This window comes from Amblyomma americanum, chromosome 6 (assembly GCF_052857255.1).
Source record: "Amblyomma americanum isolate KBUSLIRL-KWMA chromosome 6, ASM5285725v1, whole genome shotgun sequence".
Classification (NCBI taxonomy): Eukaryota; Metazoa; Arthropoda; class Arachnida; order Ixodida; family Ixodidae; genus Amblyomma; species Amblyomma americanum.
The window spans coordinates 113,810,974-113,883,062 of NC_135502.1; positions in this window are offsets into that span (position 1 = coordinate 113,810,974).

Consider the following 72,089-nt stretch of genomic DNA (forward strand, 5'->3'; position numbering starts at 1 on the left):
ATATAATAATTGGTTTTTTGGGAAGAGAAATGGCGCAGTACCTGTCTCATATATCGTTGGACACCCGAACCGCGCCGTAAGGAAAGGGATAAAGGAGGGAGTGAAAGAACAAAGGGAGAAGTAGGTGCCGTAGTGGAGGGCTCCGGAATAATTTCGACCACCTGGGGATCTTTAATGTGCACTGACATCGCACAGCACACGGGCGCCTTTGCGTTTTGCCTCCATAAAAACGCAGCCGCCGCGGCTACTGATCCGGAGTTCCCGAGTTCGAACCCGACCGCGGCGGCTGCGTTTCGATGGAGGCGAAACGCTAAGGCGCCCGTGTTCTGTGCGATGTCAGTGCACGTTGAAGATCCCCAGGTGGTCGAAATTATTCCGCAGCCCTCCACTACGGCTCCTCTTTCTCCTCTCAGTCCCTCCTTTATGCCTTCTCCTACGGCACGGTTCGGGTGTCCACAGAGATACGTGAGACAGGTACTGCCCCATTTCCTTTAATAATAATAATAATAATAATAATAATAATAATAATAATAATGATTGGTTTTGGGGGAAAGGAAATGGCGCAATATCTGTCTCAAATAACGTTGGACACATCAACCGCGCCGTAAGAGAAGGAATAAAGGAGGGAGTGAAAGAAGGAAGAAAGAAAGAGGAGCCGTAGTGGAGGGCTCCGGAATAATTTCGACCACCTAGGGATCTATAACGTGCACTGACATCCCACAGGATAACGGCCGCCTTAGCGTTTTTCCTCCATAAAAACGCAGCCGCCGCGGTCGGGTTCGAACCCGGGAACTCCGAATCAGTAGTCGAGCGCCCAAGCCCCTGAGCCACCGCAACGGGTCCATTTTCTTTCCTCAAAAACCAATTTTCATTTTTTTTCTTTATTGTTTAGTATGTGTGCGATGTCACGAAGTTTGCCAAACCAATACGGTCTTCTCCCATCACGTTCATTCGTAGCATGGAGACATGTTTTTGGGAGGCGAAGGCAGACAATCAGAGATTATTTTTGGAACAGGCGGCATTGTGTCAAGCAGTCAAATTGACGTCTTTCGCCAGCTGTTGTCATGAGACGTCAAACGCTCAGTCGTGTGCTGTACCACAAGACCGAGGAAATGCGGAGAGCCTTCTGACAGATCAAACGGCGCGTGCTGGCTGATAGCTGGAACAGCCCAAGCCAGCGGTGTTGTGCACTTAAGTAGAAGAAAGCACTCGCGCAAATGTGCCATTTGTTAAGTGTTACAATGTTCCACTAAGAATGCCACTCTAATGCTGCGGCGCTGCTGTGGGGCTCATTCTGTCTAACTTCATCTCTTGTAGCGTCCAACGCGGCCAAGCGTGTGCTTCCGAGGGTCTACAAGTGAGCTTTCTCGCATACCGCATCAACAAAAATGCAGTAGTGGTGATTTATTGATAATTAATTGGAAATATTTTATCACAGGGATTGCTTCTTTTTTGAGATGTTCCAAGCTACAGTAAAATAAACAAACAAGCACACAATATTGGTTGTAATGTTGCTATCATGAGGGAAACGCACCTACAGGAGAAACCGGAAATAAGGTAATAAGCGTCGAGAAATTTTTTTCCAGCCAGCACTATGGCCCTGCTTAAGCCTTGTCCCTGCTAGAAGGTTTCAAGTATAATGCACCCTGCAAAATTAAAAGACGCACACGGCCTCTTTATATGCAGGCCCGAACCCGGCCGGGCACAACTTTAAGCCGAGGCCTGACCCGCACCCGCAGCTTGAAACCCGGGCCTGGGCACCGCCCTAAGCCAGGCGAAACAGCACATTTTCCAGCCCGGCCCAGGCTTTCGGGCTAGCCCGAACCCGTGGCGTGCTCCACTATAAATCTTCTTCTTTGACATGCCGCAGTTTTTGACAACACAGAGCAGCTGTTGAATTTTTGCTCTGTCATTATATGCAGTTAAACTTCTACATTCGCAAATATAAACAGCTAAAGGAGCGAGCGACTACTGATCCAAAATCCTCGGCTTTGATTCTCTGCGTTCGTATAAACGGTACATAACTGCACATGATGTCCGTACGGAGAGAAACTGAGCAAGTCGGGGAAGTATGGAAAGGCTGGAACAACAGAAAAATCGAGTTCAATAAAAGTAAAACACAGGAACTCTGCACAAGTTAAGAAAATAAAAAAGAAAAACGAACCATCAACACACCGCAGCACTGTCTGCATTCCATGCAACGTAATGTGGTGAGACTCCTAAAGAATCCTGTGTAAGCACTGCATGTGTTTTGTTTAAAGTCCAACTGAGTGTGGCTAAAGAGCAAAGAGGACAGAAGGAATTCAGAAAATCATTACTTCAGGAATCGGAAGCCAAAGAAATGTTTCCCCAGTTCTGACATTTTTGGAGAGCAAACTCATATTGTTTTTGGAAACATCAGTGCCTGAGATAGAGATTTGGAAGAATAATGCTGTAGCGAAACGCAGTAATCTCGCATTGCTGAGACGGGCGGTGTTAGGCATTTCATGCATGTGTGAAGTCCCGGCAATCTTTATAAACCAGCAGAGGCGATAGCCAGGCGCTTTAGTATCAGCAATTCTCTGAGCGGGCGACCATTAGTATCGCAAACAAACGAAGACTATTTAAAACAGGCCACTTCGAAGAGGACGGAAGAAAGTTCACGGAGTCCTTGAAGACAATTGCGGTGTGCCCAGAAATGCGCAATATAGCTTCGTTCGGTTTCAAGGTGTTTAGCGTTCCAAAGTGTCGCAGGCTACAAGGGACGCCGTAGTAAAGGCTCGAGATATTTTCGACCACCTGGGGTTCTTTAACGTGCACTGACATCGCACAGTACACTGATCTCTATCATTTCGCCTCCATCGATATGCGACCGCCGTGACCGGGATCGAACCCGCATCTTACCGAATATAGTGACTTGGTGAATATTTCATGGATCAGGACCAGAGGGGACGTTACGCAGGAATGAACTAATTAACATTTTAGATTGAGATACGCTGAACTTACACGAGGAAAAAGGTTACGAGCAGGCGCATTTAGTTTTAAAGTTGTGTCGACGCCATGGGCCCTTCTCGGGAAAGAATCGCACTGGGAGTAGTGCTAGCGGGGCTGTTGGAGCGCATTCGTACGATAAATTGAAGCCTTCAGCCAGCCTTGGGTCACTGGTCTAATAATTCTAACATACCGATGTTGTGTTGAGACAGTTGAATTTTTGTCATGTCCCTTTCCAGCCAAACCAAAGAACGGAGTCCCGTGTCCTCCTTTGACAGCTCAATTATTCAGAGGTGCCCGTCTCGGCCGACCACGATACATCATTACTATACGGCACTTGCCGCAAGGAAGACTGGGTGCTGAAATCGCTGAAGTGTCCGTAGTTTAAAAAAGCGCAGTGCGACCCACTTTTGCAGCGAGAATATTTATAGATGGCTTTGGGAACAAGCAGGTGATCTTAATGGCAGGTTGAAAAACACTATTGCGTTTTTAGACTTCTGAGAATATATATATATATATATATATATATATATATATATATATATATATATATATATATATATATATATATATATATATATATATATATATATATATATATATATATATATATATATATATATATATATATATATTCTCACTGTCGCAAGGATGAGACCAGACAAGAGGTTGTCGCCTCCGAAAAAACGCGAGCATAAATGAAGCTCGTCATCATCTTTCTGATAAGCCTAGGTGTCGCCTAGTTGGGCGAATAAGGTATAAAAGAAGCAAGCTGTGCACGACAGCACTTTTCCGCAGAGGTTAAGAACTGCCCGGCTGGAAACTGACGACGTTGCTTTTTCTTCTGTACTTCTCTTAAATGCATCGATGGTCTGACATCTTGCCGAACTGAATTTGGAGGAGCTAAGGATGATAGTTGTCCCTTGTAACTTGACTAGGCATACATCTGCCGGCCGACTGCTTTACATGAGGATTTTCTTTACCTTTTTTTGTTTTTTCGATTGATAGCATCGGGAAACAAAAGCAAGCTGTAAAACTGAGAGTATAGTTGTTGTCGATAATCGCTACTCGGTGATTTCTCCTTAATGACACAAAGAGGGCATATGAGAGCGGATATATATGAACAGCATTGGCAGATTGCTGTTTAAGGGATACTAAAATGTGCACCGCAAGTGTTTTAGCCTAGAATCTGAATAAAGTGGAGCAATTGTAAACTTCACGGGGCCATTTGTCCCTATGTATTGAGAAATATACAAGCAAAAGGCATTCTTTAATTACCTAATTTGAGGGACACACATTGGTGGTATTCAGGTAGGTTGTTCATAAGTTGTATAAATCTCCACACGCTAAAGGAGAAGAAATCAACACTTCACCGCAAGTGAGAACGTGAGCACACAATTGCTTTTTTTGTAGTATATGTTGCGTAAACAATTTCGATCATGGGACTGCCAGCTTTGCTCTGCATAAATCTAAGCTCTGCATAAATCTAAGCTCCACAAAGCGATGATTTCATGCAGCACATGGACGTTTCATGGCAGCCCATGCAGCACATGGCAGCACATGGCAGTCAGCACATATAGTTTTGACAACGCCTTCGGTATATAATCGGAAGACATTACTGCCGTTCTGCATAAATAGAGGAAACCTATTATAGAGAGAAACTCTATTCTTTCTGCGAAGGGCCAGGACTGATAAGCTTTGCCGTTTCTGTATATTATTGCCCTGATGCACGAATGGTAAAGGATAAACAGCGTTGAAGCACGCGATGGAGACTGGAAGCGGCGCAAGAGGGCCTATGTAGAGTACTGACGAGAGCGCTCAGTTTTCATAGTTTTCTGTTAACTAGTAGGAAATGGATAAGAGCTAAAGGAAAAACTGAAAAATTTATCCATGTCGCCGTGTTCATTCTTCGAAGAATGGCGAGGAGAAGCGACGATCGCGAACACATTCGTCACAGCCGAATAAGAAACGCCGCAGTGAATTAAATGCCTTTCTTGCCCTTTCTTTTGCGAAAGAATTGGTAATTAAGAAAATGTGAATTCAGAGAACCGTTAAATGCGTGTCTGGGAGTGTGGGAAGCCTTTAATATGCGATTACGAAAACCATGGCTTTAGTAGCATGGCAGCTTACGCCTCTAAGTGCTGCAGACGTTTGGCTGCAAATACTTGAGCCTGCGTGCACAAATGGAGGGTCGCAGATAATAAAGAGTCTGCCTTGCCGTCGTACTCGACTTCGGGACTGGGGCACCGAGCCCAACAGATAAAACTGCGACATGTTCGGGCCGAGTAGTTTGCTCTGACGCGCACTCCGCGCATGTCGTTGCAGTGTTCAATAAAACGGTTCAGACTCTTTACAAATACGCTGGTTTGGACACAGTTAACAGGAGTGCTGATGAACTCCTCAGCCGACGCACATCGATCCTAGAGCTGCTTGCCGTTCTGCTAAGCTCGACAAAAGAAGAGTCGTCTAACCTCCCTGCTATTGCGCCACTTGATCGCTGCCTTTTCCTTTGACTGTTTATTTTTCCTTCGAAACTTATTTCGTCAGTGCTGATGCGCGGCACCCAGCTCAATATGCAAGCACGGAAAGATGACGCGGTTACCAAACCTACCCACTGATGTGCGTACAAAGCGGTATAACCGTTTCAAGGGTTAGGCGCTAAACGTATTATCTTTTGACCGGCCTCGAAACGAAAGCATGGAAAGTGCGACTACATTTTCCGTAGGGTACATATTTTGCTGGCTGCTCTCCGGCATACCTTCGGACGGAATGTGTTTTTGACTGAGATAAGAAATGCCAGCACAAAAACGTGCTCACGCACGCACGCACACAAGCACACAGAGCGTATTCGGGGGCTCGAGAAACGGTGCGGTCAACTGGAAAGCCAGCCAATGCAAAAACCACATGACTGAAGCTGCCGTGTTACTCAACAAGCTTGAATGAAAGAATTCTGGCACTGACTACGGCGTGCAAGTTAGGAATGGCGGCAGCGTGTGCGTGGCGCAGGAATAAAAATGAAGCTACAAATTTGTGCAGAGAATTCGCGATGTGAAAACAAACGAAGAAGAAGAGAACTACAGGATGTACATTGACAATGCTAACTTCAGGAATAAATTAGCATCTGAAGAACGCAACATAAAAAAATTGGCTTGATGTTCGTTCAGTTTCAAAGGCCTGCGAATAAAACAATGCAGTGATCATAAAGAAAAGCGGGCTTGAAAGGGTAATAATACGCCTATTTGTGCCTTTGTGAGATAGATGTGACCCAAAAAAGCTTGTGCTATCTTCTTCGTGGATGACCCGTATCCGAGTGGACACGTCTTCTACAAGGTCTCCTTAATGCGCTGATTCACCATTACTGATGATTTGGCATTGTGGCTTTATTTGTGCAACGCGAAACTGTAGCGGAATACAACGGTCCCGAAACTTAGTAGAGCTAGCGGCTGTCATCGCAGAAGGCTGTACTGAAAGCTGAGAAGTACGTTGCGCAAGCCAGCTATAGAAAGAAAAATGACAGGCGTAACATCAGGAAACCGGAAGCGGGCAGAGTGGCTGAGGGAACAAACGCGGGTTAATGACATCCTTGTCGCAATGAAGGGGAAGAAATGGGCTTGAGCAGGGCATTTCATGCGAAGGCAAGTTAACCGATGGTTTTTTTAAGGACAATAGAGTGGATTCCAAGAGAAGGCAAGCCTAGCAGGGGGCACCAGATGGTTAGGTGGGTGGATGAGATTAAGAAGTTTACGGGGATACGATGGTGCAGCTGGCACAGGGCAGGCTCATTTGGAGAGACATGGGAGAGGCCTCTGCCCTGCAGTGGGCGTAGTCAGGCTGATAATGATGCCGATGACAACACAGTGCTTACACATAAGATGTCTCACGCCGTGCATAAGTAGTTACAAAAGTGAAGTAGGCTTCTGTAGCATTGGTGCCCTGTAGTTCATGTTTCGTAGAATCTCCGAAATCACTTCAAGGTTTATTGTTTTCGTCAGGAAAGAAAGAAAAACGGTTAATGGATAGAATGTTTGCGTGGGCTCTCATTCCAGAGAGCCAATGAGCTTTTGCCGCCGCTCTTGCCCGATTCACCAGCTAAAGCTGATCCTCCGGATGTGAGCTGGACAGCGCCGCCTGCCTGTCCTCAGCTTTTGTATCTTGGAATACGTGGATTCTTCTGGCATGCCCATACCATATGGTATACAAGTAAGCCACTTCACCGCAGATAGGCGCAGTGCGGATCGTATGAGTTTGGAAACATATAGCAGAATTTGACATGATTTATATAAGTATTAAAATGCAATTTCTTTAAAATTACCATTTTTTGTGTGGCTAGGCATATAATATACTCGTTAATCTCAAATATTTGAGCAAATCCCTGTAGCTTAAAAGTGGTTCAGCATAACTATGTTCCTGAGAATGTTGGGGGACCGGGTGATCCGGCCACTTTAAGAAAGTTGAGAAGTAGCAAACCTTTCGATGCTGATTTCCTAATAAGCTCTGTCTCGAGAACCATTCGGTCGCACTTAGGCTGAAAGTGTCGTTATCCGGTCTTGTGTTTTCTTTATTATAGAGCGACAGTACTGAAATCCCCAATCTCAGATTTCGCCGATGTTGTTCTGTGCAAAGCTTCTGCCTGGTGGCAACCTGCCAGCGAGTTTTATTGCAAATTTCGCTAAACATTTTAGAGCAGAGCACTGTATGCCGCAAGTGGGCTTCGAACCCGCGAGTTCGCGGACAGATCATCTTCGCTGGCCACAGCATTAGATCACTACGTCCTTGCCGCAGTCGAACATCCCGCGTGTTCCACTGTCAGCCTCCAGCGCTGTGCTTTGGATGGCGTCCTCTTCATCATCAACCGTACGCAATACATCCACAACGCACTGCTAGCCCACTGCCCTCTTAAACCTTGCCTCGAAACGAAACTGAAGCGAAAACTGAAGTGTAAGCGCAGCTAATTCACATTTGGCCTAACCAAGCTAAAAAGTCCGTCATTTTTTTAGATCAACTAACTTTAGTGCGTTGAGGAATCAGCACATGTGTTTATAGTAGTGCACTTTATAGCCTTCAGAGAGAGAGGGGGAAACTTGTTTGCGAGTTTGCATTTTTGGGTCAAAGCGTGTATATCTGTGGAGCAAAAAATATTCAGTATGCAAGTGGAAAGTTCGGCGGATGACGATGATGATGAATTTCAACGGCGCGATGGCAGCTTGGCCAAAGACCCATATGCGCAGGATGCGTCGGGCTTCTCAAAGTTCTATTAAACACTCATTCTCCAAACACATGTCACCCGAGAGAAGCCGAGGAAGATACTATGTTTTCCAGTAGGAATATACCGCCGATATGCCAAGAGTAAGCATTTATCAAATTCTACTTCGGGATTTGATCAACACACATCGATCCTAAAAGGGAGTGCGCTAGAAGACAGCTTACTCTCTTTTTACTCCCTTGTAGGCGTAATAGTGTTTAGAGTGTAGCTAACTGGAGCATCACGGAGACAAATCTGTGTTGTTGTTCATTCCTGTTCACAATAAATGAACGCTGTCAGCTCAGCAAGGGCGTTGAATACGCATCTCATTGGAGGTCAGCTTAGTAACACTGTTCTCCCTCAAAGCGAGAAGACAGGTCGTGTGTGGACCTGAATTAAATTCAATTAGTCTGCTGCAATTCTACAGTACCCACCTCGCATCTGGAAAGTCCAGGGTTCGATCCTCAGTAACTCTCTGTATCGACCGGTTTTTCATTAGGTACAAGTTTTTCCCTACAAATGAAAAACCGGTCAATACAGGGAGACACTGGGGATCGAACCCTGAACTTTCCGGATGCGAGGTGGGCACACAAACAACCAAGTAACCTGAAGTCTCAACCCTGTCGAACACGCCCAGAAAAAAAAAACATATTAGAGGTGGTCAATTGGATTGATAAGAAGAAAATGCGATAACATCCGTCTTTGAGCCATTGTTAACACATTTTTTCATTTTTACTAGGTCATTCTTAGACCAGCCACTCCCTGCACTCACCTCAAGGCGGAGCGGGCGATTGCCCTTTCTCCATCTGCCACCTGCCAACCGTGGCAAATGGAGGGCAGAAAATCCCCTTCAACATCACCTGCCAGCTGCCATGGTTGGGAGGTGGAGGCTTCACAGAAACGTCTGCGCCGACGCCGGACAGTTTTCTCCCGCATGGCCCTCCCAAAACTATTGCATTAAAATCCATGTATGTTTGCCAGCATGATAATGGGAGCTTATGGTGCGAAATCCCGGTGTCAGTCGGAGTGTTTTGTAACTGGGCGTAGGTGTGTGGTATGACGGTTGCATTTTTGGCGCTGCACTAGCATTAGCGAGCAAGCTATAGTGAAAGCCTTTTGCTGACAGTGTAGCTGTAGCCGTGAATAATAACCATTCATTTAGGGCGTGAGGTGGCGTTACTCAAGTTCACGGTAATGGCTCGCTGCGCTTGTCAGGCCGGATGCCGCCTAAAAGCCCAATGCATGTGCATATTTCATGCAAAATGCATGTCCATGAAAAAACCGTCAAACAGAGCTGTCAGAAGAGTTTACCGCGCTAGCACATGACGCTCTAGGTACAGCCCTGGGTCATGTTGTTAAATACGGAGACATAAATTATGTGATTGAAGCATGTAGTCAAGAGATTGACAGCAGCCCGTCTGGCGATCGGCCAAAAAATACTTTCCAAACGAAACCGGTTAAGCAAAGCGGTAGCGGTAGAAATTGGCAATGTGTCAGCAAGAAAGCAGCAATTCTGTGCTTACTTCATTGAGTGACATTGTTTCCTGGGGTAAAAAAAAACATGTATGAACAATTGTTGGATGTAAACGCACAATAGGCGCACGCAACTACATTGATGCTGAACCATAACTCGCATTTTAGAGAGCCAGAACTAGCACGGCCATCTATCACTAGTCCACTGCGTAAGCGCACAGGCGGGGAGAATTATGTTAGATGGTTCAGCAAAAGAACAGAAGAAAAAAAAAAGACCATTTGAAAGAAGCGCGGCTTTCATCGCCGCATTTTACTGCGATGCCCTGCGTCGTCAAGCATGGCTGAAACTAAGCAGTCGCATTCCGTTCTCTATTCCTTTTTTCAGAACATGAGGATACGCAAGGCAGCGGCAGGAACGGTGCCAAGAAACGGAGTTAGGCTGCACAGAGAGGCGAGCTTGTTGGAATAACTGAAGACGCAGGAAAACAAAGCCTCTTCGTTTCGCCCACTGTCCGGGAACATGGCTGCCGGCTAGAAAAAGAGAGCCCGGTTGAGCGAGGAATGCGGAAGACGCTCAGCACAAGCTCCTTAGCGTCTCCTGCTGACTATGGAGGCTTCCAAAATTTTGCGCCTACCATCACATCAGATTGCCATGCTTTCTGGAAATAAACGGCTTCCCAGCTGCGAGAAGTAAAAAGGAGCATCAGCCGAAGTTATGAAAATACACTAATTAAACTATAATTCACGTTCGTAACTTGTTTGGCCAGTGTCCGAGGTACGCGCCATCTTGCATGCGTAAAGGTGTCAGTATGAAATCAGTAACTAGCAGGCTAATTGTTAGAGTCGACAGATGTACTGTTTCATTCGCAAACAGAGCTCAAAGTTCAGACAATCAAATTTACAGTAAACCAGAGACAAACGCGTGTCTCCAGTTTCTCTTTTGAGTCAGTATCTCAATATTGCGTTTTTCTTAATGCGATAGCGCTAAAGGTGACGTTCCCCTCAAAATACGGAATAGGCGTTGTCGGCGTCGGCGTTGTGAGCGAAAAATCACGAGCATAGCTGTGGTAGGAAGTCCCCAGAGAGCAACCTCGGTCATTGAAGAGGATTGTACCGCAGTAGTTAACTGCATGATGGCTTCTTTAGTTGAGACCGAAGTCGAGATCTCTGCATGTACAGCGAGGTGATCAAGTGTTCAGGTAAATTACAGTTTACCTAAAACACCAACAGCGTCTAAATAGGCAAATGAGACTATCATTGTACGCCACATTTTCGTTTCTAGCCACCCTTCTTCTATTTTTCTATTTTTGCTCTTCCCCCCCCCCCCCCCTTTCGAAGAGTAGCATGTCAGCGAGTACTCACGCCGGCTAAAATCTGTTCTCCTTAAAGAGCTCTCTCTCTCTCTCTCTCAACGTTGGAGGCAGGCGGGCCACCCAAGTGTCACATGACCTTGCGGCGCCATCACAACGTGCCCGCCAGATAGTGAGCAAACTACCCACCACAGCAGGTGACAGTTAATATAATTACTGGTCGCTCAGGACGAGCAACCTGGCCGGAAAACCCACTTGTGGCAGCACCTGCCATTTAAGGGCAGTGGCGCATCGCTTAACGCTGCGCCACTGCGTAATGAGTGGCATGAGGACGCCCAGATATCTATGAATGTAAGGTAGACAATGAGCTTCTGCATATATGCGAATTAATTCATTGCACTACCGTGCCATGCTGTTAAAGGGGGTGGGGGGGAGTTGTGTCCCCTACAATTTTTTGTCTGCGAGCTTTCACTTATTAGGCACAGGAAAGTTGCACTGTGTTGGTGGCTTCAAGTACAGGTTTAGTCTTTCGAGATTTGAAGAGCACCAGGGCTGGAGAGGATTTAGGAGTGACTTTCGAAGCAGTGGAGGGTCTTATTCGCGCAACGCAAACCCGGACTTGCATCGACAGAAAAATGGAGTTTTTTTATAACGTTGTTTATTGCCTCTGGGCATAAGGGGAGTTGGGAAGAAAAGAGAAAAGAAAGAAAAGAGTGGGTGAGTGTTAAATAAAGCAGGAAAGATCTGCCGATCTAATGAAGGCGAGGAGGGAGCGGTGATGTGGCCCCTGCGCCCAATCAATATATGAGGAAGGTTGCCTGGGCGGAGACCCGCGTCTGCTAGGTAGCGAATTCTAGTTAGCTTCAGTGCCGGGCAAACCCACAACAAGTGGTGAATGTCAGCCTCAGTGTCTTGTGAGTTGCAGACTGGACATCCTAGACGGGGATATAAGTGGCGAAATATAGGCCACGTCCGAGTTACTGCAGGAGTGAGGCCAAGTCCGACCCGGATCCTCCGGAGCACAACCTCCTCTGCACGGGTAAGACCGCGGGGGAGGGTTATCACACACGGAGGGACGAGAGCACGTGCGCGGCGCCGGAGGAGTTCCTTTCTTGTGAGAAGGAGGGTAGCATATCATCCATACTGAGGAATTGAGGCATTGACGTGGGTAAGGTTGGCAAGCGGGTTGCAGAATCTGCAGATCTTTGTGAATTGATTAGGTCACGTGGGACCCACTCAATTCGAATGGCTTGCGGTATGCGAGCCGCCAGGCGATGTATATTCTGGCACATTTGTGGGCTGCGGCTGACGCGTCGGAGTAGACGAGTTGCTTGAAGGGCGTCAGCACGGATGATAATGTGGGCTGAAGGGAGCAAGGTAACTGCGACTACAGAGCAAAGAGCGTCTTGTATAGCAAGCAGCTCAGCACAGAAGGAAGTAGGGAGTTCCGCGAATCGAAATCTGGCCGTCTTGTTAAGTGCAGGCTGGCAGGGACATTGAACTGCAGTCGTCGTTACACAGCCCTGTATACTGGCATCAACATATATAATAATTGAGCCGCGGGGTAGGTGACTATCTTGTTCTGCGATTCGCTCGCGAAGGGACGATGCCGCATAAAGTGAGGTTGGGCGACGCAGATCGGTTGGTTTGTTGTCGCTCAGCTGCACAAAGTCCCATGGAGGAAGAACTGACGGTGGCGGCGACAGTATGGTGTGTGATGAAGCAAAGGTCCGGAGCGCTCGCGGTGAATGCAAAAGGGTGGCCGTAAGGCTACGAACATCACGGCGCTGCTGCACAAGCTCGTCTAGGGCATTTAACTGAGCATTTTCCTGAAGTGCCACGATCGGCGTGATGCGTGGAAGGCAAGTGATAGCTCTCATTTCCTCTCGATTGACAGCTTCCAGACGATCCCACTGAGTTCTGGTTAAGTGTTGGAACTGTGCTTGGTAAATGAGTTGCGGTCGCAAAACCGTTTTCACCAAATGTCGTGCGACAAGGGAGCGAGCGCCACCCGTTTTGGGAGCAATACGTCTGATAAGGCCCAAAGTCTGCAACGCCTGCTTTTTAGCCTGAAAAAGCCAGGCAGTACCCGTTCCGGACTGATGTATCGACAAGCTCAGAATTTTCAATGTCGAAGATTCTTGAACTAGGGTTCCAGATAGTTTGAAACGGATTGGCGTGGCAGCGAGTTTAAGGCGTCCCCAGCGGTTGGCGACTGACATGAACGTTGTTTAGCTCACTGAAAGCTGTAGGCCGACAGACATAGCGTAATTGGCCGTAATATCTAAGGCTGACTGTAGGGCCGCCGCTTGAGTTAGCAGGTCATGGTGAGTGCTCCATACCATGATATCATCGGCGTAAGGTAAGAACTTAACGTCAGGGACATCATGTAAGCGCCATACAAGAGGAATGAGGGCAATATTGAACAGTTTTGGTGACAGCACCGAGCCTTGAGGTACACCGCAAACAGATTGAAATGATCCTATGGAGTGACCACTGAGGCGTATGGCAAATCGTCTGCCTTCAAGGAAGGATTTTATAAAATTGCGTACTCGAAGAGGGAATGGCAGCATGTCAATAGAATGCAAAATGGCAGTATGACTTATATTATCGTAAGCCTTTTCGATATCCATGGCGAGGGCACTACGTACACTGTGGCTGTGAGTTGATGAGAAAACATGCGACTCCAAGACAGCGAAACGATCTTCAGTGCCGATGAATGGACGGAAGCCAATTTGGGCGGAGTGGTAGAAACCGTGTTGCTCCAGCCACCACGACAGTCGTGTGGCAACATTTTCTCTGTCAGCTTGCACAGTGTTGATGTTAGAGAAATAGGCCTGAAGTTGCCAAGATCCGTCAGTGGCTTCCCTGCTTTTGGAATTGGGATCAAAGTGGCCAATTTCCAGGTCTCAGGCACAGAGCCGTTTAGCCATACTGTGTTAATGGTGTCGAGAAATTTAGGGAGGACAGCACAAGTCATGTTCTTGCATTGGGGTTCTTCTTAGGTTATCAAAGGGGATTTTCTCGCTGAGAGGGACGGCTCCTCTCCTCGTAAGTTCATTATAATGGATCCACTTATATAAAATCAGCTCTAAACTTAGGGTTCCTTTTATACCCAATAAATTACGACAACGACCACGTCAATGATGTGAACACCAGATATGGGGACATGGTTCTCGTACCTGGTTGAGGCACAAGCGACGCGAAGCTACCATCTAAGGTGTTACAACTGAACGCCTCTAAGTAAGCCTGCCGTTTAGGCAAGACAGCGATAACACGTGCACTTGGAGAGGAAGCGGTTGGGATTAGCGCCGGATATAGGCCGACGGGACGCCACGGTTCGTGGGAAGATGTAGCGACATCAATCGATTGTACGACGCATGGGAGCTTAGTTTGAGGAGGCCGATGAGGAAGAGAGAGAAAAGGGCTTCCAAACGAAAGTCTTTTATTAGGCTGATTTGTGGCCACAAAGAGCTGAATGACTCGGTGGTGGCGTAGTAAAAAGCGTGCTCAGACACCTGGAAGAGGATGCCTGCCCCTCCCGGCCGTGCTCAATTTAAAGCTGGTAGCGAACTTTTTAGATAGGGAGTGCAAAGTTAGCACAACAATCTGGAATGCCGACCGACCGACCGACCGACCAAGCGACCAAACAACGAACCAACAAACCAAACAAGAAGCCAACAAACTAACAGTACAAAGATTTCCGGCAATATGCTTCGCTGGACACCCTCCAGATGGAAGATTTTCAGAATTCTTCGGAAATGTCCGGCCTTAGTTTCGGCTTCACCTTCGATATCAGTTTCGCCGCATATCCTGGATGATGTTCGCCTGAATTTGCTGAAAATGGTGTCGCTAAAAGCATTTAATTCTTAAAACATCCGAGTGCTCTGCGATGCCAGTGCACGCTTAGGTACCTCAAGAAGTCGATATCAACCCGGAGTCCTCTATTATACGGTGTCCCTCGTAGCCCATGTTCAGCTTCGGGACTTACGCCTAGCATAACTACGTGTGGAAGGCGATCCAGATTTATTGGAGTCCCGGCGAAGGTGGCGTTGGCGACGGTGAAACGACGGCGGATGGCACTGTGCTTGAGGTCTGTTGCGTGGGGCACGAGCTGCCCCGTCAGGGAGTAGTCGAAACGGGTGACAGGGTTTTCCGGCTGTCTGCAACAATCCCACTGTGGAGTTGGGGCCGCGTGGTGGTAACAGAGGGCACAAGTCATTAAGGTAGGTGTCAGCATAGGAAGGAGGCGCTAGTGCGGAGGCCAATGGCGGTGTTAGATAGGGCACGCTGTGATGCGTCGCATGCCTGGCACCTGCTGCGATGGCAGTCTCGTCTGTCGCGGAGGCACAGTCACTTGTGAAGGCGCCAGGTGGCCAGGGAGCCATGGCAGGCGGTTAGGGTGGCGCGTGATGTGCGAGAAGGTTTCGGTGTGGCTTGCACGCGCGCCTCGCGACAAGCACAGATGGGCTCATTGTGATTGGGCTTGAGGTAGCAGGCGAAAATGCGACTAGAAGCGAGTTGAGGCCCGGGTCGAGAGAGAGCTCTTCTGTTGATGGTTCAAGGGCAGGCGCCCAGGAGGCAAGCAGGGCTGGGTAGGAGGCGCCCCGGGACGGGAGCTCGCAGGCAGTCCATAGGGGCTGGTGGAGCAAACTTGGGAGAGACCGGGATGGGGAGCGGCTCCGGTGTAGTAGCTAGCAGAGGGAAAATCGAAGCAGCTATGATAGGTGATTCGGCCAGTGGTCGTGAGTAGCGCAGCTTCTGATCCCGGAAGAGCAGCGCAGAAAGTCGGCGGGAGTTCCAAGCCAAAATACGCCGTCAGGCCCTGCTTGAAGTCGGCGTAAATGTCTGGGCCAGGAAGCGGCAACCGCAGCTTTGCCAGGAGACCGGGTGGGAGTTCGCGGCTGGCGTGCTGACAGCGGAGCTGGCTGGACACGAGGTTGACGTGAAAGTGCTAGTCAAGCAACGCCAGCAACAAAACGGGGTCTCTGGCATAAAACGCAGGCAGGCCGGGCAGCCGAGGAAAGAAGAAGCGTTGATACACCTGAAGGAGCTCAACGGATGTGATGGGAGGCGCGTACATGGCGGCGAGAAGAAGCTGCCGAAAACTGGCCGCGAACAAAGGGCGTGCAGCGGCAAGGCCTAGTGGAAGGACAGGACGGGCAGGAGAGCAAAGCCGGTGGAGGCGGAGTTGCGTGCGTCGAAGCTGTCACCCAGAGTCACCAGATGTGGAAGGTGATCCACCTTTTCTGGAGGCCTCGGTAGCCGCGGCCGGTAAGACGGCGGAGCGGGCTGTCGACGTTGCTGGCGAGGCCGGTTGCCGAAAGGAAGGAAGGAAGGAAGGAAGGAAGGAAGGAAGGAAGGAAGGAAGGAAGGAAGGAAGGAAGGAAGGAAGGAAGGAAGGAAGGAAGGAAGGAAGGAAGGAAGGAAGGAAGGAAGGAAGGAAGGAAGGAAGGAAGGCATCAAACGTTGCTGGCATGTACCCACTACGGGGGAGTGGCCAAGACACAGGCGGTTAATTGCTGGATACAGGAAAGTTTTGACATGAAAAGGAGTGGTAATAGGATGTAGCCTGATAGATTGGAAGACGGAAGGACAGGGGTCCTGTTAACTTGGAGATCGAAGACGGGACAATGGCTTAATGTGCATAATAGTATACAATGCCTGTAATGTTCCAATGGCGTACTGACTGAGAGCGGGAAGAAGAAATTAGAATGGGAGGCGCTGCGTTTCTTCAAGTTCTGTTCTTTTCTGCGCGAGCGAGTTCTTATTCTTCTCCTTAGTAAGCATGGCACATAGCCACGCAGGGTGATTGGCCAAGATTCAGTAGATAATCCCAATGAGGTATTTGCACGAGGAAAAATAGGCGTTATATGACTAAATGAATTTAAAAATTGGAACAGTCAAATGGATTAAAGAAATATCAATTACCAGGAATAGAATCGAGCATTTTGGACATGAGACGGAATTTTGTATGCAGCTAACAAGGTAACCGATCAGTTGCACTTATGTAATCATGAATGTAGCCGCAGACACTGCTTAACGGGAATCCCTTTGCGCTCGCACCGAACGAAAGAATAACTGGAAGATATAGAGGGAGTCCGAAGCTCGAAAGAGAGACCTCCGAATACTGTTTTCTATGAACTGAAGAACCATCGGCAAGAGAGGAAAAAATGATCTATTGTTTCAACTTGCCCGCAGATACACAAAGGTTAGTCGCAGCGAACCCACATCTGCATAAGTACAAATTTAGGTGAGAGATTCTGCATCGCAGAAGCGCCATGGACACCTCACAAAGTCTCGATTTACACCACCGGATGTTCCACGGGAACTTTAGGTGCCTAAAATCCACGGCATTGAGCATGGGTCACTTAGGTTGGCTGAAATATGTTGGAAGCGCTGGAAACGTGAAGTTTCTAACAGAAAGAGGTGAGGGACGGGCTAGATTACAGGAGTGCTGAGAGCTGACCTTGCCGATAAATCAGCCACTTTGTTAAAATAGACGCCCGAGTACCCAGGTACCCAGACAAATCGGATCTCACGCACTGTGCGCGGAACAAAAAACCTAAGCGAACGATTCAATAAAGATTTTCCCGAATTTTGGAGAGAGACTAGAACTGAAAGGCAGTCTGCAAGAATAAGAACCCGTGCTACATGCCTAGGAAGTTTGAGAAGAGCCAAACCAATGGCCAGAAACTCTGCGAAGAATATACGAGTATAATATGGGATACGAACGGAATAGCTCCAAGCCAGCTCCTGCGATTATATCCCCACCGCCGCCTTCTCACAGATGCCGGAAGCATCAGTGGAGATAACAGTATGAAGAGGAAAATTCTGTAGGTGTTCAGAAAGGAGACCATTTAGGATATTTGCGGGAAAATATTGTCGTAATAGTAGACTGGGTCAGCCTGCGTATCTGCAACTTGTTGCAGGGAGGTCAGATAACCTGAAGCGGGGCAAACAGATTCTGCGTGAACCTAACTTGCGGAAGCTGTTAGCGTGGCCAATGATTAGTGAAAAACAGGTGTGGTTGGGATAGAAAAATGGGACAACGAATGCCGGGGGCCGGGTCGAAGGCCTGAGGAAAGCACGCACTGTTAGAAGTTGGAAGCAGGAAAAGAGATCGGAGATACGGGCTTCCAGATAAAGGACAGCGTTTGAAGCTGATTTTGGGAGCCCGAGGCATAGCCGTAGGGCACGCCTTTCAAGTAAAGCTAATGGCTGCAGCTTGTAGTTTGCGCTACCAGAGAACAAGACACAACCAAATTCCAGAATCGGTGTCATATAAGCCGTATAGAGCAACAGTAACATGTCACGACGCATGCCAAACTCTTTATTTCCAACACGTGTCAACCGGCCCAGAGCACGTTCCCGTTTAATAACATTATTCTTAATATGGTTTCGCCAGTCCAAACTTTGATCATAAGTAATGCCTGGGTATTTAACCGACTCGACTTGCGGAATTGGAGTGGAGCGGTATACTAGCGAGATGTACAAAGGAGTGTCGGGCAGAAATACCAGCACGCCACATTTGCTGACATTAAGTGATAAATTAATTTTGGTTCAACCAGACTTCAATAGCATTCAGGTATGCCTGCAAACACTCGTATAGTGCATGAATATCCTCTGCTGATGCGAAAAGTCTATATCAGCTGCGTATACATACACTGTAATGTTTGGATGAATGGGTATGTCCCGAAGCAATATGTTGAAAAGCAGTGGAGACAAAACAGATCCTTGCGGCACACCTCTTGATTGAACATAGGTATTAGAAAAGAAAGATCCGTCTGTACTGAAGAAAAATCTATCTATCTTTTAAAAATTCGCAAATCCAAGCATCGATGTAGTGCGGTGGATGTAGCTGAGCGATATTGTTAATAATGACCGTGTGTTCAACGCTGTAAACGGCTTTAGCAACATCAAATGTCACCAAGGCCGCAACTTCTCTCTTGCGCATTGAAAGTCGTATTTCTCTCTCAAGATCCACATGCGCGGACCATATGGAACAACCACGACGAAAGCCAATCTGTGCGGAGCTGAGGCCGTTAACGTGATGAACATGCTCTGTGAGGCGACTGTCTACTACTCTCTATTAGCTTTACTAAATTTGAGGTTAAAGCAATCGGCCGAATATTGTCTAAAATTAATTTATTGTCTGCATTTTTCAAAATTAAAATTATTTTCGCAATTTTCCAACTGTAATGAATCCAAGAGTTTTCTAATGACCCATTGACAACATCCAGAACGTGAGTTGGAAAGTCTTGCGCTAAAACCTTTAACAGGTCCATATAACCCCATCAGATCGAGGGGCAGCAGACTGCGTCGAGGAAAGAATTGGGAGGAGTTCCGACACGTCCAGCTCGGGATAGTCTGAGCTGGGGGTGAGAGAGTGCAAAGTTTTCGTTTTCTGCTCTTGGAGACGTAAAGCCAGCCCCTGAGCGATACGCTCAAGGTGTTGCTTAGCTTCCAGCGGAGACAATACCATTGACTTTATGCGGTTGGAGGCCGGAGAGCTGTTATTCTGCGCCATGAATCTATATAGAGCCTTCTTATTCTGAGGTTTAGAGAGGTATGTGTTTAGGTTTTGATTATAATCCTACTTTGCTTTTTTTAACAGTCCTTTTGAAAGATGCAGAGTAGAACCTATAATTTATCCAATTCGCTGGGCTGTGATTATAGGAAAGGCTTTTCCATGCTGCTTTTCTAAGGCGATAAGCTTTCTCACACTCCTCCGTCCACCAAAGGGACGGCTGTCTGTCAGGGGCAGTAGCGCACACAGAGAATACAGAGCTCTCAGCAGCATCTTGCAGAAAGAAAATTGCCCGCTGAGCTCTTTCTGCTCGACCTGAGCTAACTATCGAGGGAAGCGAGGCAGATATCATTTTTTATACGTAATGTGATTTACAAATTTCATGGTTGCACCACCTTTTCTGATAGGAGAGGACATAATAGTAAAGGTTATTGGAAAGTGGTCACTAGATGTACCTGAGTCTACTGTTGACCATGCAGATACTCCAACCCCACGAGATGCGAATGTTAAATCTATGACTGAACGAGAAACTCCACGCATAAAGGTTACTGCTCCGGAATTGCAGCAGCGCACTGCATTCATAGACATCCATGACCAGAGAAGCTGGCCGCAGGAGTCAGAGCGACTACCCCAGACACTGTGGTGCGAATTGAAATCCCCTGCGATGACTGTGTTGTTTGCTCCGCTCAGTAATGTATCAAAACAGTCTGTCCTGTGAACACCTACAGGAAAGTAGACGTTAGCAATAGTTACTTTGGCGCACTGTCGAAGGGAGATTTCAACCGCCAACAACTCACAGTCAGCGAGCATAACTTTATGCGAGATTGATGCCCGGTGACATATTCTTGCAGAAATCAGTTATTAACCCACCACCACTGTCATTAATGCGGTCTAACCTGAAAACACGGAATTTTTTTCATTGAAAATGATTTAAGTGGAGAGAGCCACGTTTCCTGCAAAATCACAATATCTCGATTATGTTTACGAAGAAGTATTTCAAGATCCGTGAGAGAAGGAAGTACGGAACGACAATTCCATTGCAGAACTTTTAGACCCGCCATGATTATTGAGTGATGAAAGAGGCAGCAACAGTCTCCTTCAGCGCATCAGTCTGGAGGATTAGTTTGGGGGGTCCTTTCTTTGCTTTGATTTGCGGAACAGCTTACTTCGAGGGTGAGGAAGAAGCTCGACGCTTCTGGGAAGGACAGAGTAGTTCAACATCCGTGTTACAGATATCTACGTGAGAGACACTGACAGGAGCGCTGTTGGCAGGCGGGATTTGGGATGGCTCAGGAGGCGACATGGAGTCACTCTTACTAGCAGCACAATTTAGTAGCGATGCAGGCGTCGCCGCGGAAACAGATGATTGAGAAGGCAGAGACAGGCTTGCAACAAGTTGAGATAAAGTCTCGGTGAAGTTTCACAGCATTCGCTCGACCACCGCAGGAAGAGCCTGTTCTACTGAGGACACTATCGAAGTAGTCAAACTTGACTCTATATCTGCAAGAGCTTCGCGCACGGCTGGCATATGTATTATTCTTTCGATCCAGAAGTGCGTACGCATCCGGTGTCGAACATCGCTTCGCTTGAATTATATCTAGCAGGCTTTGTTCGTCAGCTCGCTTCGAGCTGTTGGCATCATCAGCTGAGTGGTTACACTTGCAGAGGCAACACTGGGGCTGATCAGAGGAGCAGCTGTCATCCGAATGCCCTTCTCCACAAACACGGCAGCGGGTCGCCGATTTACACGCTTTACCACTGTGACCGAACCGCCAACAGTTGGTGCATTGAAGTGGACGGGGTTTCACAGGATCCACACGATACACTATTGTCCAGACATTGAGCTCAGAAGGACAGGAGGAGTCGGCAAAAGTAGTTATACCTGATTCTGTCGCTACACGCACACTATTTAATTCTCTACTGCACCTGTAGACAGAAAGAACCCCCACATCTGCATCTTGAAACTCCTCCAGTATTTCCTGTGAGGAATATTCTGGGTCCACTCCACGAACAATACCTTTGGAGCATGCGAGCTGTTCAGGGATGAATGCTTTCACCGCTAATGAATGAAAAATTTTGCACTGGAGCAGGTCTGTGACGCGAGCAATGTCAGAGGACTTGAAAACAATGCCTCTACAGCCGAGCGGTCGCACCTCAGAGATCTGGAGGTAGTTGGTAGTGATAGACCTTAGCTTCTGCTGAAGAACCTTAGAGGTTTTCATCTTGATCACTCCTTGACCGATCGGTACGAGCGCCACAAGGATGACGTCAATTCCGTTTTTCCTAAAAAGCTTTGCGCGGCAAGCTTTGGGTGGGCAAGCTGGCAAACCAAGCTGCCGACCGTCCGCCCGGGGAGGTCAGCGACATACCTGTTACAAACGCTCCCTCAAGTCCACATTAACCGCGCCTACAGACTTAACCTTAGACCTGTACAAATCCCCCACGCAGAACGGCCTCACCAGAGATGAGCACGCAGACACCGCCAGGAAACCGCAGGTACCACAGGAAAAAGCCGATCAGAACCGTCAGAACACGGCGACAACCGAATGCCCCATCTACTTCTTCGAGTTCTTCTTCTTCTTAGTAATCATGGCACATACCGAGTTCTTCTTCTTCTTCATGGAATGAAAGAAGACATGCTAAAACTAGTAAGAAGCCTCATAGTCCGTAGGGTCATCTACTCGCTGCCATACCACCCCATGATCAAAAGCGAAACAGAACAGGCAGAGACAATCCTAAGGAAGACATACAAGACGGCACTCCACCTACCAAGAAACACATCGAATGAGAAGCTGCTACAGCTAGGAATCAGCAACACCTTTGGGGAGCAGGCAGAAGCACAGCACGAAGCACAGCTGCAACGACTCAGAAACACGGCTGCAGAAAGAGCGCTCCTGACAAGGTTGGGTCGCGACCCAAAGGGGCATCTCGATCGATCCGCCGATATACCCGACGAGATCCGCAAAACCCTGCAGGTCAGTCCCATTCCGAAAAACATGGACCCAAATCTCCACGCGGCTAGGAGACAGGCGCGGGCAGATTATGTGGAGAGGTACTTAGCCAAATTAGAAAACACAGTCTTCACGGATGCAACCATGTATCCTTGGAATAGACGCGAAAGCTACTACAAGACAGCTTCGGTGGTAGTTGATAACGCAGGCAGTCTAATCACCTGCGCAACTACACGTAGCGTCAGGACAGCGGAAGCGGAGGAGGTCGCTGTTGCGCTGGCAGCGGCTGAGGTCTATCGAAAAGACGGATCATTGGTCATCCTAACGGACTCAAAAGAGACATGCAGAAACTATACGAAAGGTAGAATCTGCAGGGCTGCCTTAGCTATCCTCCGCGAAGCAGTACACCTCAGAAAAACAGCAACCCACAAATTAATCTGGATTCCGGCACACACGGGGATAGAAGGAAACGAAATGGCAGACAGCTTGGCTCGAGAGATCACGTGCCGAGCCGAGTGGCCATACTCCCTGGGACAGCACTTCACCGTGGAGGTCGGATTTTCAGAATACCTAAACTATCAAAGAGGCAGGAGAATTAGATACTCCCCGCCACATAAGGGCCTAACACAACAAGAAGCAGCTAGTTGGCGGAGGCTGCAAACGGGAACATTCTTTAACCTACATATACTTAGCAAGATGTATCCTACACAGTATAGGAACACATTCCCGTGGTGCGGGGCAACCCCCCCGCTTTACCATATAACCTGGGAGTGTAAGCGAAATTACACGTTCCACCAACACAAAACCCCGAGTGCGGAGCAGTGGGAGAGCCGGCTCACCAGCTGCGAGCTCGTCGCCCAAAGGGCAATGGTGCAGCACGCAAGCGAAGCAGCGCGACTCAGTGGAGCCATGGACTAGGGGCCCAACCCTGTTTTGAAGGTCAAGAGTCTGCAGCGATGAAGACGAAGACCGAACGCTAAACCCTTAATGGACCAAATAAATTTCTTCTCTAGAAAGACTAGAACTTACAGAAACAGGCAGGCAACTCCTGAGAAGACTTGGCCACAGAGTGGAAACCACAGCAGATCCGGACGAGAACATTCCGGACGAAATCCGGCAAACCCTCAGAATCTGCCCACTGCCGCGCAACATGGACCCCAACCTACACGCGGCCAGAAGACAAGCAAGAGCAGAATACGTGGAGAGACACCTAGCCACGCAGGAAAACATGGTGTACACGGACGCAGGACTATATCCGAGGGACGCAACAACATCACGAGAGTGGCGGTGGCGGTCGTAGACTACACGGGCGACACGATCAGCTGCGCATCCGCGAGAGGACGTACGGTGGCAGAAGGGGAGGAGATCGCTGTGGCGTTTGCAGCGGTCGAAGGCTACCGCAGAAACAAACCACAGATTATAGTAATGGACTCCAAAACGGCCTGCAGACGATATCAGCAAGGAAGGATCTGCAGGGAGGCCCTACGCATCCTCCTCGGCGCGAGAGCCTCGGGATTCAAAGCGAAGCAAAAGGTCTTCTGGGTACCGGCACACACCGGAGTCGAGGGCAACTCGAGGGCTGACAGCCAGGTTCGCGAGATCACGCACCGAGCCTTGCTGACGGAGGACCTCGAGAACCCCTCGATGGTGGACCCGACGTACGCAGACATCCTAAATCACCACAGAGGCTGCAGGTTCAAGTATCCCCCGCCCCACAAACTCCTCACACAGCAAGAAGCGGTCAGCTGGAGGAGGCTGCAGACTGGCACCTTCTTTAACTTACACGTCCTAAGCAAAATGTTCCCCACGCAGTACAGCGACAGCTGCCCCTGGTGCGGGGACGTCCCGACACTTTACCACGTCACATGGGAGTGTAAACACAATTACACCTTCCACAAACAGACTAACCCGAGTGCGGAGCAATGGGAGGGCCTGCTCACCAGCAGCGAGCTCACCGCCCAAAGGGCATTGGTGCAGCACGCGTGCGAGGTGGCCAGGACCAGTGGAGGCCTGGAATGAGGGACCACCCTTGCTAAGGAGCCCCCGACGGCGGCGGCGGCTGCGGCAAGCGCCAAGACGCAGCTGCAAGGAGACTCTCCGGAACTGACCAAAAGAATTCAATAAAGTTTTTCATTCATTCATTCTCTCTCTCTTTCTCTTCTTCTCCTTAGTAAGCATGGCACATACATACATACTGCGAGTTCGGGCTCCCAGCTTCAACTTCATCAGCTTCGCTGGCGATCCCAGCGCCGCTACATACGTGTGTTATATGACATAAAATTACTATTAGGATTCGGGTGACGCATTTCTACGCCATCAACACTTATTAATTTCAAGCAGATTACACAACTCTGTGCGTGCAAGGGGAAATGCGAAGAAATATAGGCGGGCAACTTCTTGTTGTTTGAAAGAAGGGAAGGATTTGAACACATTTACCCTCGCCTGTGGCTAATAAGCGACAGCTGAAGATCTGCGATGTGATTGCAACGATCTCCAATTCCCGGCTCACTGGACCTTTATGGTTCACGCCCTTGAAGACAACGCCCTTCTTTGCCAGAAGTTGTAGGCGGGAGGTTTGAGTACAAAGAATACTATGGAACCTGCTGCGGCATCTTTTTTCCAGAAGTAGTCTCTCACAAAGCGATTGCTGTAGAAGAGGGCAACAGCGGACTGCAGCTTTTGTACTGCAGTGATCAGCACGCGGCTGTCAATGCTTTTGATCCACATGACTATCTTAAACACAGGATTATGTAGCCTAAGATTGCATCAAAACAACTCGTGGTACACTTTGTCAGAGGCTAAAAAATGTTTATGAACTAAAGTCCGCTGACGGAGGCGGGCCAGGAATGTCGTTAATTTTATCTGCGAAGAAAATTAAATTCACAAAAACATATCCAAAATAATGCTGCGGAACCAGAAAAGGAATGAGTGATATTCAAAGAATTTTTTGACATGTGGGTGTAAACTGTGCCTCAGTATCGTGCCTCGCAAATTGGTGAGTGAAATAGTCTATTAATTAAGAGAATAAACACTGTCTTTATAATTGATGTCTGGAGCTACTTTGTGCAGCCTTCAGTTTGATTTAAGTGAGTTGTTGAGCTTCAGCTGAAATAATCAGGTTTGGTATAAAAATGGAACCTTGTGCGATTAACAACTGGACGCCCCACTCCATTTGTAGTCAACATAGTGCTGTGCGCGTGTGTTTTTATTGCTCTATCATGAACTAATCACGCGCACAACCTGAACACATTTGTAATTGTGTAAATAGTTTTTGTATAATACCTCTCCCCTTATCCTTTCTTCGTGTTCCCTCATCTCTTTCACTTCATTTCTAAATTCTACCTGCTATGCTTTATTTCCGCTCTCCCAGTTCAGGTGCTTCAGTATCGATGGCGGACGCCGGTGTGAGGAAAAATGTTTTCCTTCCTTTTTATGATTATTTTAATAAAGCCACTTACTACTACAAAAATGGAATAATGCACAGTGGAGATAAGAAAACTAAGGCTTATTAAATAGCGACTAAATGCAGATCTTTCTTATTCTCAACGCCCTTCTCATTAGCAATCACAAATTTGAAATACGCTACCTATACGAGGGCAAAGCTTCTACTTTACAGAGATGTTCAGATATCTTCTTTTCCCAAAGAGAATCCGCTAGCTGTCACGCAAGATCATCATCTATGCCAGGATGCCCCGCCTTTTTCGCCACGGGTGCATTTCTGGGTTTCGATTCACTATGTAAAGCAATCTGTTGATCCATTTTGATGAAATATTGTTTACTGCCACACAGATAAAGTTTTTCAAGAACAGCACCGGCATTCAGTTTAATACGTTGTAGTTTGCCGCCAGACACCACGCAAGAAGCGAATCAGTATTGTGCAGGGTACAGGCAGCATCGATTTATCCAGTATATAAGAATTGGAGATTTAACATATATGACTTGTTTTATACCGCTCAGCGTTGACACAGCCATAGTATACTTTAGTAGAAATTAAAGCAACGCATCAAAAGCAGCCAGTTGCGCTCTTATTGGACTAGACTTACGCCAGGTTGCCTCGAAAAACATGGCGGGGTCGAAAGCGTTTGAGTCGTTGGAAGAAATGAGTTCGGCATGGATTTATCAGTGACCGGATAGCTGTTTCCACACTAGAATGAAACTTCTTGCAGTGTACATTTCTTTGTTGTGACGTATCGAAAAAGAGCATACAGATCGATCTCTCTTATAAGACGCTTCTGTGTGTAGTGTAAGATGGGAACAGGAAATATAATCCAAGTGATTTCCTAAATCGAAAAATGTCGTGACTTCGAAAGTCGACCTTCCGGTTCTCTGTGCTGTACTTTTTACCTCTGCACTGCTCTGCCACGCTTGAAAAGGGAACTTTTATTACTAAAGTTGTATGCCTTGAAAGACATGGTGTGCAGTTCCGAACTTCTCTCTTTTTTTCTCTACCTTCCGTTATTCAGAGGCATGGAACACCGATGAGCTTCTACACCTGTGCCTGCGTGACCAATATTGAGGCGAGCCTTTAATGGCTCATACTCGCGATGACCGTCCGTCCGTCCGTCCGTCCGTGCCACTCTTCAACTCGATAAGAAAAAAAACTTTGTGCACGATGGAATTCGAACCACCAGCCTTCCATTCTGTAGTTGAGCGTGCCAACCACTACGCTACTTCCTGCCAACGCACATGCAGTTCTTGTCTAGGACGCTGGAGCGTGTTTGCAGAAAGGCGTCGAATCAGATGGATGCCTCTCAAATGCCCTCCAGTATCTCCAGCTTTTAAGATTCACATACAATTGCGTACTTATTAACATCTTAACCACACATCAGTGATACAGCAGCAACACCGCGCTAGAGGCTTTCGCCTCACTGCACTTTAGGTGAATTTTCTCTAAATTGCTGTTTCATTAAAAGGTAGCCATGTCATTGATCAACGCAATACGTCATGGCCACTCCGTTGCAGCAGGTGGCGGTGGTAGTGGTTTTATTAAAATAATAGTAAAAAGCAAGAAAAAGATTTTTGCTGGCCCCGGCATCTGCCATCGATACTGAAGCACCTGAGCTGGGGCAGCAGAAATAAAGGATAGCAGTGAAAATGGAGAAATGAAATGAAAGAGGTGAGGCGACAGGAAGAGAGGATAGGGGGAGAAGTAATATGTACAAACTATTTACACCCCGTTGCAGCAGCTCGAATAAAGAAAATAATGTCCACGGAACAGTCAACGAAAGTGCTGGCTTGCGTGTGTTCGCGATGCTGACGATGAAGTGCAACGCAGAGAAACAGAACCCATGTAAATGATATTGGAGCTTTGCCGCATCGAGTGTTTAGCCATTGTTACTACGGTCCGCACCGTACGACGAATTCCAATTGCCGTTCCGGAGCTGTTTCAATGGGGGATTTTTATTTAGATCCTGAGTTCTGATTGGACCGCGACGGTACGGTCTCTTACTTTTTGGATATCTTGCTCCTTCGCGGATTCGGAGAGCGCTTCGCACAGCCGATTGGAATTCGCCATTAGTTTGAAGACGTGTCTGAACAGCAGCCAAAGTGATAGTCTCAACGTGTTACTACCGACCGGAGACTGCCGTGAGGCTGCCAACTGACTTCCTCCACCCGGCTGCGTAAGCGGGAATAGAAGCAATGAAAAAACGGGCGTGCGTCATGCGGCACGCAATGTTTGCCCCTTGCCGGCTTCGGCCACCCCACAGCAATCTGTGAGGGGCTGGCCGCAATCACGTTCCTCAAGAGTGAAGACGAAATCGTTGTTACGCATGTCCGAGAAATAACAAATACCGAGAGCAGATGCCCCGTTCGACCAGCTGAACGCCGGTTCCATCACCAGAGACCGCCAAGCGATTTTATCGCCTATTATATAACCGTGTCACTTGAGGGATACGAACGCTAGAATTTCCACGGAACATTGATTGTGGCTGTAAATCGCAGGCTGCTGCGGAACCCCAAAGCGACGATGGTGTTCTGCGAAACGCGCCAATAGTTGGAGATTCTGGAGAACTAGAAAACCATGCACTGCAGAGAAGACTGGCTTTTCACTGAGAGGATCAGCTGAGCACGGCGCTAGACGTTCAGATGATCCCATCAGGATTCTGCACCAAATATACTGCAAGCCAACTGGGCATCCGCTAGCAAAATTTGATCGCAGCCAGATGTTTACCTCCTGGAATATAATATTCATAAAGTTCTGGCGCGGCTTCGTGCTCGCCGCAACACGTCATGCCAAGCGAAACCAGACTCTTAAACTTCTTGCCTTTTCGTATTACCCAATCAGGAAGAGCGATAAATGTATGGACCCCGCTTACATATCTCATAAGCACGCTTAGTCAAGCCGCCCTCTCCCAACTCCTCGCACGACCACAGATTACGTACTATTTGTTTACAGGTCCCGCACCCTTGTCTACAAATCCCTCATGACCGACTATAGAACAGCATTGCCTTAAACCTGAAGAAGAACGCCGTATAATTCGCTTGGGGCACAAGACCATCCCCGATATTGACGCAGTTCATTCCCGAGAAATTTCTACTGTACATCCCTCAATTCGGTCCCTAGCTGCTTGCTGCTTGCTGTTGCTGCTGCTTCCTGAGGCTGCTTGCTGCTGCTGCTTGCTGCTGCTGCTTGCTGCGGCTGATGCTTGCTGTTTCTTGCTGCTTGCTGCTGCTGCTCCTGCTGCTGCTGATGATGATAAATTTAATTGGCGCCAGAGAATTTTTGACTAAAGGGCACACGACATTTTTTCTTAACTTAAGCCAGGGTCATATGCCCATTTTATAAGAACTTCAGTTCAGATAAGCCTAGTACCAGGTCAGTGGAAAGCTTATTTCCATTCTTTCACCGGTGAGTACGCGGCAGCCCTCGCTATCGAACTCCGCACCTCTTGCTCACGACGCGGATGCTCAAACTACTCAGCAAAATTAATTTCTGTGAAAGAAATCAATTACCGACAGTCTTAACTAATGCAAAAGGCCCACGCAAGCTTCTTGCCGAAAAAAAAATGTCCAAAGCAGAACCGCTTCCATGCTAGCCCCATTTTGCAAAAAAAAAAAGAAAGATAGAAACACTCCATAACTATTTCTTGCATTCCGACGCGTTCGTGTCTGAGCTGCACCATTACAGTTAAAAAAACAACAACAAAACAAGCAACGAAGAGCCCGCACTCATTGCAGAGCCCAGTCGAAAAAAACAACAAAAAAATACAAGAAACAAACCTGTCGTATAATGGGACCTTGTTGTCTTGTAATGTTCTGTATTTTGTAGTATTGTGTTGTTTTTGTTGTGTTGTTGTTTGTCGTGTTTTAGTTTCTCGTGTTGTTTGTCCTGTTGTTGTTTGTCGTGTTGTTGCTTGTCGTATTGTTGCTTGTCGGAATGAGTAGTTTGTAGTAGTGTCATTTGTAGCAGTATGGAGCCCACAAAATCCTGTTGCGCACTGTCTCTCACCCTCCTATCACCTTGCATTCAGTGCTGTTATGCCATGCATATTAAAACGGTATCATTTAGGTTGTTCTCACAAAAAACTTCCGGCTTCTCTGTCACAATATTCCTCAGTCGGTCGAAAGAGGTCACATGACACTGCGACGTCATCCCAACCTCATGTCCACTGTGCGTTGTGAGCTACCTCCCCCCCCCCCCCCCATGGTGAATGGCAATGAAAGTAATTCAAATAAATGCAATGCAGAGTGGTGCTCTCTGCTCCTGAAAAACTGGAAAAGCTGGTGAAAATGACTAATCCGTTCCAAAAGCCTAAAGAGCCATGCACTATCAAACACCGTGATCATTTTGTGGCATGTGCTTCAGGTTCAGGTGTGGTCTACGAAATTCCGCTTTCGTCTGGCTCTAGGTACATAGGTCAAACTGGCCGATGCCTAAATGAAAGACTGCTTGAGCACAGGAGGAAAGTAGGCAATCACAGAGACGGAAATCTGTCTGTACATTGCTATGACTGCGCTGAAAAGAACAAAAAGCCATGTAAACCGTTCTTCAGCGCATGCAAGATAGTAGCCAAGCGTAAATGCCAGGATGTAAGAGAAATAATAGAAGCATATCTGATTAGGAAAGCGGTTGTGTCATGCGTAAGCGCACCATCTGTTGCACTGACAGCCAAAGAAATTAATTTTCTGCTTGTGGCCAATTGAGGTCGGTAGCGCGGTCAGATGACGTCATGCAGCACGGTAGATATAATGTATGTTTCTATCAATAAAGTTTTCAGTTCGAAGTAAGCGCTTGTGGTGTCTCAGTCTCCTTCTTCGTGTCTGTGTTTTTGTGCTCTTGTACGTGTTTGCAATGCACCAACTCGCCCAACAGTCTGTGCTCCTGGTCTGTATTCAGTTTGAAATTTTTGTCTAGTTATAATCATTACGAACTCAATAAAAAGATGCATATACTAATGTTAGTTGTACGTGCCATGTCTTAATTGTGTGGTTTGTCATATGTTATATGCATAGAATAAATTCACTTCAAGTGGTGAAAGATTTCTGTGCGAAAGTTTTTTCCTTTGCTTAGTGTCAGAACATATAAGACCAGTTGCTAATGAAAACATTACAGTAACTGTGAAAGTGGTGCCCCAACTCTGGAAGCGGTGCTGTTTAGAAAGCATTTCATGTTAGCAAGCTGCCTGTAACTGAAATTCCTAACATTTAATTACTTTTCCAGTAATTTCTTGAATACCACATTGTGTTTTTCTTTGCATATACGGCAAGCTGCAAGTTGTCTACAAGACCATTCTAAGCTCTAGTGCATTCATAAAAGCTCCCCAGTGCTTAAAAAATAGGGGGGCATATACTTGTTCTACGAATAAGATAAAACCGTGGCTGACTGGTATTGACATAGAGTGCAAAAATTATTTGTGGCATAATAGGCTCAAATCTGCCGGCAAAAGGGAAAGGTGAAGTGCCGCACGCGGCTTGACTTAATTGCAGCTGCGAACCATTAGAACACCTGTAATGCCTCCGAGCCGGCACACTCAATTAAGGCAACAGTACACAAAATGCTCTATTGCATTGAGAACGCTTTCTGCCGCATCGTAATGCACTCCGAGGCAATGGTTTTTCATGCATATGGCACATACACGCACGATAGTACACTTCAAGCTTTATGCACTGGCGAAGAGCGCGCTCGGCCGTTGATCGCCCCACTGCTGCGTGTAATATCTACTACAACCGAATCACGCTGCGCGTAGTTCGTGAGATGTGCGGCTACAATTAAACTAGGAGCATATGAAGAGAGCATACCGATGTCTTGATGTGCAACAGGCACCGATATCACGCTGCACCAAAACGCTGACAGCAAATATTCGAAATCTTCGAAGACACTTCATGCATGTAGCTGCGGTGTAGCCTTCACGCAAAACGGTCGAGGCTTGAAATAAGATCAAAACGTTTGCTGCGTGATCGACAACACCCACGCCAGATGAATTAGTACACATATGCACGGACGTACCATTCGTGTTTCGAGACCTAGAGTATAGCGATAGCCGCATGCAAACAAAAATCTTGTGCAGAATGCACTTCTGTTGATAGTGGTGATACAGTGCGTTTTCTCTCAGTTTGCTTCAGCTCGCTCCCGCGCTACAGAATATGCAGTGGCAATATTGTTGTGGTTTCTCTCATCGATACACTGTGCTGCAAAAAAGCATCTGCTGTGACGACAAAGTCTTTTTTTTTTTGTCGCCGAAAAGACCGTTTGTTGCGACGACAAAATTATTTGTTGTGACCACACGAACTTCAACAACAGACACGTGAACAACAGAAGACTACAAGATAATTTTTGTCGTAACAACACACTTTTTATCACGACAAAAAAACTTGTTGTTGACAACAAAAAGTTTGTAGTAACGAAAAGAGATTCTGTTGCGATAACAAAAAAGTTTGTAGTAACGACAAGACATTTTGTTGTGACAACGAAAATGTTTGTAGTAGCGACAAGACGTTTTGTTCTGACAACAATGACTTTTGTTGTTAGTACAAAAATTTCTGTATTTACTACAAAAATTCTTGATGTATTTTTCGATCGGGAGCCACCGTTACCTGTGATGAACTGTTTATTCATTTGAACTCTGTGTAACCGAGTTCCTTAAATCCCGGCGCGTTAGTGGGCCCCATTATCGTTACGCAGGTTGGTAAGACCTTGGATATTAATCCTACCTTATGCTAAAGTTTCCCTCGTGCTAAAGATAAATGGTAACCCAGAAAACTCTGTGAGAACAACACTGCCGGTAAATTCACTGTTTTGTGAAAACTGGGAATCTTTTGAGTTAAATATTGCGGCCAAAAAGAATCGGTGTAAACATGAACATGTAAAAGGGTCTCGCTTCAGAGCTTTCGTCGAACCATTGCTGCCAATCCCTCAGCTCGGATAATCGCTGTCAGGCACTGCCGATGACTCACTCTTCTCATCTGCTTGTAGCGGGGATAAGAGCCATTTCGTAATATGAAACATGTAAATCACGAAATGTATCATGCTGTACTAATAAGACTATTACATTAACTGACGTTAGCCGTTACTGAACGCAAGTTATGCCATCCTGCCATCTTAAAAAAAATGTGTTAAATTCCGCTTCTGCGGCGTTAGCCGTGGTAGGATTTCTTCTGGCCTATGCGTTTGCCGCATGAACCAAACCTCTCGCTTTCTCCTGCCATAGAGAACCCCATCCACGCCGACGTGAACCGTGAAAAAGATGTGGGCCGATGTGCAGAAGCCTTCGGTAATGCGATATTTGTGACGGCACTGGGAATGCAAGGCATGATAAGCGAAGACATAGGCAGGTATCAACAGAGCGCGTTCCTACTCCAGTGTCTTGGGTTCTTACCACCAGTTACGTTCAGGGTTTTAACGGATCAATTTTTTTTTTGCGCCCTGCCAAGCGCTTGTCCTGCGGGGAAAGTGATTAGGACCTTTAACTTACTGCCCTAAACTCCGCTTTTATACGTGCGGCGGTGTGCTGCAGCCCTGGGCTGTTCTCATTATTCTTGGTAACAGGAATTTTAATAAAGCTTACTGCTTCAGAGCTGGATTTATTAGAACAACAGATATATTCAGCCACTGCAGCTCATGCTGTTTCGCTTAAAAAATGTTGTGGTTGGAATTTAAGTGGTTCTTTTCTTTGCACATTTGCTTTCGACAAGAAGCTTAGGCGTGTCTTTCGTATTAGATAAAAGACGTGGTTGATAATGAATGTGCTTGGCGGAAATTGACATGGTCTACAGTTCTGGGACAGTGAGAAAGAAACGCTAGAAAGAATGATCGCAATAATACGGATGTTCCTCGACATAATTTTTGTTGGCGCATGCTGTACTGCATGTCACCACGTTATTGTTTTTTGTTTTCTTGGCGCTCAGAGTTAAAACTGGTAAGGTGAAATTTGGATCACGCTCCTGTAAGAAACTCCATGCAGCCCGTTTGCAGCGCGTATCAGAGTTATACGATGGACACACCAAGCCTCTAAAAGCTCGAATACACATAGCTGTCAGCGTACGCCTATACCTAAGCGTAGAGAGCTGGGCTCGTTGGTTTTGGGTATAATTATGAGGCGTCATCGCAGCGTATAGAAACCCACGGACAAAGAGAGTAAACACCACGGACGCCGGACTTCAACAGTTGAAGTCCGGCGTCCGTGGTGTCTACTCTCTTTGTCCTTGTGTTTCTGTACGCTGGAATGATATCTCATGATTATACCTCTATGCCATTCGCCGAGGGAAAATGGCCCCTTTGTATAATTTCCCGACCATGGACCTGAAGGACACACGAACTGTTCTTGCGGTGGACTAAAAACATGTGCCATTAAAGGTCGGACGCTGAAGACCTGCGCCATTTTCAATACAAAGAAAAAGTGGACCCGGCTTTCGAAGAGCTGTTAGATATGTAATGAAGCGGGAGCAGCTGATGGGTTTTTGAAGGAAGACAATATATTCTTGAATAGAAAAAGAGAAGAGTGATCGCCTACACGCCTGACGGATTTCGGCACAGCTAAACACAACTATAACTTTTCGTTTCTAACCTTTTCTTTAGAGCACCGAGCTATAGTCTAGAAAGGCACTGCGCAAGCAGGGAATTGCTTACAAACCTATTGCAATCCTTAACGATGAAGAGCCGCGTGTAACTTATTAGAAACCATACTGGCATTCCCGCTTTTCCTTTGTTTTTGTATGAAGAGAATATTTTGTTTTAATTTTGTAGGTAAACTGTCACTGACGCACAGGGTCAAGCAAAACAGAAAGTTTGGCTGTTTGCTGAAAAACCACGCTATTCATAACCGTCTCTTATAGTTTAGCATAAGTAAGGTTCCTTGGGTTCATAAGCGGCTCCAGCCATTGCTCATGCTACTCGAATTCCATGCATCGACAAGCAGAATTCAATCGGGCTTCGTGTGCGACATCCCGGATATTTACTCCTTGCTGGTTATGCAAGTGGGGCACGGAGTATGTGACATTTTCCAATTTCGCTCAGAGACCCTGGAACGATCCCTGTAGCTGTGCAGTTTTTCCGTATGTGACGCAACTTGGAGGAAGTAAAAGCTCTGCACGTGGCTGAAGTTGAACAAAGCGGAGTCGTCAGGCAGCACAGGTGTTCCTTTATGAGCGTCTGAGTGGACAGCTCAGCAGCATATCGCTGACTCACACGCACGCGGCCCTTAGGCGACACAGAATGAAGAAAAGCACGCATAAAAACTTAGGGCGGGGGGACACTTAATCTCTGCCTTGTTAATGCCAATTTGGGCGGAATCGGTACTTCTCTATTTACGTTCATAGATCCCAGGGAGTCCTCATACCACTCCTGGAACAGTGTTGCAGTCGTTAAGCGATGCGCCACTGCCCTTCTATGGTAGGCGCTGCGACCGGTGGGGTTTGTGAAAACCCAGGTTGCTCTTCCTGAGCAGCCTCCCCTGACTAGTCATTAACTGAACAGCTGCCTCCCACGGTGGGCAGTTTTCTCAGAATCCGATGTGTAGGTTGAGACGACGGCACAATTTGCCACCACCTAGGTTGCCCATCTACCACTTAGGGTGGCCACGTGTGCATCCCGGCCCATTTTTCGTTCACAATGCCGATGACGCTGACGAAGCCGATGACGACGTTTTTTCTGGAAAACGGGAGCATAAACATTATTGCTTTAAAATGTGACCGAATGGAGCTGTTAAGCATATTTTCCGTCCCTGTGTAGCTTGGTCTCCGTTCCTGGCGATACTGTCGCAGCCAAACCCATTTTTCTCACTGTTTAAAACAGTCTCAACCTCGTATCCGTCTACGTAAACTTAAGTTGTGAGTTAGTTCTTGTCCTGTTTCGTGCCTGTAAGCGTATGACTTTGAATGGCCCCCGTGCCGATTAGGTGTTTCAGGATGGGACCACGTTATATACCTTGGAGTGGGAGAGGGTGTGGTTTGGGGATTTCGCGGCAACTTAGCTGTTCGCGCTGGGAGATGAACCAATTTGTTCGAGCATTTTCCTCTGCCAAGAACATGTTTACGCCCCACCAGGATGGGTAACGTTTTATTACTAGAACACATGCCGTTATCTCGAAAGCTTTCTCACTGTGCAAGCTAGCACAGCGCAGTTATGGTCATTTAGCGACTTATGTGACAAAGAAATATGCGCGTGCCTATAACCAGATTGTTCGGCGTACAGAGAGCAAACACTTATCTAAACACGTTCTGGGCGTGTTTCGGAATGGAAACACGATATCTAGCTGTAGCATTAAGTTAAAAATTGTTTGGATGTAAGCAGGTTGAGTTAAACTGTAAGCTTTCATGGTCATTTTTCGCCTTCCTGGTCGCAGCGACTTTGGCAGTTGCAGAACACACAGTTCGGTCATTCTATGCATGTGTTTTGCCCCCTCTAGGAGTGCACAATGGCAAAACAAATGTGCTGGAAAAAAAGCTGGCCATAATTTCCAATACACACTCCAAACTCTGCGTCTACTCCCCAAGGCGAAATTTTGCAGAGAAAGGAGTTGTACTAGTTTCTCAGAGAAACAGCATATAGTCTACAGGGGGCAAAAGTGGAACCCGGCCACGCTTCAAAATGTCTAGTCGTGCACTGTGTAGTATGGTTCGTACTGTCGAAACAAAAGATATCAGTCGTTTCTACGTCGGAAATAGACACGTCCTTGCCTGCTGTGTCTTCGCTGTTGCTCTCACACCGGTAGCAGAGGTTGGCCAGCCACTTTTAGCGACGCCACTCACAGTAACTTGACAACGAATCGCTTTCCAGGATTCCACCATACACTTGTACTCTTCTGCTCAGGTTTGTGGTTTTCCAAATCAGATAGGAACTAGTGCCAGTAAGCACGCCTGCAACGGGTCAGCAACGCGATGGCATCTGAAACACAGCGCAAGTGTCACAAATCTTAGTGAAAGAGCTCTGTTGGGAATATTGGGCTACATGGGGACATTGAAAAAGCGATAATTATATAGACTGCATACCCTGCATATATAGATAATGCGCATAAGGCAAAGTCTGAGCTTTTAACGTGTACAGGCCAGCGGACTTTATACCGTAAATTGCGCTAATCAAACCGATACGCTTTCTCTCTCTCTCTCTCTCTCACACACACACACACACACACACACACACACACACACACACACACACACACACACACACACACACACACACACACGCACGCACGCACGCACGCACGCACACACACACACACACACACACACACACACACACACACACACACACACACACACACACACACACGCACACACACGCACACACACACACACACACACACACACACACACACACACACACACACACACACACACACACACACACACACACGAAAGAAATGAAACAATTCACAACTTATTTATTTATTTATTTGTTCCTCAAAGGTCCACGAGGTACATTACATGAGGGGTGGGCTGAGAAGACAATTAGCATAAATACAGATGATGTTCGAGGGCGGTTTTGAACCTGCTGTAGTCGATGATGGTCGCCACTTCGGATGGATCGTCATTGCAGTCTCGGGCTGTTTTCAGGAAAAAAGACTGGTGATATGTTTCGGTGCGGGCTTTAACAGTGTAGACGGCGTTAGGGTGACAATTACGGGAAATAGGATGAGCGCGTGTGATAGGAATAACTTCGTGATTAAAGGTATGGAAAAATTTATGATATAATGAAAGACGGGCGATCTTGCGACGACAGGCCAATGTGGGGAGATTAAGCTGAGACTTGAGTGCGGAAACGCTTTTGCATCAAATGCCGGTATTTTGTATTTGTGACATAAAAAATAAGCACGCTATTCGCAAAGCATTTGAAGCGGTTGGTACCGACACAACAACCAGCAAGGTCCTGTGGAGAGAACAACAAATTTGCTGGACTAGATTTCTTTCCCCTCTTCGAGACAGTTTTCATAAAATGCGAAAAGGAAAGTCGTTTCACTTTGGCTTGTATTCATGCGTTTTAGTCCCTGTTTTTTCAACACAGCTGCCTCGCACTGGCGAATGGCGAATAACAAAAAGTTGAGGTCAAAATTTGTGTCTAAGCTCCATGTAGAACTGAGCACGCGGCGTCCATTCGGTGTGTAGCCAATTCACGACGCTGGCCGTTAATGGGTTAAACAAACTTCGAAAGACAAGCCAGACAAAATGTCAACAATTTTCATGTGATGCCCGTCCTCAACACTTAATTGTCGCATCTTTTTGTCTCTTCTAGCATTCACGATTGGCCCAGTGTTTCAGCGTGATGCGTCACATGGTTTTGCGCTTATATTTATTTTACCTGGGAAGATGGCAAAAAACATCAGCGCATACGCAGCACTTCACGACGTCGTTTTGAATTGCACGAGCGGTTGTACGAGTCATTACAAAGTGATTGGAGCAAGATTTTAAATCAAGAACCGACTGTAATCAAAGCACATGCAATGGGAGAACCTCGTTTTTTTTTACACGGCCTGACACATTTTTCCCCTTTTGTGGGGCGTTCTCACGCAATGGCAGAAAGTCATTTGACTGGCGATTAGATTTAAGTGGAAAACGTCTGCAGAGAGATACGGCTACTCTCTAAAGTAGACCTCAGTCTGTGCCGGCATGAAACTCCGTCGTCGCGGAACCACGCCGCTTAGAAGTAACTGAGACAGCGAGTCGCGGAGCAGAGGCTTGCTCAACACACTCGGACGCCGTCACGTACGTGGTAGAGGGGCGCGTGTTTGTTTTGAAGGCCGGCACTTGGCGTGACACCGAGTCGAGTGCCCCGCTACTGCACTGTCTGCTTCGAGTGCCGCCGGGCGCTGACGAGGCGTGTCGCCGACGGGTGCTCGTCAGCGCGTTCCTGTGTAGCGTCTTTTCCGCGTGCCTGCCGCCTGGCAACTTTTTAACGCCGTCATTGTTTTGTGCGCTCTCTCCGTAAAAGCGCACAAGGTTTTCGAAGGCCAGTTGTCGAATAATATTTTCATAATACAAATTTCTCCCTTAGAAATAATTGCCAACCCTTTATCTCATAAATCAATGAAATCATTTGACAATCTGAATAGATGGTGTGTCGTGTTGGTTGTCTTGACTCGCTCTAAGTGAGAGCAACTTATAAACTTATTTATTTATTGAGACGTTCTGCGAACCCCCATTTAAGGGCCAAGACTGAGAAGGAATAATTTGAAGAAAAGACAGTCACAGGCTAATGATTCAAAATATTTATTTGAATGAGAAATGATCGAAGCTGTGAGATACCGCCACGCTAAAGCTTAAAGCACGAAAAGCAAGATTACGAGCAGAACATTTTACAATATGCCGGACAAGCTAGCCCTGATTAAAAATTTTTTAAAGGCCGTTTTGTAGTGCTGTAATTCCAAAACTTCTGCACGACATGACTATGCCGTCCATTCCATAGCTGTACTCATCAGGAAGGAAATGTCAACGAAGGACGTCCGTACGCGCTAATGATTGTTCAGCCATAGTTTAATCGAGTAAGAAGTGTAGCCGGAGGATTTAACTAGGCCTTATTATAGATTTTATTTCTCCTGGAATAATTCGGAGCAATACTTTCAATCTATGTTTCCCCCTGCCAGGTGACAGCAGGTCAAAAACACGACAGCAACACTTCAGTGACAGAGTAAGTCTTCCTACACCTGTCACAGATGAACCGCGCCGGAAGTCTGCGCTCTATAGATAAAATTCGAATACCATTCGCTGCGAATGTGGGTAACTTAAGCATACTCCACAGCTGGTCGTATGAATACATTTTAGGCCGTTAATTTGACAACCTTTATTGTTTTTTGCAGCTTTACTCCTCTTTTTTTTCAATTGCCGATGGTATACCGTTTTCAAATACATATTCGATTCAAGCCGCACGCAGTTGTTAGCCTTTCATATTTAAACCTGCATACAATTCTCAATAAGTTTTACTAGTGGAGTATTGGAAGTAGAGTGAATTCTTTTGTTCTGGTAATATGTGCAAAAACTGTTTAGCATAGCTAATTTTAATCTGCCATTTCTAACACCAACTAATAAAAGCGTTAATGTTTTAATGTGATCTAATGTAATCTAATCATATCTAATCTAATATAATATAATATAATCATTTCTAGTCTGGTAACCTATAGAAGCGGTAGAGACGCATTGTGGAAACCCTGCTTCTGCAGCGTTTGTAACGGGCGGTTGCGCCCGGTTGGGTGAGTGTTCATTAGTTCAGTCATGAGGTAAGCGAAAGCAGTGACGATAATGCCGCCTGGACGATTACGTGTATTTCTGCGGAGCCGGTGAGAGGACCTTCTAATTGCGAGCAGCGAAGCGAGCTTACGCTCACGCCGCCTCCCGCGGCAGGTGCCCGGGGGTGGCTTCGCCAGAAGAATGCGGCGCACACGGCAGAAAGTCATTCGTAAGGTCCGGTAAGTCAGATTCCGGTAAGTCGGAAGCCCTTTTTACGTAGCCTTCTCCTTCCGAAGATTACCTTGTTGGGGTTTTGTAGCTAGCTGACCCACTCTGTTTATCATTTGCATGAGCACCAAATAACATACCTGTGTACACGTGTCGCAATTCTCCCTTTGTTGCCTTGAGCAAGGGCCCTCCGCGTTTAGCTAACGAGAACGCCGCCTCCACTGGAGCCAGGTGGAAGACCGCACCACGTCGCCACAATGGCAGCCCAATATGTGGCAAGCTCGAGGGATGAGAGGCGGCAGCGACAGGAGTCTAGGTAAATGCGTGTGCTTCCCTCCTCTGTTGTCGGCATCTCGCCCCGTCAGCCGTCAGAACAATCTAACGGAAGCCGGAATGGTGGCCGATTTTGCTTTTACTTACTATCATATGCTCCCTATTGTGTCTCTTTGACTCTGGGAGCCGTGTGTCGTTATCTTCTGACTTGTATTGCAGGCCTGATTGAGGGAAAAGCGCCGCGGGGCGCTCCGATACCGCGGGATGCGGTCGTCGGCGTTCGCTCAGAGGTTGCTGGTATTGCAGCGAGGGTCACCTCGACAAACACGTATCTCCTCTCGGCATTTGCTTCTGGCTATTGTCCTTGGCGCTTTGCTGGCACCGGCAAATCACAGCAAGTAGGTCTAAGGCTCCTTAGAGGTCCCTGTCGCACGGGGCGGATGCAGTTGCACCGTAGCACACAGCATGCCTAAGCTCGTTTGCTGGATTTATTAGCCTCGCTATAGTCGAAAAGTCTCGTTTTACTACAAAATGCTGACTCTGTTCATACGAACTTGATACTATTGAACTTAAAAGCGAATTAAAAGTTTTGTGGAACCAAAGACGCTGTGTAAGTTCGAGTGGCCTTTGCATTACTGTGCCGGAAAGCGACACAGTGTGCTCGTTCAGCCTGTTATTAAAGGATGCGCATATAATGAGTCAAACGATAAATTACAGAACGCGTGGCCGGAAAACTAAGAAATTATTTAATAAAAGCTCCTCTGCCACCTTTCAGAACTCCAAGAGTGCATACACCTTTGCGATTTTTTAAAATGAGCGCTGGCGTCGATAGCCGAGTCTATAAGCGCCGTATCGCATTGTATATCTTCGAAATATGCAAGAATACGAGCGCACGCGCGCAATGGAGAGTTTGGTGCAAGTGTTCTTTGTTAGGCTGTCCTGTATAACGGACCCAACCCCAATTGTTTTTGAGTCCGTTATCACGTTCTCTTATATTTTCAGCACTCCGAAAAGGCAACATGGTGCCGCCTTCCTTCCTGAATCAAAGAAAAGTGTTAAGTGATAAGCCTAATAATGCCACCGGATGCTATACCGCCCTGCACTTGACTTTTTAATTAAACTTGATAGCACCGTCGTTCATAAAAAATAAAAGAAGGCATAACGTGCTCAAAGGAAACGGGCGTTGGGTTCGTTCCCCAGAACAGTATAGCAGAAGACGCTGTCATAGGACTGTTACTTGCTTGCACACGCGTCTCGCCGCTGGGCTGCGTCATACGACGCTTATCGACTCACCGGTCGACGCCCGCGCGTACACGTAAAAAATTAGAATGGTGTATTATTAGCCACCAATGAAAAGCGAGATTCATTAACACTTGTAAAGTACAATCTTTGTGCCTTCAAAGTTAAATAACCTGTGCTTGCACTCAGCTTGACCCGGCTAGGTCATTTCGCTGTTCGCGTCTCATTTGTTCCTGATAGTGCATTTCCATGCACGACGTTTTCAGAGAAGGCAGCCATAAAGCAGGTGTACACGCGCCGAAGCAAGGTATTGATATTGTTACGTGCTTTGCACGCACGGGGGTTTATTCAAAGAGGGGACCGGTCGAAGCAGGATGGAAGCAGGAAGCCTAGCAGCGTCCTTCAGCTCTCTCTTTTTCTTCCTCTTTCTCCGCGGGTCAGTCCTTCATCTTCTGCTTCTTCCGTCGAGGTTCTGTGGAAGCACGTTACATTTCCCTCCTCGCAGACGATGCCCGTCGGGCGAGTTAAACAGACCGTCTGGGATGGAATCGCTTGAGGCGGGCTACATGCACCACCTGAGATTGGCGTGACCGTCGACCACTAGCAGTTAGTCGTGCTATAACGTAATTAACGTCACTTATGCACTCCAACACAACAAATGGTCCAGTGTAGTGGGATAGCAGTTTCTGACACAGACCACGCTTGCGTAGAGGGGTCCACAACCACACAATGTCACCAGGAACATAAGAAACTTCTTGGTGTTGGACGTCGTAGCGGTTCTTGGAACGCTCTTGCGAAGATAAAATTCGAACGCGGGCAAGCTGGCGAGCTTCTTCAGCTCTGCAGAGTGTGGTCGCAAGAGAAGGTTCATCGTGGATGAAAAATGGTAGCATGGTGTCAAGGCCGCAGCGAGGCGAGCGAGCATAGAGCAGGTAAAAGGGGCTGTAGCCAGTTGTCTCATGTTGCGCGGTGTTGTACGCATGAGTGATGAACGGGAGTACGCCATCCCAGTCCTTATGATCTGCAGCGACGTACATGGCAAGCATGGTGGTGAGCGTACGATTAGTGCGTTCTACCGCACCGTTCGTTTGGGGATGATATGGCGTGGAGTGGCGAAAACTGCAGCTGCTGAGGCGGAGAAGTTCTTCAACAACGTCCGCTGTAAATTGACGTCCACGGTCGCTAATGAGAACTGCAGGAGGGCCGTGCCGAAGAATGACGAATCGAAGTAAGAAGTTAGATACTTCAGACGCAGTAGCAACTGGTATCGCGGCTGTCTCACAATAACGGGTTAAGTGGTCTACGCACACAAGAATCCATCGATTTCCTTTAGAGGATCGTGGGAAAGGTCCAAGGAGGTCAATGCCAACTTGCTCAAACGGGGCTGTTGGAGGTGTGATTGGCCGCAATTTGCCCGGTGGACTTGAAGTCGGCAGCTTAAAGCGCTGGCATTGCACACAGCTGGCTACATAGTGCTGGATGGTTGAACGCATGTTAGGCCAGTAAAATCGTTGTTGTGTGCGGTGAAGTGTGCGTGTCACTCCCAAGTGCCCAGACGTGGCGTCGTCGTGCATCATTTCAAGAACTGTGATGCGTAGGCTTTCGGGTACGACAAGAAGCATGCGTGCTCCTCCAGAAGCGAAATTCTTCTTATAAAGCAAACCGTCGCGAATGCAAAAAGTATTCTTTACAGAATCTTGAGCGGCATCAAACAAAGAGGTTAATGTTTGGTCCTTGCGTTGCTCAGTTCGAAAAACTTGAAGATCGGGGAAGGCTTGTGAAAGTGACGACAAGTATTCATCAAAGTTGTCTACGTCGTCCTCAGTCGTTAGAAGCGGCAAACGGGAAAGACAATCGGCATCTGAGTGTTTACGGCCGCTTTTATGCACAACAGTGAAATTAAATTCTTGTAGGCGCAAAGCCCATCGAGCAAGCCGGCCACAGGGGTCACGAAGACTCACTAACCAGCAAAGCGAGTGGTGGTCGGTCACGACGGTGAAAGCATTCCCGTACAGATAGGAGCGGAAGCGCTGTACAGCGAAAACAACAGCGAGACATTCTTGCTCAGTAACCGTGTAATTTCTTTCGCTCTTACTCAACGAACGGCTGGCATATGCTACCACGTGCTGATCGTGACCATGGCGTTGTATAAGTACAGCGCCGATACCGATACCACTTGCATCAGTGTGCACTTCAATTGGTGCAGATGGGCAGAAGTGGCGTAGGATGGGGCCCGAGGTCAAAAGAAATTTCAGATGCCGGAAAGCTGCGTCACATTCGCTGGTCCAATTGAACGGTGCATCTTTATGCAGCAAACACGTGAGTGGGTAAGCGATGTCCGCAAACCTAGCTATAAAGCGTCGAAAGTACGAGCAGAGCCCTAAAAAACTCTGCAGCTCTTTCACTGATTGAGGCACCGTAAAACTTTTGACAGCTTCAATTTTCTTTGGATCTGGTCGAACACCTTCTTTATCAACTAAATGACCAAGAACAATTGTTTCACGGTCCCAAAATGACATTTCTTGGAATTGAGGATAAGGCCAGCTCGTTCCATGCAATCAAGCACAATATCCAGACGGCGGTTGTGCTCACTAAACGTTTTGCCAAAAATTACAACGTCGTCCAGATAACATAAACAAATTTGCCACTTGAGGCCACGCAGGATTGTATCCATGAACCGCTCGAATGTTGCAGGTGCATTACATAATCCGAAAGGCATAACGTTGAACTCGTAAAGTCCGTCTGGTGTAATGAATGCCGTTTTTTCCCTATCTGCAGCGTGCACGGGGATTTGCCAGTAGCCGGATCTCAAATCAATAGAAGAAAAGTATGAAGCGGAGTGCAGACAATCAATTGCGTCATCTATACGTGGAAGCGGGTAGACGTCCTTCTTCGTGGCCGTATTTAAGCGACGGTAGTCAACACAGAACCTCCATGTGCCATCTTTTTTCTTAACAAGGATAACTGGAGCCGCCCAAGGACTGGAGGATTCTCGAATTATGCCTCGCTTTAGCATCTCTTGAACTTGGTCATCTATTAACTTACGTTCAGTGGCTGAGACTCGATAGGGCTTCTGGCGTATAGGAGGTGCGGAGCCGGTGTTGATCGTGTGATGAATACGACTGGTAGGCGGTGGTGTTGAATCGTCTTTGGCAAAGTCGAACACGAACACGTGTTTCAGAAGGAGTTCCACTAGAGTGCGACGCTCGGTTGGGGAAAGAGCCTGATTAATCATAGCCTTAACTTGGGTCTCCATATCTCTTTTCACGTGCTGCTCACTGACAGAGTTGGTTAACGCCGCGACGAAACCTGACACACCTTCCTCGAAACGGGCGAGTTTGAGGCGCACGCATGCTTCTGGAGGAGCACGCATGCTTCTTGTCGTACCCGAAAGCCTACGCATCACAGTTCTTGAAATGATGCACGACGACGAGGAGAAGGTGACCGCCGTTGGCGCTGAGGTGGCGGCGTCACACTGCGGTCAGATGCGGGTGATGAACTCCGCAAATTGCTCGGACGGTACGGGTCCCAAGCGGACGTTGGGGGTCTCTGCTGCGCGGTGTGCAGTTGCCCGTAAGTATTCGCCGGGGGTTGGCAGTCTTGAGAAGTTGGGAAACGACGGCGGCAATATCTAGCGATATGCCCTGCAATGCCACACCGGTAGCACAAAGGTTGAGAGCGCCAGCGACCGCCATAAGAGTCCTGGCGAACAAAGTCGCGACGTTGGCTGAAGCCAGGATCTCGCTGCTGACGAACCACGTCTTCTGGGTAGGTGGGCCTCCTTTCTGTCGGCTGGTGGCGATAACGTTGGGCAATGTTCCGATCGTCCATGGGCAAAGTGCCGTTGGGTGGAGCCCACGGAGTCGACAGGGCGGCAACATCTTCCTCCGGTGCAGAACTGTGCCGCAGATATTGTGTGTGGCAGAAGGTATCCCGGGATCTGGACAATTCCTCGCGCACAATCTCTCGAATCATATCAGCCATAGAATTTGGAGAACTGGCTTCAACACTGGCTATAGAGGTGACATTGGCCAATCTTCCGAATTTAGGGGTGATTCGACGCAGCTTAAGAGCTTCAAATGTTCTGCAATGTTCTATAACGTCAGCGGTGGTGCTCAGGCTCTCTTTGCTAATCAGGAAATTGTAAACATCTTCCGCAATTCCTTTTAGAAGGTGGCCGACTTTGTCTTCTTCAAGCATTCTGGAGTTAACTAGCTTGCATAACTTTAAGATGGCTTCGATGTATGCCGTGCAAGTTTCTCCGGGTACTTGCGCGCGGTGAAGCAATGTCTGTTCCACACGCTTCTTCTTTGCCGATTCATCCCCAAAATTTTTCTTTATCTCGGTCGTAAAGGTAGCCCATGAACTCAGTGTATCCTCATGATTGTCGAACCAGTCAAGGGCAGTGGCGGCAAGGAAAAACACAACGTTAGCCAGTTTAGTAGCAGCGTTCCATCGATTGTATTTGCTCACCCGCTCGTAGTGTTTCAGCCACTCGTCAACGTCCTCTTCAGGTTTTCCAAAAAATGTGCGGGGCTCTCGATAATGTGGCCAGTTGTTCGCTGTGGATAGCCCGGGTTGCTCAGCATTGTCGTCTCCAGGCATGTCCGATGGCAGTGGTGGGAAGCCTGCGAGTCTACGGCTCCTTCGGTAGATGGAATGCTCCGTGGTCGATACCCAGCACCTCCACCAACCTGTTACGTGCTTTGCACGCACGGGGGTTTATTCAAAGAGGGGACCGGTCGAAGCAGGATGGAAGCAGGAAGCCTAGCAGCGTCCTTCAGCTCTCTCTTTTTCTTCCTCTTTCTCCGCGGGTCAGTCCTTCATCTTCTGCTTCTTCCGTCGAGGTTCTGTGGAAGCACGTTACAATATAAATGGTGACGAGAAGATCACTAGAGGGATTTTCCTGCAATGGTTCGCGACTCATTCCCGCGATGACCTTTCTTCAGTCTGCTTCGTCGTGGTTTGTGCATACGATACTGGTATTTTTATTATGGTTCTAAAGCGTGTAACGTTTTCTGTAATCGAAATCGCTGCTAGCGCTTTTGATGAATCCTTTACTTGCTTCTGTTGCGAAACACTCTAAGAAGTTAATGGCGCTGCTAATACTAGCGTCAGCGCAATTTCTAAGTCGTGTGCAATGGTAAGCTAAATATCCGCGCTGACAAGTGCGATATTTTTATTGCATGCCCGAACTCTAATCGAAATTAAAATCAGGAGCCTCGCGGCAAGAAAGCGAACAACTGTTGCTGTGACAACACTTGTCTTCTTCGTTTGTTTAATATATTTTTTTTCGAGAACAAATGATGACACCTCTTTTGTGCTGACTTGGCACTTCGAACAATTCTGGCGCCTTGTTCATTCGAGAAAACCGCTGCACCCGCGCTTCATCCGCTTGAAAGATGGGAATTCATTACCCGGATGCAAAACTCAAGTCAGGAACGTGATTTGGCGCGTTCACTCTTTCTCTCGTTGCAACGGACAGCTACACAGCGAGCGTACAAGGAAGAGGCACGCGTACGCGGATGCTAAAATGACAATTGCGCGCCACTCCCGTTTCTTGATTTTCCGGGTTCTCTTTCTGTGCTTGACGCAATACAAGACTTGCCTCCCAGCTAAAACTGTTCGGGATTTAAGTTTGATAGTTTACTTTGCTATATTCTTGCGAGAGCCTGTAGCATGTCTTTCCGAAGACTTACTTGTGCGTACCGGGAGAACGCCGTTCAATCGCTTCTGTTTTTACTTCAACGAAATGATAATCGCGCGAACACGTAAGTGGGAAATTAGTATTATGATGAAATGACCGGTACTGCACTGACGTATACATTAGGAGGTAGGTAAAACTGACGATAACTCTGGGCATCCTGCCATCTTCGGTGGCGGAAGCTTAATGAAGATTAATATCGCTTATGTCAAGTGGAAATGTTGAGTCCCCTTCACGTTCCGCTGGGAGTTGCACGTAGTGTGTTCGATTACCCATGAAAACGAGCCTGACCTTTACGTATGCCTCACGGGAATGGCCGACAGCGCTCCCTCGCGTCACCGCAAGGAGAATATTTTGAAGCCGCTCGTTTGTCATTGTCGCTTCTCCAAAATGCGGCTCCACCTGCCGATAATTGCAGTGCGAATCGTGGAAGCCCCTTATTCTTTTACAGAGACAAAAAACAGAAAAAGAGCGGGAAGGGATGGCAGGATTCCGGCCTCTCCAATCATCGGGAACGCACGAAGCGATGCGCTGGTCCAGTCACTCGGATAAAGGCTGCTGCGTGCGGCTGACACTGAGATGGTGAAGGCTGCACTAATTGTCCGTTTTTTTTTTTCTTGGCTCAGTGAATTTTGCCTGAATATTCAACGTCGTCGCTTCAATTTAAAGGTACCATGCAGACCATTGTTAACCTAATTAGTAAATTAAATATACGACAATACAGAGCAGCCACACATGATGTAATAATTAACAAGGTAAGGATCTGTATGCAGTGATATATAGGCACATCCAACCTTGAGCCCCAAAATATTATTTCGGATTCAGACAGAAGTACTATAACAACAACTTTTCATTAAAAAGAAACGAAAATTGGAATAAAATTACTCAATGGGAACAAAAATTTTACTGCTGCCTAGCAAAAGCGGTACGCAAATGCCAGCCTTGTTGGTGCGGCAGCGGTAGTGGTTTCAAGTGGACTGCCCCCTGCTGGCGACTATAGAAACGCATACGTCTTAATAGCGCGGGAGTGCTTTTTCGCACAAATCGAAACACTGTGAGAAGGCTCATTAATGCCAATTTTTATTTGTTTACGTTGAGCACAGAACACTCGCTTGTACACGTACTTGAACGTTTATTAAACATGAGTAGTATATGTGCACAGAGAAAGACATCCATAATTAAAGACATGTCCGGCATTTTTGCAATTTATTGAGTGACAAGAGCTCAGAACTGCGCTGCCTGTGAACTCATACTGCATTTTGCTACCTCTGCAGTAACTATCACAGCAGTCTATTGTCCATTTCTCATGCTTTTCTTCGTCGTATCAGGCTTAATAATTTATCTCAGTTTATTTTTTTCTGAATGTACGTATCTTGCAGACTCCTAACTTAAGGCTTAGTTCTGAGAGTCAGCCGTGCATCTGTTTGGTGATCTCTTAACACCGAAATTCTGGGTCTACAAGACACCGGCTCAAATTATGCAGTCGTATCCATCCCTGAATTCCTAACAAGGTAACAGAGTCCGCGACCTTTAAGTGACTTTTTCATTGCTCAGTTTCCGTCACATCTCCCAGAGTGCTTTATACACCGCAGGGCCAGATTCGTTTGTCGTATATATCTCAAATGTTGGAACGTGCTTTAAGGTTTATCGTCCATAGCCGTTCACGGTGAGGAAAAGCTTGTTTTTTTACGCCGTTTCCTTTCCCTTACTCCAACGATCATCGTAAAATTGTAAGCGGGCGGGTTGATCGCACAGAGTGGCATTACACTTAAAAAATTTCTTTAGAAAGTCTACAGCGGTGAACAGGCTTTTGTGAATAAAGTTTCTAGACTTCCGTTAGCAAGAAACTCTGAACAAAAAGATCTTGGACTGGAACCATTTATGAACGAATTTTTTTTTTTCATATAATGCCAGATTTCACTATAGCAGTCCACATATCTGCAGATCACCCGACGGCAATCACATTTTTTTCATCAACGGTCTTGCTTTCGTCAAAAGCGTTCCCCTTTGGTTTTCTAAGGGGGTCTTAACAGTCAGGTGCGACTTATGGAAACATTTAAAAAAATATTTTGCTACATATCATAAGAATGGACCATTACCTTCAATATTACCGTAAAAGTATCTTACAATTTTCTGATTTTCAAAATTTTTGTCCGAAATTGGTGGACATGATAGACAAATCCTATAGACAGTCTGCAGCCAACCTGCAGATATCGTATACACAATTTTTTTTCGTATAGAGCCTATAGACTATGAATAAAAAGAAAGAAAAATCTATCTGAAGGCAGTGGAGTCTATAACAAGTCTATAGAAAGTCTAGTTTTAACGATTTATGTAACAGAAGACACCCAACGCTCACTGTAACCAGAGTGAAATCAGCAAAATGGATGAGAGTACAAGTGGAAGTCACTTACCACAAGGCTACAAACTTGCTGCCTGGGCCGCGATCGTCCCCAATGCCCACCAGTACCGGTACCGCAAATTATGACTCAGACGCTTGCCAGACGTATCGCTGCACTCCGCTCGAAGTCACCAGTAGTTGACAAATCACACGCACTATATACTTGGCCCGACGGAAGCAGCCTGTATTTTTGTTTTCTTAAACTTGTAGAATTTCACAGAAAAAATTATATATACGTTTACTTAGGCACGTGTGGCTCCTATTAGGAGGTCGTCCTCGCTTCGAGCTGCAGCAAAAACCGCGCACACTTTCTCTCTGGTTTCCATGCCGTCAATTCTACCACGAGTCCTTACGTCGCATGCTCGCATTCCCTCGTATGCAACGACCGCGTCCAACCACGTTCATCTGTTCACATCCATTTGGTCGCTGATGACTGCGAAGCTTTCCTGGAGAGATCTTTCTGCGACTACCGCGTCGACTCTTCGATCAAAGCTCTACGCCGTTTCCCCATGATCTGAGAGAAGCGTGTTCTAAGCGAGGGTTACAACAAAAAAGCAAAGATATACATTATCGAGCAGCACACTAGAAATACGCACTTCACCTATACCGAGTGATTAGTGTGCAGTGTTTCTATGCGCATACTCCGTTCAGAATACTTCAAAAAGAAAAGTGAGGCATAGCTACTGCGAGGCTGCTCGAAAGCATGTTTGTCACGTTACGCTCTGCGACTACTACACAGTTTACGCATAACAAAATGTATTGCCGTAGTTTAATGTTGCTTACGACTCTCCGGAGACGCCTCGAAGCGCGACAGAATGGCTTTAATAAAGTTCGCAATCTTTAGCGCAGTGTATGTTATTGTTTTGGAATATCATATTTTAGGTTCTGATACTCGACTTTGAAAGCAGGCGCATTTCATCTCGGCTTGCTAATGTCATAAGTGAAAAAGATTAGTGAGCTCAACCCAGCAGTGGTTATTTAGGATCGACTCATGTACCTTAGCTAATACTGTAACCGTGAATATTAGCATTTCTGGTTTTTCCACTAAACGAGCATTCATTAACGAAGCTGGTACAGTTAAGGTAGTTGGTGTTGGAGTGAACGCTGAATTAAAGAGCTAGGTAAAAACTATCTGCTAAACTGCTGATGATCACTTAAGAAAGCGAACACGCTAAAACTGAGCCAGAGAAAAAAAGGTACGCAAGTGGTGAACCAGCGTGGTCGTTTCTGACATCCTGCGTGCGTATAGGTATATGACTTCTGGGCCTTTGTCGAAACCGCCGAATTATCAATCCAGCCCTCACCTTATAATTGCTATTTTCCTTCATCACAGTCGCCGTAACTGCGTCAAATGCAGAACCAAGAATTCTCCCATACCGCCCCAATTAACTCCTCCCTGCGGCATATGCTGCCACATTGTCTGCACACAGTTCCTAACCTCATTCGCCCAGCTTTCTCTCTGGCGCCTTCTCATACGCTTTCCCTCTCTTGGTATCCACTCCCTTATCTAAAGGAGCCACGTCGATTATCTTGCCTTCGCATTGCATGCCCTGATTGTGCCCATTTCTTGTTGATATCGACTACGATACCATTAACCCGCATTTGATCCCTGATCCGCTCCACCCTCTTCATGTCCCTCGACGCCACCCTTGCCAGTTTCCTTTCCATAGTTCACTGCGCTGTCCTAAAGTTGCTTTCTCGCTTGTCCCCAAGTTCGGCCTCATTAGCGACTATTAACTGACACGCTCTTTCTCGCAGTGTTCTATTAGGCTACTGTATTAAGACGGTAAGGCTAAGGCGCTAAGGTATACCTAACGCACGTTTGCATCCCCCACAATGTGACGGCAAAAAAGGGCGCGGCGAGTTCCGCATTCCTACACATTCACCCGCTGGAGGTTCGCTGCTAAAGCTCGCCTCTCCTGGTAGGGTGTCTGCGCTCCCTGCTGAGGCCATTTTTTTTTGTGCGTGTGCTTCGCGTCGCGTTGACGTCGCCGCGCGCTAAGCAGCCGGCGGACGCAGGCTCTCGTTTGTCACGGCGCGTCACTCAGGACAGCTGCACGTGCCGGGAGACGAACAGGATTTCCTCATCGCTGGCTTTGCTTGTTTGGTAAACTCCCTGTGGCGGAGCAGACAGCGGGAAGCTCGTCTCATACATTTATTTGCAGTGAAAGCTCTCACGTCAGGATCTAGCATCGCAAGGGATGCAAGCTTGTCTTTGAAGATCTCAGCGGGAAAATTACTTAACTGAGGGCTATAATTCAATGTACGTGCACGCGAATCACGTACCGGAAGGCATCATGCTCACTCTAGCATAGAAAAAATTTGGGGTGTTTAAGCTTGGCCTTCAGGAATAGAACGCGATAGCGCTATCGGGCCCCGTTCGCATGGCCTACTCACTTACCTAATTACTAATCAGCATACTTATAGTTACTCATGCACGCATCGGGAAATATTTTTAAGGCAGTTCACCGAGTCAAAGACAAAACGCATTAAGTATGTCCATCTTTACTTGAGCTTGAAATAACGAGGACTTAATAAAATAACTTCATTGCCTTGAGGCAGCATGCCCCTATCGCACTACGACCGTCCTTATTTTAATTGCCACTCAAAACTAAACTAACTCAATTTTCTCTTCACCTCAAATTTATCAGGTTATTTCCTTCCATCGCAGACGAAGACGGAGGCTTTTCTGAGACACAGAAAACTTAAAGCTATTGCGTTACAAAGATTGAAGCCGCGCGCATTGGTATTTAGCCTGGACACGTACAAGGTACACACCATTCTAGTGCAGAGCGCTTGAAGAGCGCACTTCGCAGCAAATAAAGCAACACATGGCTATTGCAGCTGGTTTCTCTTTGGCGAAACTTGCCAAAAACTGCACCGACAAAGCTCTACGAAATATACGGTCACGGGAACCTTCTTCAAACTCCTGCACCACTGCCTTTTGTCTGCAGTGCACTTCTCGAGTGCTCTGCTCAAGTATGTTGTGCACTCTATATGTTTTTGCACATAGCTGCAAATGAGTATCTACTGAGGTTCTGTTCCGGCCGGCTTCCTGCAGCTCAATAATAAAGCACGCTGAAGTTGTGCTAATTCAGTGGACCTCTCTAGCTTTCTAGAAAAAAAAACGATGGTTTAATGCTGTACTGTGCATTGGAAGGCTTCCTTATGATACATTTTATCTTTTGAACCATTCAGGTAGATGTGCAAAATTGCCCATTGCGACCATCCCAAACTTAGAGCCAGATAAGTAGAAGAAAATGACAGAGTTAGCGATAAGCGATAGCGTGAAAAAACTTCAATCAGTTAGCGCTGGCTATGGAACGAAATCTTCACACACAGTGTCGGAGGCAGAAAAGTTGAGGAAAAAGCTGCGTATTTCTTGCTTTCAGAAAAATAATTGGCGCGTTAAGATGGAAACGCGAAAACAAAAGGAAGAGAGGAGCTACGAGGACGAAGAAACTTGATATAAATTCCCTGCATGGTCTGTTGCAGTCATCTGAGTACACTTGAGCACTGGCTGAGAAGCTTACAGCTGAAGTTAAATGTTAGCAAGTGCGCCATCCTTGTTTTCCCTCTACCGAATCCTGCAGTGGTCTCTCTCACTTGCCACTTACAACCAATACCGCAGGTTCAATCTCTAACATACCTAGGGGTCATTTATGACGAGAAACTCACCTGGCGACCCCACATTGACCATGTAGCGGTGAAGGGGGCTCGTGCCGCGGGCATGATGCGTAGACTGTGTAGTCACCGGTACGACATGCGAAGAGATGCGCTATTAATGATTTACAGAATGTATGTCAGGCCAATTTTGGAATTTGGATGTTTGTTTTCAGGTTCGGCTACATACAAACTTCGTCCTCTCGTCCTTTTGGAGAGGGAAGCACTTAGGATGTGCCTCGTCCTCCCAAAATTTGTGGCTACCAATGTGCTGCACCTTGAAGCCCGCATTCCCCCTCTCTTATCTCGACTTCAATTTTTAACTGTGCAGACTTACCTAAGAATCTACGAATCACATTTCCACCATTCACAAAGCATTTTCTCTTGCCAGTCGACCTCCTTTTTTAGTGCCCTCTGGTCTCGTTTTCATACTCCACAGGTAGTGTTTGTGCAAAGATTACTTGAGCCTTTAGATGTGAACATTTATCACATCCTTCCTGCGCTATGCAGAGGGCCCGCTGTCCACAATGTTTTCGACGATATTTACCCCGAAAATACAAACCTTTTGCCACCCTATATTCTGAATGGTCTACTAGAAGATTATCTAAGGACCTTACCCATAAATATTTCAATAGCAACCGACGCATCGCAGTGCAATGAAAAGGCAGGTGTGGGAATATTCTGTTCGCATTTAGACTGGGTCCTTTTTACTGCGCCTTCCAGATTTCACCCCTATTTTGCAAGCAGAGTTTCTGGCAGTAGTACTTGCTGTACGCAAGCTAAACCCCTCTATTACCGCAGTGGCAGTAATTACCGATTCTTTATCTCTGTGTTCGTCCCTCGCCGCGCATGTTGACGGTCCCATTTTCAACACATTCTTGTCCCTGCTTCCTCCGCATTTGAGTCTTGTTCATTTAGTGTGGGTTCCCGGTCACAGCAGTGTGACAGTTAATGAGATTGCTGATACTCTCGCAAAGGCTTCCCTAAGCGGCCCCGTGTTGCCTATCCTTTCGGCTACAGCCTATATTACAACATCTAGGTTTCGGCGGCGTGCGTTTTAAAGCACGGAAGACACAACGCTTGTAACATTGGCGGATTATCAGCACCTCAGATATTGTTGGAACCGGCAAGTTTGTCGATCTCGGCAGCTTGAAGTGTCTCTGATGAGGCTGTGGTGCCGTATCCCTCCTCTAAATTTCTATTTACACAGGTCGGGTTTGGCGCTCTCTCCGCTTTGTGCATTTTGCCGTGAGCCTGAATCTATTGAGCATTTTTTGCTCTATGGTCGCCGATACACCTCTTTGAGAAGAAGGTTGCTGGCGGAGCCCTGCAGCCCCTTGGGCTTAGTTTCAGCAGCCCGCTCTTCCTATCATTTAATAATAATAATAATAATTGGTTTTTGGTGGAAAGGAAATGGCGCAGTATCTGTCTCATATATCGTTGGACACCTGAACCGCGCCGTGGTGCCACCACATTTGAGTTAAGCCACAGATCTGTTTGTACCGCTGTTCTAAATTTCCTGCTAGAATCTCACTGACTGCCATGCTATGTGTTACAAAATTTTCTTTTCTATCAATGATTACATTTTGACTTAATAAATCTGTTTTAATCGCTCTTTATTATTATTGTTATTATTATTATTATTATTATTATTATTATTATTATTATTATTATTATTATTATTATTATTATTATTATTATTATTATTATTATTATTATTATTATTATTATTATTATTATTATTAATTTTGGAATCAAAGCCTTTGTCCCTTTTCTGCTCATAAGGAAGAATCATCCGGTGTTGCTTTCCCGCGTGCTTTTCATATTAATTACCTGAGTACAGGTGAATAGCCACCCGATTCTTGGCCGATCCCCCAAAGTGGGTATGGGCCATCTTTTGATAGGCTAACAACAACAACAACAACAACAAACTGGCATCCAATTTTTTGTGCTCCTGTCTGAAGCTTCCCGGTAATCAATTGATTCACACTTGAAATTTGATTGTAGCTGATTAAATTCACAACATATCATGCTTCAGTGGATGAATTTTGGTGGTTATGGAGAACAATTACGAAGCGAAAGCTTCACTACGGAACCTCGGGCTTCGATCGCCGTGTGCCCAGTTTTCACCTTAAGCTGAATTGAAAAACCATTAAAAAGAGAAAAAGAAATCGAATCAACACCCATGACCAGGAGTCGAACCCGCGGTTGCGCAAACCGATGTCCTTTAAGTGCCGCTCAACGAGACCGCTAAGGATATCGCCGCATCCAACAGGCCTCGGGTTAAACTGCACCACACTCTTGGTTGGTTGGCCTCAAACAATGCTGGCATATACCCGCTGTGGGGGAGTGGCCAAGACACATGCAGTTAATTGCTGGACATAGGAACTTTGACGGCAAAAGGAGTATTAAAAGTATGTAGGCTAACAGATTGGAAGACGCAAGGACCAGGGTCCTATCAACTTGGAGATCGAAGACGAGAAAATGGCTTAATGTGCATAATTGTATACAATGGCTGTAATGTTTAAATTTTGTATTGAGTGAGGGCGGAAAAAAATAAATTAGAATAGGAGCCGCTGCGTTTCTTGAAGGAAATTTTGCCCAGCAGAGCGCACACTCGTCTCGCTTTGTCCAAGCACAGAAGTGTCAATGAAAAGAACAACCGCAGAGGACACAGGACAACCCACTTGATGAAACGGAATTTGCAAAAGCAGGAACAGTAGGAAGTGATCTATTGTCTCAGGTTCGGCACAAAAAGGGCACAATGGGGAAACCGCCAGACCAGATCTTTGAAGGTAGAAATCTGCGATCTGTAAAACTAGAACCCGGCAACGCAAACGCGTGAAAGAGACCTCTAGTCTGCGTGAGCGCCAGTCTTTGCTACTCCAAGGATGCAGAAGAGGATGATATTCAGGTGGTGATATAAGAGCCGAGGGAGCAAATACCTGAAATATTATGTAGCTGCGAAACCTCACCGCAGCTGTATAGGCACAGGTTGGCAGGACAGCAATAATTGGGCCGCAGAGAGAGGCCCTTGCTAAAGAATCTGCAACCTCATTTAAGTGAAAGCCCATGTGCCCCGGTACACAAAGCAACCTAACCGAACTTAGATGGAGCGGAATCAGGAACTTAAAGAGGCGTAATGCCCGAGACTCAGTGGGTGAGGATAATGAAGAGAAAATGAACAGAGTCCGTCATAACCACGACGTGGGAAACGGTAGTTTCTAATTTTAGTAAAGCTAATATTACTGCTAATAATTCTGCCAGATAAATTGGAGTGAAGTCAGGAAGACAGAGAGAAAAAGACCAACCCAGTAAAGGTGAAAAAAATTCCCACACCTGCCTTTTTGCGATCCTATGAGGCATCGGTAGCAAAAAAAAAAATATGAGAGGGAAAGAACCTTAGGTGGTCCTGCAACAAACCCTGAAGAAGAGGAAAAGGCTGCAGCTTTGCATTCGATGAGAAAATGTGATCGAATTCAATATGGACAGAAGATGAGTTGATATGCATTTGTGCGACATCTGTGAAATCAATGTTTAAGGGATCAAGGAGGGACTGCACGAAACATATCTGCGTAGTATACGAACGAGACCAGCCAGCGCTAAAAAAGGCGGAAGGCTGACTAAGAAATATTATATTGGAGGCGTGAAGAGGTGAATCACACAAGTTTAAAAATGTTTGAACTGTTAAAAGGCGAAACCTAGCTGATAAATATGGGACTGGTGTCTCAAGGTGCAGAACAGCATTGTCGACATATTTTGGAAGCCCCAGACAAAGGCGCAACGCCTCACGCTCCAAAAGCACAAGAGGGCGAAGTTTATAGGAAGGAGCTCCTGAGAATAAAACACACCCGAACTCCAAAATTGGGCGGACGTACATTTTATAAATAATCAGAAGCGTATGCCTTCTCATGTCTGACCGAGCATTACAAAGCCTGCGCAGGATGCCAATGGCCCGAACTCCTTTTCCAGAAACTTGCTCAGTGTGTGGCCGCCAGGATAGAGTAGTGTCATATATTATTCCGAGATACTTCACCGTCTGAAGTTGAGGAATTATGCTATTTCTATAGACCAGGGAGATATTTACAGGAACAGAAATCGAAGTGCTAACAATGCGCATTTCTTCACATTGAGGGACAGATGAATTCTTCTTAGCCAGCCGTCAAGAATATTGAGGTAATTTTGCAAGGTTTGATAAAGAGCGTAAATATCACCTGCTGATGCAAAAAAAAAATGCAATATCATCGACGTACACATAAGTTTTCACATTTTGAATGCATGGAATTGAGCTTAGAAAAATGTTAAAAAGAACAGGTGAGAGAACTGATCCTTGCGGTACACCTCTTGTCTGTTGAAATCTCCTAGAGGAGATAGCATTTTGGCAGCAATAAAATTCTCTGTTTTCCAAAACAGCAGAAATCCCGGCTACAAAATAGTTTGGGAAGTTCAGTTCGTGTAATGTAACAGAGTCGAGTGCTCAACGCTGCCGTATGCTTTACTGACATCCAAAGGGACAAGCGCAGCAAACTTCCTGTTGTGAGCTAATTTCATACGACTCTCTAGGTCAGTATGAGCACACAACATTGAGCAGCCTGGCCTGAAACCAATTTGACACGGATTAAAGAGTGCATTTTCAGAAATGAAATATATGACACGGCTGAAAAGAAACCTTTCCATCAATTTCACTAGTTCGATGTTAATGAAATAGGGCGTATGTTGTTTAAAGTAAAACCTTCCTCTCGCTTTTTAAGCAATGGAACTATTTTAGCAAGACGCCACTAATGGGGCATCCAAGGACCACACTCTTGCTCTGTGCATTGGAGAGCTTCGTCTTCATCAACTTCTATCTGCTACGTCCCCCGGCATTGCCTGCTCGCCGTCGTCTTCTACGTAGCACAAATACGTGCTTTCGCTCCAATTCGGATGTAGTAAACATTATCTACAGTTTTTGAAAATTATACTGACAGTTTACTCCAACAGAAACTATTTCATTTGGTATCCTAGGAAGTCGTTGATTTGTGCACAAAGTACTGTTTATTCTCACGCTGTTTTCTGATCTATCTGGGAAGTAGAAAATGCTCCTCTGCTCAACAGCTCTTCCGACTTTGTGGACACGCTGTAACTCGAGCCGCCACAGCACTTTCGTAGGGCTGCCTTCGCATTAGGTTCTTTGTATATGCTTCAATTTCTAAGTCCGAGGCAGCGCGAAGAGGGACATGTGGCGGGTGTGGAATAACTCCTCCTAGAGCCTTTCAATTTCCTTCACAGAGTGTGAGGACACGCGTTGTAGAGCTGCAAGACGAGTTTTCTTCGATATCGGTTATCGCGGATTGCAAGAAGTAGCTGGTGGAGCTCTTCAATACAAGCGAGTCGCGATTTGAAAATTAACCTTCGCCACCCCGGTGACCCTGTCCATAGCCTCAGCAGCTCATTGTTTATTTTTATTTTGCTGTTTTAAGCTTTTTTTACTTGTCTATGGACCGTGATTGGTGTCCTATTGAAATTTCAATTTTTTTTTTTCAGACTCGAAATGCGTCGCAAGAACAGTACTCAGCAGAAAATCATCTCATTTCTTTTGATTTTTCTAGTTGTTCTGTGCCGATAGTTTCATGATGAATTTTCGCCTTCCGACTTTTACTTTTTAAATATCCTTTTGCTCACCAGCCACTCCCCAGGATTTCAATACTCTCCTGTAGTGCGTTGCGCCATATTTGAAGTACTTGCTCAGTTTTATCTCCTGTTCCGCGCACTTATTTGGCAAGTAAACCAAAAGGCTACTTCTTGGCTACCACTGCGCCTTTCAGAGGAAGACCACCCTGAGGGTGAACTTCAGTGCTTGCACGATCATTATCAAAGTGTTCAACCCATCTTCTGATAGCGCTCGCGCTGATGACCGCATCTCGATACGCAAGATATAGCGCCTAGGGTATTCAGGTGGTTGTAACTTCCTTTTTTGATAAGAAACTTGAAGAGGCAGCGTTGACGAAGCGAGACGTCATCGACGACCGTTTTGTTCTGTGTACGTGAGAATAAACGATTCAGCCTAATGATGCCAAATGACCCTCAATCGATGCATTGAGAATCGCACCACGTCCCAAGAAACATTCGGTGTTCTTTCCTGCACATCTTCGTACAACGCTCACATCCTTCAGCAACACCATTACATTATACGATATTAAGTAAATTTCGTTTCTTTCAGAAGGTAATCATGGGCTTCTGCAGAATCATTCAAAGCTAAATATGTTTTTCCCTTCAAATCCATCGTTGAGACGAAAGCTGATTGGCTATGGCAGAGCATCACAAATGCACACTGAGTTTCAGTTGACCTTTTTAGATCAGAAGGGTGTGTACATGCCATCGGGAACCCATTACCTAATATGTAAGCAACCTGAAACTATAGGTCACGGTTTTTTACATTGCTGGGAGAGAGTGCACTCTTGGGATGTTCTCCAGAGAACAATCAGGAAAGTTTTTTTTTTTTATTCAGAAGGTATTCGGTACTTGGCGAAAGAAAAAAGGCGGGGACTCCCATTTGACATTATTTGCTGACCGGCATCCACCGTTTATGGCGACCTCGCATGGCCACTTTATGTTGTGATTCGGACGTGAGGCCAGCGTTCCAGTATTTCTCTATATCCTGTTTTGTTGAACAGCGGAAAGCTCTAGTGAGTGTGTCGCAATGGCTGTCTACGGTGGGACCTCTGACAGATCGTAAGCAGTTTGAAAACTGCAATGTAGGCCCCGTAAGAGCTGCCAGTATCCCTCTTTGTTGTTTTCCTGCGTACTGTTTTGTCACAGGTTTTCGTGGAAGTTCTGTAATGAAGACAGTTGTAAAAAAGTTGTGTTATTTGGCAGATAGGTTATTTTATTTATTTATAGAATGCTTTCGTCGCCTCGAGGGCATTATCGCAGGGAGACGGTTCTATAACGATGTTTTAATTGTTGCCGAGTAATGAGAAAGAAAATACAAAAACGTAGTTAACGTGAAGGTAAGGCAGTAAGTTCCCATTACAAGGGCAAAACAAAGCTAAAAAATGAATACAATATTATACTTACAATACGGTTGAGAATAAAATCGTGATTACCACAGACTGGAACAAATTTCTCTGGCAACAAGTATCACTGTTACACAGTTTTTTCGACAAATTATTTTACAGAACTGTCTGTTTTTCAGTCATTTCGGGCCTCTTTTTGGAGTGGTCGTGCCGAGAAGAGACGTAAGTTGGCTCCGACACGTAGCAGCGCCTATCAATGCCTGTTTGATTATGGAAAATGCTGTGGAGGAATTTGAGCCTTAAATTTTGTTCATATCGTCCTTACCGCTTCCCAGCTCAGCAAGGCTTGTATCTCTGTGAGTCTTTGAAAGTAGTTATAATTATTGCAGAAGAAGTGTGCAGCCTGATTTTGGAGTTTTTCTCTTGATTGTGTAGCAAATCGTCCTGATATTGGTCCCAAAAAATTCATGCTTAATCGAGGATAGATCTGTCGTTCAAAAAATGTTTCTGTAAGTTCTTCGAACGCTGATTTGAAATTAATACGAATAAAAATATTTACATGCCTTAGATGCTGACTGCTGGATGTGTGCGTTCCATTTAAGTTTCTGCGTGAAATGAACGCCAAGGTACGTACATTCTGACGCATTTTTTATTGTTAAGTTTAAAACTGCGCATGTTGTTTGATGTTCGAGCTGTTTATTTGAAAAACGGACGTTATTACATTTATTAATATTAATACGCACAATCCAGCGCAGACACCACGTTCCTATTTTGCGAAAGTCATTCCGCAGGATTGCTACGTGTGATGGCGAATTTAGATCTGTGTACGCCGCGCAGTCATCTGCAAATAGTTTTAGGGGGAACTGTATGTCGTCTACAATGCCATTATTAAAAATAAAAAAGCAATGGCCTCAGAACGCTGCTTTGGGGCAGTACTGAAGATATGGTTATGTACGATGAGCTACATCAATTCAGTACCACATACTGTTTTGGATCATTTAAGTAACTACGTATCCGGTTTTGGGTTTTGTTAGGTATGCTCAAGGTGCTACCTTAATACTTTGTAAGTAATGAAATACTGCGTCAAACGCTTTCTTGAAATCTAGGAATACTGCATGTACTCGTTTATTTTTGTAAAGGGAGTTGAATTCAACCAATTATGTGCTGCATGAGTGACTGTTATGAAAATCGTGCTCTGAAGCCGTAAGAAAGTTAATTTATTTGAGATATTTAAATAACTTCCTGTGCACTATATCCTGTAGACTCTCGCAGGAAACTGAACTTAAATATATCGGCCGGTAATTTTCGGCCAGCTTCTTATCCCCTGGTTTAAAGATCGGACTAACAACTACGAACTTCCGGTCTTATGAAACCAACCAAGTTTCAAACGAGGATTTAAATTTAATGCAGATATATTGTTCTTTTATACTGCGGCATTCTTTCGCAGTATAGGATTAGTTTATCAGCGCCCATAAATTTCGCAATTATTCAGTTCTCGCAAAATACAGTCGATACTATGTACATCGATGTTTTTTTCCGGCACGCAATCGTCTGAGGAACAGTTCGAAGGATGTGATGTGGTTATGGCAAGCATCACTCCCCGAGAAAACACTGATTTAAAATACAGATTAAACTTTTCAAATTCTTCAACGTCTCTCCTTGGAGTAGCGCCATTCGATTTTAGTGCGGGAATGGAAGTGATGTCGGTTCTACTTGTTTTTATATATTTACAGAAAGCTTTGGGCTTTTTTTTCAGATATGCGTTTAATCGGGGAAAAAAAAGAAATGCTTTGCTCCCTTGATTGCTATTTTTAGCATTCGATTTGCATCCGTTGGCGGTTTAGTCAACTGATATCATTACAATATTTCTTGTACGCGCTTCTAGCTTCCCGTTTCGATCTACGTACTTCAGAATTAGACCGCGGTTTATATTCTGCTTTAGCCGCAGGAATTTAGTAGGGTCATATTTCTCTAGCAATTCTAACAGACTGTTGCGAAAGGAGGACCGAAAATTCTCTGCATCAAGGCTGGCAAGAAGGATACTAATTTTGCAAGAAGGATACTAATGAGTGTTGCATCAGCCTCGGAAGCACTCGGCATGTGAGTTTGTAACGGCCGCGTCGTGGTCGCAGCGGTAGGATTGCGTTGATACTGTGGTCAAAACGTTGGGTACTTGCAAAGGAAAAGATCCCATGTAGCCTGCTGTCTTGTAAGAACTAATACATATTGGGTTAAGTAATTTAATACGAAAAGTTAGGGAAACAAAATATTTATTCGTGATTTGTTAGTTATTGCAGCTTCAGTAGTCCAAGTTATGTCGGGGAGATTAAAATCGCTGCAGAAAAGCAGCACCAAAAAATTCAGCAACATTATTATAAAAAGTCAGCAATATTATGAATTGGTTTTTCACAACTAAGTTATGTTATGACGTTTTGAAATGAATTGATGTTATTTATTTTTATTTTATTTATATATACTGCAGGCATCTAGTGCTGCCCAAGCGAGAGGGCATTACAATACATCGATGACAACTTTTTTCACGTCAGAACATTCAACAATAGAGGAAGGGAGACAATTACACTGTTCAATCATGTGGGGGAAGAACGATTGTTGGGCTGCTGTTGCCTCTGCAAAATATGACCTTATTTTTGTAAAATAATTCAGCCTCACGGACCTAAGTACTGGTAAAACAAACACGATTGTCACGTGATAGGCCAGTTTTTTTATAGTACAGTAAATAAAGAAACCTCCCTCTGGCAATCTGCCGCCGCACATAGAGTGGCTCTAGTTTAAGCGTGTTTAACAAGTTGTTGACTGAGGAGGACATTCTATAATCAGATAAGATAGATCTTGAAGCGAGACGCTGAACGCGCTCTACCTTAACAATATTTTTAGTGAAATTAGGGTCTCACACAATGGATCCATACTCGAGAACTGGGCGAACAAGTGTACGGTATGCTTCCATCTTTACGTTTGACGGGACACTCCTTAGTTTTCTGCGCAGGAAACAAAGTTTAGCGAATGCTTTGACAGAAGTGTTATTAATGTGCTCGTCCCAAGAGAGATTATTTATAATTGTGAAGCCTAAGTGCTTCACAGACGAGACTGAATGAATATGCTGATCTCCAATGTGATAGGATAGTTCAACGGTTTTTTTTCTTATGATTGACATAGAGACTGTTTTTCGAAAATTTGCATCCCACGCCGTTTGCACTAGTCCCCAAGTTTACACAGGTTCTCATTGAGTAGGTTATGGCTGTGATTATAATTAGCAACACTGCAGGTTAGACAATCGTCTGCATTATGTCATTCACATAAAGAAAAAGCAACAAGGGTCCGAGCACAGACCCCTGCTGTACACCATATAATACTTGGGGCTCATCAGAATTAACGCATGCACACTGAGCATACTGGGTGCGGTTTGCTGGGTATTCTTGAAGCCAAAGGAGCAGATTTTTAGGGATGCCTCCTTATCGTAAAGTGTTTAGGAGTAATGTGTGCGGTACAGGATCGAACGCTTTCGACAAGCCATAAAAGTTTGCATCAATTTGTTGGCGCTTATCAATAGCTAAAGCGAAGTTATGAATACAAGAGAGCAGTTCCGTAATTGTCGAGACATTTTTGGCAGCAGCCATGCTGATAATTAACAAAAGATAACTGATTCAAAATGATTGGTTATGTGGTGGGCTATGACATGTTCGAGAAGTTTGCAGCAGGTGCTTATTAAAGAGATGAGTCTGTTTGCCAGCAACCAATCTGTCGCCTGATTTAAACACCGGAAACACTTTGGCCGTTATCCAGCCCTTTGGTAGGGAGTTTTGCTGAAGAGACGCAGAAAAAGTAACATAAAGGTAATGGGACAGAAATTCGACGCACCGCTTCAGGAGTGCATTCGGTATTCCGTCAGCACCCCATGATTTCTTTTCTATAACGTTTAGAAGGAAGCGAAGTGTGCCTTCACGATTGAGAGCAACGTCAGGTATGGTGGGTGAGGTTGTCTGCTGAGAAAAGTTTAATGGCCGCAAGCATACAGAGTCCGGCCTAGCGAAAATTTTCAGGAAGGGGCTATTGCATTCATTTACAATGGCATTAAGTTATGATCTTGTGTGGCCATTAATTCTTAGTTTTGGGAAACATGTTTTAGAGTCTGACAAGAAGCGCCAAAATCTTTAAGGGGATTCCTTCACAAAATTTGTAAGGGTCTGCCCATAAAATGTACGTGCATTGGTAAACTTTACTCGCAGTTCCTCTTCAGGGCAGCCATCTCTGAGTTAACCTTAGTCTTTTTCTTCCCCTGTCGGGCAACGCGCCGCTTCAAATCAATAATTTCGCAGTTAATCCATGCATTGTGATGTTTTCTTGCCTTGTGGCGAATAGAAACGAACTGTTCCATGAATGATAGCAATCCGGTTTTAAGCTTATCCCAGAGATACGAGACATCTTCGCCCTTTTCAAATTCGCTAAATAAAAAGCAAGCCGTCAAGGATGGATTCATCGTCCCCTTTAGTGAAATCGTGAAACTTTGGAACAGAACGTTTTTGGTCCTTGCTATCAATTTGAGGGCTCACGTGTACAAGTTTGTGATCGGCAATGTCATCTGTAATTCTGGCTCTGTAATCTTCGAAAACATTTTTTATAAAGGCAAGGTCAAGTGTGGTCTGTGTTGCCGCCGTAGCACGTGTTGGGACACGTACACTTTGTTTCCGGCTGTGGTAAAACGAGGAGTCAAGAAGAAGGCGTGCGCTATCGTTCAGTACGCTATCGTTATCAGGTCGCTCAATGGTGACGGCATTCCAGTCTGTGCCAGGCAAATTGAAGTCGCCTTCGAGCACAAGCTTCTGATTGGTTCAGAGCATGCACTCTAAGCAGCATACCATAGATTCCTTGTATGACACAGGGATTTTGGGCGACCGATTAGTTTGGCGCGAAATATATCATCAAGAACTTGTTTTTTCAAGCTAGCATGGTTCTCGTCCTCAGCTTCAGGCCGGCCAAAAATAATCAAGTTTCTGCGTTGATTTCGGCCCTCCAAGTCAATAAATCTGTTTTTCTTGATTGGCAACAACATTCATTTTTAAGCAAATGAACCTCCGCCCGCAAGTGAGCAATTTCTTCCTTTTGTTTGGCGATGGTACTAAGAGTCTCGTTTAGCTCAGCAAATTTTTCGGTAAGAATTATTTCCAGTTACGACTGGGAAGATGAAATGACATCTATTGAAGTTTCCATTGCGACTAATTTTCCGTGACTAAAGTTCACAAGCCAGCATCAGGTCCTGGGTTAACTCCACATCCCCAGCAAGTAAAAGTAGAAACACATTGCACGCTTCATTAAGAAACGAAATGCACTGTGTCGGGCACGGCAGGACAATAACAAACCTATCATCGCTGCGAAAACAGGGAGTATGGCAAGAACCTGTGCAGAGAACAGGAGCGGATTCATTGTTGTGTCCTGCAGGACCCCGCCGTGCCCTCTTAGGTGTTCCGTGTCGTATAATTCTTTATATACCGTTGCTTGTGGCGCTAATGTAGAAGAAGCAGAAGCTGGATGAGTCATGAGGCAAATATCTTCATAGGAAGACACGTGGTTTCCCCCACAGATGATCACAGTAGATCCGTCCAATGCGTCACTCGCCGGCGTGAACTTGATGGCGGTCCATAGCGTAACCTGTGCAAAGAACAGCAGTGGATTCATTATTGTGTCCTGCAGGGTCCCGCCATGCCCGCTCAACATGTGAAGTTGTCAACCAACCACAGCCGATACGGGACACCCAGGACGACGCCATGGGTGGCATGAAGAAGCTTTTTCACCTGACATGCATTGTTATCTGAAAAAGTTCTGTTTCCTCCGAGCCACTTTACTCTGGACAATGTGGAGACTTGAACTTGTGAGATACATTTACCGTGAGTAAGGCAAATGTGATTTCTTGTCCTTTTGAACTTTATCGAGAGTGCAGTGAACTTAGCTGCTTTATTCTGCTTGATGAAACGAGCATTAGGGGCAGGAACCAACGCACTCACTTCAGCGGTGTTGCAGGAAAGCCCACAACAAGACACGGTCTCATTGTTCCCTTACATTTGGGAAGGCTGCACAAGGGCATGCATAAACCTTTTCCCCCATCTTCAAACGAAAATAGCCTTCAGCTAAGTATTTCAAGTGACTGTACTTATTTTAAAACTTGCATTCAAGTGCGAGCCTGCTCCTTGCTCAGAGTTGCTTTAGGCGTGGTGTCTGCTGTGTTCACCACGCTCTGAGTGACCTACAACGAGAAAATTGAAGTAATCTGGGAAATAACACGGCTTTACATTGCCGAGATCGCAGCGACTTTTAATAGCTTTTTTCGACCGGTGTTGAAAACAAACACTTGTTGAAGCTTGCGAAATTTAAAATGAAGAAAAGTGGTGTTTTAACCTGGTTCAACAGCGTAGACGTGTGAAAGCATGTGTGCAGCGTGACTGGCTCATTGTATTGCTTTTCTGGGTCGTCCGCACGTCTGACAACAATATTACTTCAATACTAGTTAAGTTGATGGAGACTACAACGTTTAACACCAGGCATGGCCGACTGCTGCCATAGCATAATGCTTTCGTGCACAGGCCAGCTGAGCTAATCTGTTCGTGCGGCCGCGGGTTCGAAATCCAGTCTTGCCAATATTTAGCTTGCTCATTTACATAACCGTGTTATAGCGTTGCTTTGACACTGCGGTTGCTATGGCGCCGTAACTACCCAAGCAGCACAGGCAATAGGCCCAATATTGGAGATGTATCGGCAAAGGCTGGTCCCGCGAAGGACTAGTGTGAAACCATTCTTTTCCAGTATTACCTGTGTTGCTTGGGATGGTCTTGGCATGAACCTACACACAGTGCAACATCTTTCTCGGGGTTTTCCCATCGGAATAGTGATTTCGGACTAAACCAATGCCACGTACTACTGCTCGGTGCTTCGTTTTAGCGAGTCCGACGTCGTGCTTAGTGGTTCGCTGTAAATGCTGAAGGCAACTGGCAGCACCTGTTTTGTCGATTTTGCGCAATGAAAATTTGGGCGCGCAGCTGAAATTACTGCACCTGAAAACGGCTCTCCTGCGTTCAACTTCGCATCATACGCGCACGGAATATTGCGTTTGAACTTCTCATTTTCAGAATACGACTGAACGAGAACAAGTTCAAGGCGTTGATTCTTGCACTTTTCACTTCGCCACGGAAAAGCAACCATGCGGATTAAGGAAGGCGAACTCACTGATCAGATTTCTATGCTGATATACGATGACAGCCGTGAAACCGATCGATCGCCGAACTTCTACGGTCCCACGGCCGCTTCCATCGCTGTTTGATCACAGTAAACTCATGGAAATTTATGCCCCTTCTTTTCGTTTCCGTTGCGGTTCAACCAACAGTACCACAGTTTGTTGGCGTATCACGAACTATGTTTAACACATGCAAGCTTGACATACCGAATGCGGATGGTTCCGCCTTTTGCATACACAACGCATTCTCATAAGTCCCACCCTGTAGCTTGTCTGAAAGAAGAGAAGTGGATGGGGTACGAGTAAATATATGCCATGATTATAGCCCCCTCATAAACAGCAAGACACGCGTAGCTTTTTTTGCAAGAAGCTTTGTACACGCTGGTAAAGCACAACCCCTGAGCACGTCTAGAACTGTCGCTCCAAAAGTAGACCTACCTTACAATGGCTAACCAAAACGAAAAAAATGCAACTGTCGAATAAGAGAGCCACGCTAAGCGTAAGGCCAGACATCATAGGACGTGGACGAAGTGAGAGTACTATCGTTAGCCTTTTATAGCTCTCGGAAAGAAAGGCAATATTTCCATAGGACGAAGGACGTAGCAGGGGCTTCGTTGCACTTTGTGAACCCAAGCTCAAGTCTGCCGGCGCGGCAGCAGCGCTGCTTTGCTCCCCTGGCGGGAAGATGCGAAATTTGGGCAGCGTGCAGAGACGTGTTTAGACGGGTAAAACGCGCATGGGGCGAAATATCGGGCGCATCGGGCGTACAACAAGCCTTCGAAGTCGCAAGATCTGAAGGAGCCTCGGATGAGACGGAAAGTCCACCCCCTGACGCTTGATCTGAACTCAGTATGTTTTTCTATGCTATGCTATACGCGCATCGTGCGTAATATTGTTCTTCTTGGCCTCTGTGGCATTATGTTGTTGTTTTTGTCGTTGTCCTTTGTTGGAGTGGCACATACCCACAGTAGGGATTGGCCAGGGTGCCTTGTACCGACAAAGAAATGTGAAACACTTTAGCAATTAAGGTAGTCATGGAGGTTGAATTTTGTGCTTTAAAAAATCAAATTATGAATTATAATTAACAAAGTAGTCCCCAGATGCAATGATGAAATTATGCAGGGAATCACAGACTGGTTTTAGGACATATCCCCTTGATGGCAGGAGAGGAGAAAGTGATCTAGTGTTTCGATTTGTGAGCATACATGCTGCACAATGATTTGACAAACAGAAGTCCGATCGGAACAAATATGGATTTAGTCGTAGAATTCTGCACCGCAAGAGAGTCATAGACAACTCTAATTTCTGTGGACTACATAAGCACATGCTCTAACGGAAAGCCAAATGTTTAAAATCCGCTGCAGCAAAGAGAGGCTAAAGTTACTCAAGGATTGCAGTTGCAGGAACCGTTGGAACCGGGCTGTTGTCAATTGCACACTGTTTGGAGTATTTCGAGTAAGTGGTACCACAGGTCCGGAAAGGGCGGACTTTGCTAAAAAGTTAGCTACGGTTTAAACTTTGGTTAACCCTGGTGATAAGCGAAAGCTTCCTTTGCATGCATGGCTACGTTCTAAAACGCCACCACACACACTGCAGAACGGATTGTCTTAAAGCGTCGATTAAATTCCCGATGGGGCAGTTGCCACCTGCCATGGTGGGCAGACTGTGATGACGTCAGTAGCTCACATGACCTGCCACGTGACACCACGTGACTGCACTGACGCTGCCCTCTTGAAAGCCTAGCGTAGTGAAGCTTTCGCTTCAAAAATAAGCCGTCACATTAGCATCAATGCCGCAATGTCCTGGTATGCAGTGAAAGCGCACTTCTTTAACATGAGGTGGAAGGAAATTCTTAGGGAACGGCACAGATGAGCGTCCCTCGAGCCTTCGAGTGCAGCCAGCACAGAAAGGCTGCCAGCAAGTATAATCTTTACCTCTTGACCGTTACATCGAGAGGTGGAAGTCGTTACTTCAGTGTTGCGGAGTGTCGAAACAGTCTCCACAATTTACTAAGAGTCTGTGGCCTCCTGTGAAATTTCGTCACTTTCGAGGCTAGTGGTATGAAAAGAGAGGCGAAAAGCGTGGTTTGCCGCAGTGTGCGGTCTAGTGTTTCTGGTGCAAGATGTCGACTTAATTCGCATCACGTAGGAGTATCGCAGCCACACCCATGCACGCTTCTGAGACTAGGACCAACTCCGCCATTCGCCACGAAGGACCCTCTCGCTGAAGGGGCGCGCGGACGAGCAAATATGATGCTCGCGTGCGCGAAGGCAATGCGCGTCTTTAAAACCTAGGTTTAAGTGAATTTGATAGCATCGCACCGAATAAAAGGACATATTCTTTGGCTATTTTGGTTCGATTTATTTCGAATTGGCTGCTTAAGACACGGAGTAGGGTGACAGAAGTGACATGGTTTTATTTCCATTTTCCGTTCTAGGGCTCTGCTTTTCGCGGTACTTTTCTGTCCAAAATTGAACTCGTCGACGGCAGTTTTCGTTTCGGTTCTAGTTAGTCCGATATCATGATAGTGCCGTTGGTTATGGCTTGGTTTACCTGGTACGTAGGGCGTGATAAATAAAAGCGGCGTCAGATGATTGTCTACCTATTCCAGGCCGCTTTTTATTAAGCAGAGGTTACAATAACGCTAAATAAACTAGCGATCCGTTATCTTCAATGTTGTCACGGCCATGTTTACTTTTCGAGCGTTACCATACCGTGCTCATGTTAAACTTCATTATACTCGTCTATTACATTCAGCATCATCATCATCAGCCTGGTGATGATGATGATGATGATGATGATGATGATGATGATGATGATGCATGAAGCCTTGTGGCCGCCAGCTGCGGCCACCGAATCACCGCAGAATAATTAATCTCATCCACCCACCTAACCTTCTGCCGCCCCCTGCTACTCTTGCTTTCATTTGGAAGCCACTCCGTTACCCTTAAGGTCCAGCGGTTATCTTGTCAGGTTGGTCGAGTACCGGAAGGTTGTTATAAAAGCTAGGGAAAAGGGCCATGCCATAGCCGAGCTATCGCGCTTTCTTCTGTTGCGCTGTCTTCTATTGCGCAGGATTCGAGCTATGTGCCTCTGGGTGAAATTCGTGGTGTTTTCGCTACGTTGTCGTTGAAAACAAGGGTGCTCATAGTTATTAGGAAGCACTGTTGGCGTATGTAGCTGATACCGGCATAAGCGTTGGCAGTGCCGTGGGTGGCTGGGGGTTCTAACAGAGAGGCTCGACGCAATACGTGTACCAGTATATTGTTTTACAGCATAATAAACATCGAAAATGTCTATACACTTACCAGCCTTTGTTCGTAATATTAAGGCGACAGCCTTTAATGGCCCATATTCGCGGTGACCGTCCGTCCGTTACATCGCCACCTAGGTCACGTGACCTAGGTCACTCGAGAGAGCGCTAGCTGCTCTTCTCCTCTATCGTGAAATGAATTCAAGCGCGGCAAATTCAAATCAGTGCAATGAGTCGAAAACGGTTTTCGCCTTCGCGCAGTTAAGAGATATCTAAGTGCCTCCTACGAATTTTTACTATGAAACAAGCAGAATAAAAAAAGACGAATCCAAGGAGAAAGAAACCTGGACACTTAATCTCCGCCTTAAGAGTATGACGTAATAGCGTAAATGCGTTAATGCCCATTATACGCCCAACTGGTCATAGTATATACAACATTCTTAGATCACTGGGAGTCCTCATACTGGTTTAGGTTTATGGGGGTTTAACGTCCCAAAGCGACTCAGGCTATGAGGGACGCCGTAGTTAGGGTCTCCGGAAATTTCTACAACCTGGGGTTCTTTAACGTGCACTGCCATCGCACAGTACACGGGCCTCTAGAATTTCGCCTCCATCGAAATTCGACCGGCGCGGCCGGGATCGAACCCGCGTCTTTCGGGCCGGCAGCCGAGCGCCATAACCAGTGAGCCACCGCGGCGGCCAGTCCTCATAATACTGCTGGCGCACTGCTGCAGCGGTTAAGCGACGGACTGCGGCCCTGCGAAGGCAGTTGCTGCCATCGGTGAGGCTTGTGAGACCAAGTTTGCTCTTCTCTAGCAGCCTCTCACAAAGAATTATTAACTGAATTTCCACCTGCTAGGGCGGGCGGTTTCCTTGCAGTTCAGTGTGCGGGCTGTGGTGATGTCAGAAGGTCATGTTGCCTAACTAGCGCACTTGCCACCTATAGGTTGCTTTCCTGCGGATTTTTAGAGCGAAAGGTTTACTTTAAGCCCAAAGCTGAAGAAGCCATTTACATTGAC